Below are 72,089 nucleotides of genomic sequence, written 5' to 3'. Positions count from 1 at the left end.
ACTGATTAGCACATTCACTGGCGGGAACTAGTTGGGTAGGGGTGATTGGTTAGTACAAGAGGGGGATTCGTTTGAACTGTTTGGTTTAGGCCACAAGGGGTGTACGTGCTGAACTATATGGTTTCCCAACATGATATCAACCACCATAAACTACTGGGGGGTCATCTGGCATCCCAGGTATTTTCCCTGTCTCATGCTGATTGGTGGTTGCTATGGGTTGCTATGGGTCCTCATCTAGCCTGAGTCAGGGACACCTGGTGCAGCAGATCTCTCCTGTTATTTGCAGACAAACAACTCAGCAGGGTGGGTATGTGCCTAGGAGTGCTCTGTGGGTTTTTCCAAGGACAGGGGTCACACCCCCTTCCTTGGACAGGCTTTGCTCTGAGGTAGAGGCTGGTTTCTCAAAAATGGAGTCACATCAGTTTCTCAGGAACTGATGTTTTCATGTACATGCAAGGTTCATCTCTATCCCCAAATGGTGCATCTCCCCGTGCACTCTCTTTGGGAGCTTCACCAAGCGCTGTCTCTGCACTTCCTGCTCCTTTTCCTCAGCTGGTTTCAATGCTCATCTTGCCCTGCATCTTCTGACTATAGAGAGGCAAGCCCAGCTGGGAGAGTTTGGGTCACTGAGTGCTTCTTTCATCAGATTTTCTACAGGGAACCCCTGTATTTCTTAATGCTCTGCTTGCATTCATCCTGGCTGTCACATCCATTCCTATGAAGAAGCTTTTCCACGTGACCCAGGTGGTCTCCATTTCTGGACTCATTTTCTATCCAACTCCCAGTTGTCACCCTCTGGGGACCTTCCCTGAGGAGGGCAGGTGAAGTCTTCAGCAGAGTCCCTAGTAGAAGCTGGGCAGACCCATCTTCTATTCATCCAGATCCTCTCCTTCTCCCCCTTGGCTCCTGTGAAAGCAGGCCAGTGTCCCCTAACACGCTCTGGGGCTCTGAGGTCCCTTTGAGCTTGGACCCCTTAGGGTTGGGGGTTTTTGTTTCTTGGGATGACAGCCATCCTCAAATGAGTCATCAACAGTTAAAATGAAAGGTGCGGCATTCTCTTATTTGGGGAAGGTCTACTTTATTCTCAGAGATGGACTTTTTCAGATTTGTATTACTTTCCATCAGACACAGAATCTCTGGCTGGCTGAGAGTGATGACTTGTAGAGACTTGGTCTCTACAAGCTCTGCAAGCATGTGACGCTGGTCTTGAATTTCATGAAATCTTTTAACTCATGCACAAATCACTGGGCTACCATTTTTGCCACCTTAAAATGAATGTTTACTGTAGAGACCATGACAGCAGGCCCTGCCACCCTCTGCAGAGCAACACTGGCCTGGTCACGAGCTTCAGGCACCACCAGGAGCACCAGCCCAACTCTCCAGGAGCTGGAAGTGATGGGGTGGTGGCCAGCACTGAGGGGGCCCTGTGGATCTGCCTCTGCTTGCCAGTTCCCTGCTGGGGCCACATGGAACCCTGTGGATTGTGCTGCATGGAATCTGACAAGGGGACCAGGGGAGCATTGTCAGAGGACTGAGAGAGGGAGCCAGGTTCAATAAGGAGGTGTCACCTATTGTCCAACCTCTTCTATGTGAAGAGCATGTGGTACAAATGGGTAAGGATGTTTAAGGGCAGAAGTGACCAGATGGAACTGGCAATTTGGACCCCAGAGGATGGAAGCTAAGCCAGTCACCCACATTCTGCACCCATGGTCCAGGGCAAGAAGGTCGGGGTGTCTGCAGGGGGGCGTATGTGTCTTGTCACTGCCTGTGGCTCCTCTGCTTCTCCATGTAGACTCTTCCTGCAGTAGCCCAGCAGCAGACTCGTGGCCCAAGGTCACAGGAACCTCCCCTCAGAGTCTTCCTGCTGATTGCTTAGTGTCCTTGGGGGCAGGCAGCACGAGCCAATCCTCCAGGTACAGGACTCCGCCCCAAGTGCAGGGAGAGAAACAGGGTGGGCCTTCCAGGGTATCTGGTTTTTGAAGAGGATTGTTTTCTTTGTGACGTGACTTATGCTGAGTGCAATTTTCAGTGGATGGACACATCTTAAGGGCACAGCTCTGAGGGCTTTTAAAAAGCCTTCACCTACACAGTGAGTCCCAGGTCTAGATGAAGGCACCTTTCCTGGTCAGCACAGGCCCTGGTGGAGGCAGGCATGCTCGCTGTCCATTCTTGGAGACTGGTTTGCCCGCAGCTGTCTGTCAAGCCATGAAAACTACCAGGGCCACTCTTCCACATTCACCCTCCTGCAGTTCGCGAAGCTGCATGGGCCAGCTTCCTTCTGAAGAGCACACACCTCTCACCACTTGAGGACGGCTCCTGTCTGTCATTCTCCTAAGCCACCTGGGTGGCTCCTTCCTTTTCTGTCCACTATGAATAAAGTTTCTGGGAACACATTGCTCACGTCTCCATTGTGGTTTTACTCCCCTGGCTGAAAGCCAAAGAATGTTGTCCTAGGTAACATGGGATCTGTTTAACTGAGCCAGGAAGTGACAGCACCTTTCCCAGATGGCGACAGTACTGTGCAGCCTCCCACAGTGCCTCAGCGCTGGTCCCCCAGGCGCTCACCAGCGTTGGGTGTTATGCACAATAGAGGTGTGTGGCGGGACTTTGCCAGGGCTTTAATTTCCATTCCCCGTTGACAAAGACAGTGGTATACTTTTTCTTTCTTTATTCCTTTGGGAACTTTCTATTCAACTCTTCTGTCACTTTTCAAAGTGCTGCTTGCCTTTTTATTGAAATGCAGTAGTTCTTTCATTCTAGATAACAGTATTGAATTAAGAATAGTTTCTCCCCTTCTGTGGATTGCCCATGTATTTAATTAAGGATGTTTGAAATCATAGATTTTTAATTTTGTGAAGCCTAATCTATTAATTTTTCTTTATGCTAATTGACTTTGTTTTAAGAAACTTTTTCTTGCCTCATGATTAAAAAATATGCATTCTCCCATGTTGTCTTCAAAAGGTTATAAATCTCATTTTACATTTAAGTCTGTGATTCATTATGACATGATGTATGGTGGGACTTAAGGGTGAAATTTCATTTTTCTCCACATGCATATTAGCTTTTTCCAGCATCATTTCAAAAAAGCTTCCTTAACACCCATGGAATTCCCAAGACTCCTGTATTCCAAAATCAAACAATCATAAAAGAGTGGATCTATTTCAAGACACTGTCCTGTTCTAACGACTGGCAGATATTTACTTTCTTATATTTATTCTAGAATATTTGTTTTTGAATGATACAGTAAATGATATTCATTAAATTTCTTTTCCAAGTTTTTATTTCTAGAATATGGAAATTGCTTCATTGTGCATTATTCTTGTATCTCATTGCTTATATTATATGGTCTGATTCAGATATTAGCATTAAGACTGGCTTCCTAACTGTAGTGGACTGTTTTCTCCTCCTCTGCATTTTCACAGCATGTCTTTAAGGATAATAGTTTTCCATTTTTTTTTTTTTTAAGTTTTGGGAATGAATGCCAGGTCCTCCTGCATGCTAGGCAAGCATTTTACTATTTAGCAACACTCTCAACCCTAAGAAGACTATTTCTTCCTTACATATTTGACAGAATTCATGAGTGAAACCATCAAGCCCTTAAGTTTCTTTGTGAGCAATATTTTATTTAATTGATTTGGTCCATGCAGACCTTGATTCCTTCTTGTCTCAGTTTTGACAAGTTTGACGCTAAGTTGCATCTTTCAAAGAATCTGTCCATTTTATCTGAATTGCACATTTTATTGCATAAAGCTACTCATAACATTTTCTTATTACTGCTTCTAGAGCTGTAGTAATTTCTTCTTGTGATGCAATTCATAATGTGCATTTTATTTCATTGGTCTCTCTAGGGATTTGTTGATTTTATGGCTTCTTTTGGGGAAATAAATTTTGGCCATGTGTACCCACTCATTATCCATGCCTTATTTTCACCCACTTCAGTATTAATTTGCTCTTCTTCTACACACTCCTTAGGTGATGGCTTAGATCAAGAACTTGCAAACCCTGTTTCTAAAAAAGGCCCAATAATAAATATTTTAGATTTTGTGGACAACACAATCTCTAAGGCAATGACTCACCTCTGCCATTGTGTGCAAGAACAGACATGGACATTATATAATGTGTGACAATGGTTCTGTGTCAATAAAACTTTATTGGCAAAAACAGGCATCAGGCAGGTTTGTCTTGTGAGTTATAGTTTACTGATTCCTATATAGATTATCAACTTTAATAAGTTCTTCATTTATAATTAATGAAAATATGTCATGAATATTTAGCCATCTCACAAAGTTTGATATATTCTGATTTTTCACTTTGATTCAGTTCAAAAAGTTTTTTTAAAGATTCTTTTGATTCTCCTCTTTGATCATGGGTTCCATAGAATTGTGCAGGTTAATTCATAATATTTGAAAATTTGCTAAATAGCTTTCTTATTCAGTTTTTGTTGTTGTTGTATCAGGGATTGAACCCAGAGGCACTTAACAACTGAGCCACATCCCCATACCTTTTTACTTTTTGAGACAGGGTCTCACTAAGTTGCTTAGGGCCTCACTAAATTGCTGAGGCTGGCATTGAACTGGTGATCCTCCTACCTCAGCCTCCCAAGCCACTGGATTAGTCATATACCACTGTACCAATCTTATCTCAGTTGATTTCTAATCTACTTTTATTGGGATCAGAGAACAGATGCCAGAGGAATTTAACCCTCTGATGTTATACTAAAATTGGTTTCATGCCCCAATGTATTTTCTATCTTGGAGAATTTTGTTCTATGGGTGCTTCTGTGTTCAGATATTGAATACAGTCTTATATATTTAAATTTAAATGATTGGTATAGTTTCATTTAACTATATTTTTATTTTTTCATATTCTTATCAGTTCTGAGATAAAAGTGTTAAAATCTCCAAGCAGATAAATAGATAGGTTTCTCAAATTTCCCTTCAGTTCTGCTATTTTTGCTTCATTTAATTTGAAGTTCTATTTTTAGTGGATGTCCACTTAGAATTTTCATATCAATAAGCTGACCATGTTGTGGTGGTGGTGATAGTGAAGAAGGAGGAGGAGGACGAGGATGAGGAGGAGGGAAGGAGGGAAAAGATGATGATGATGATGATGATGATGATGGTATCCGTTTGAGATAATGACCCTTCTTTTTTAAAGTCTATTTTATCTGATATTTGCCTAGTCACATTGGAAAACTTATTTGTGTTGAATATTATATCTTCTTTCAAACTTTTATTTTTTGTTTCTTCACATTTAAAGTAGGTCTCTTCAAACCCATATATACACAGCTATCTCATGCTAGACAAATGTGCCATAAATATACATTGGAGAAAAGATAGACTCCTCAACAAATGGTGCTGGCAAAACTGGAAATCCATATGTAGTGAAATGAAATTAAACCCCTCTCTCTCACCCTGCACAAAACTCAACTCAACGTGGATAAAGGACCTAGGCATTGGACCAGAGACCCTGCACCTACTAGAAGAGATTGTAGGCCCAACTCTCCATCATGTCAGCATGGGAACTGACTTCCTCAACAAGACTCCTAAAGCACAAGATGTAAAATCAAAAATCAATAAATGGGATGGTATCAAACTAAAAAGCTTCTTCACAGCAAAGGAAACAACCAAAAATGTGAAAAGAGAATCTAAAGAATGGGAAAAAAAAATCTTTGCCACCTAATCCTCAGCTAGAACATTAATCTCCAAATATACAAAGAACTCAAAAACTTAATATCAAAACCAAATAACCAAATCAATAAAATGCGCAAAGGAACTGAACAGGCATTTTACAAAAGAAAAAATATGAAAGGTCAACAAATATATGAAAAAAAAATGTTCAACATCAGTAGAAAGTAGAGAAATTCAAATTAAAACTACACTGAGATTCTATCTTACTCCAGGCAGAATGGCAATTATCAAGAATACGGGCAACAATAAATGTTGGTGAGGATGTGGGGAAAAGGTACTCTCATCCATAGCTGGTGGGGCTGCAAATTGGTGCAACCACTTTGGAAAGCAATATGGAGATTTCTCAGAAAACTTGGAATGGAACCACCATTGTGCCCAGTCATCCCACTTCTCAGTATATACCCAAAGGACTTAAAATCAGCATACTACAGTGATGCAGCCACACTGATGCTTATAGCAGTTCAATTCACAATAGCTGAGCTATGAAACCAACCTAGGTACCCTTCAACAGATGAATGGATAAAGGAAATTGGTATATACTCACAATGGAATATTACTCAGCCATTAAGAAGAATAAAATTATGGCATTTGCTGGTAAATAAATGGAACTAGAGATTATCATGCTAAGTGAAATAAGCCTATCCAAAAAAGCCAAAGGCCAAATGTCTCTCTGCTATGTAAATGTAAATGCTAACACAATAAGGGCGGGGGGAAGTAGAAGTTCACTGGATTAGACAAAGGGGAATGAAGGGAAGGGAGGGGGAATGGGATTAGGAAAGACAGTAGAATGAATTAGACATGACTTTCCTATGTTCATGTATGAACACACAACCAGTGAAACTCCACATCATGTATAACACACAAGAATGAGATCCTAATTAGGATAAGTTACATTCATAAATGTATAATATGTCAAAATATACTTTATTGTCATGTATATCTAAAAAGAACAAATGCTAAAAAATAAAGTATGTCTCTTATGAACTTCAGATGGCTCTCTTCCTATTAATCCTGACATGCTGATAGAGTGGGCCTCAGTCATTTGATTTCTAGTTGTCACCTCTTCTTTTTTTCCCCTTCTGTCAAACAACTCTTCATATTAATCAAGTATTATTTGGCGTTCCAATTTTTCTCTTCTATGACCTTATTCAATATACCTTGCTGCATTTTCAGTCTTATCCTAGATCACTATTTATCACCTTATAGCACAGATATAGAGCACTTCATGTATAATGCAGAACTGTTAGCAGTGTCCCTTCATTTAACCCTCCTTGTGCTGCTATTCATATCACTTATTCTACATGGAGATATATATATGAAACAGGCCCAACCACAGGTTGAAATTGGTAGAAGACAGACTAAGTGAAAAGGATATATTGATAGAGATTATGTAATCCAAAAAAAAAAAAAAAAAAACAAGGAACACAGAGGAAAAAAGAATAGAGAAAAAGAAAGTCTCTGAGGCTTGTATGAAACCATTAAATACACCAATATACAAAGAGAGTATAGGCAGGAAAGGGAAAAGTTTTAAGAGAATAACAGTTGAAAGCTTCCCAAATTTAATAGAAAACATTCATCTATACCACTGATAAGCTCAAAACACTTCAGATAGGGTAAATGCAAAGAGATCCACACTCTGACATAATTATTAAAATGTTAAAAGTATCAAGAGAAGAATGACTCCTCATATACCAGGGAACAACAACAAGGTCACGCTCTATTGCATCAGCAACTGTGGAGGCCAAGAGGGAGTGGAAGGGCGTGTAAACTAATGAGAAAAACTATCACCCCAAAATGCCACATCTAGAAAAAGTATCAAGAAGAAAAACTAAATAAATCCAGTCCAGGAAACTAATGCTGAGAGCATGTGTTGCTAGAGATTTTCCTTATTAGAAATACTAAAGAAAGTCCTTCAGGATGAAAGCAGATGGTGACAGGTGACAGGTGGCATTGGAAAAGGTGATCAGGTGTTTATAAACATAGTATAAATGCATATCTCTTCTCCATTTTTAACTGCTTTAAAAATCAATTGTATAAAGCCATATGAGTGTTCTGCACCTGGGCCCGTTACATATTTAAACGCGGCAGACCTGACAAAGATGCCACATTGTCACCAACAGAGACCCATGTGACCTCCAATGCCAATCAGAGTGCTCACAGGCAGTTCAGGACCCCAGGGACACTCACCTGCACAGTACCCTTGCTCCAAAGTGAAACCAAACTTCTTAAAGATGTTGCCTTCTTAAGTTTTTTCACCTCTACGAAGGAGAACTGGGCCCAGAGCATGCGTATGCTGGCCAGCCCTTCTCGGTGCTGGAAATTACTGTCCTTGGCACGACGACACAGGTGTTTGGTAAATTCCTCTCTAACAGTAGAGTACTGCTCATCACGCTGCTGTTGACAAGTGCTGTAGAACTGCGAGCATCACTGTGAGCCGGGGAACATGGGCAGAGCTCAGGTTCATGCCACGGCTGCCTGACATCAACCTTACCCTATCGTGGAGGATATTTCTAAAGCTGAATGAATTCTCACACGGTTGGTCCTCTCTACAGACTCCAGCTCATGCAACAGACATTGGAACCAACTGTCAATACAGGGCAGGAGTGTGGCACAGCAGGATGCCTTCCCTGGCTGCATGTGTGGAGCCCTGGAAGCATGATGTACAGAAGTATTTTAGTTGTTCCCAAGTTAAATGCAATTGGCGCCTGCGTGAGCTTTCCTGCATCTCCAGTTTTATACATAGAACTAACAGCCCCTGTCTGGCAGAGACACATTTGAATAAAGTTTTTTCTCTCATTAAAATTCAACTTTGTAAGCTTTATGGAAATAGGGACTTTTCTTGGCCTTCTCCAAGAACTGAATTTGCCTGTCTTAGCTATAGACACTCAGGGCCACTTGGGAATGTCAGTGATGAGCAAGACTTGGACTCAACAAGTTCCTGAGATTTTCCCTGGAGCTCAAGGGCAGCCTGTTTCTCCTGGAATCTTTCTTTCAGACTTAAAAAAGTCATTATTTTCTCTAACTCTTAGGGTCTCAGGCAATAGATGTCCATGACAATGACAGCTATGACAATGTAGTTATGGCCACCTCTGTGTACAACTTGAGGATTTCTCAGTATCTTCCTTGGAATGTCTTTTTTAAGAAATCCTTTCCTGGAATCTACCAATTAATTGTCTTACTATAACAAGAAATCATCCAACATGTTTTATTTCTTCCTTTTAAAATGTTTGGAAGTGCCTTTACAGGTATGGTGAGGTACACTGTGGAACATACACAACAGGTTGTACTGAAAGCCATGGGCATCGAAATTGATAAATACATTACACAACCAAGAGTCAGAGAAGCACAGGGTGATAACAGCAAGCTCTGTTCATAATATCTGGCATTAAGAATCCAATTTCAGAAAAGTGAAAAGTAAGGGATAACACCCTTTTCTTCCAAATGCCAGATAAAAAGTATTTCTTCTATTTGCTGCCTGGAAACCACCCAGAATGTACAGTTGACTGGGCCCAGTGTGTCTGGCCACTCACTATGGTCTACAGCCAAGGGTCCAACTGTACAAGAGGCATCCGAGGCTGGGCCTGACAAGGGGGACACAGGTTTAAATCTCTAGATAACATCATGCTCTCTAGACATCTATCATAGAGAAGCAGCACTGTAAAAATGATTGGCCACAGAAGACATGCGGCTGCCCCCTGCGAGCGTGGCCCTGCAGGATAGTGCTCAGCATGTGGGTATGCTGCTTCTCACTGGGTCTCTCATCTTTTCCTCTGAGCTCAAGCATTTCTTTCCTTAGATCTCCACTCTCAGATCCTGCCTTTCAGTTTTGATGTTTGCTTAAACCAACAATGACGTGTGGAGAAGGCTAGAATATCTCGTAATGGAGCCGTGGACAATGGGTTTGTTCTCAGAATCCACTCTGAATTCTGAATTGTCGCCCTTGCTGTAAGTCCAAAGTAAGGCTCCAGAGGAGGACAACTAAGGAAGGAAGCCACTGGATCTGTGCTAAGAGGAGGGACATCTGCCAGTCCTGGCATCTTCTGGTGTCTGAACTGGTGGCTATGGAACACTTCACTGCACAGGAGAACTGGGATGGTGGAAGGTCTACTGCATGTTTCCAGATGTGTCCCGTGGAGATTGGCAATATGGATGCTGAGTGCAGGAGTGGTGTGCTTCCTGTCAGCCCACGATGTTCATGGAATGGAAATGCTTGTACCATTTAGGAATATACATGGGAAAAATGGAGACCCTAAGTGGTTGTGATCAGGAGAAAAGACAAATTCTCTAAGGAAGCATCTTGGAGTGAAGTGAATACAACATAAGCTATTTCATTCAGTGAGTCAGATTCCTACAGGAGATGTAACAGTAAAGTAGTAGGTCTTTTAACTCCAACCTTAGAATGGAAAGCATGTGCTCTTTTGGTAGAAGGAAGTGAAAAAGAAGTGTCAAGTCAAAAGTGAGTTCCGCCATCCTGAAGAAGTGCAATGGCCCTCCATATCCACAGCTTCTACATCCACTGATTCAACCCAGATCAACCCATTCAGAAAAAAATACATCTGTACTAAACATGAATACTTATTCTTGGTAATTATTCCCTAAACAGTACAGTATAAGAACTATTTACATAGCATTGACATTGTGTTAGGAATCATAAGTAATCTAGAAATTATTTCAACTCTACAGGAGGGTTGTATAGGTTCTAGGCAAATCCTTCTATACCTTTTTTACATAAAAAACTTCAGCATCCTCAGATTTTTGTAACTTCGGGGGAACCTGGAATCAAGTACTACAGATATGAAGCAGGGACCATAATATTTTTAAACAGGTAAAAAAATTCAGCATCACACAGACCTCAAATTCCAAAGCAGCATCTAACTATAAAGTGCATCACTGCAGAGGGCGGTGGAGATGTACGAAAAAGCCATTGTCTTCTCAGTTTCTGCAGCATCTTAACGAGATTCAGTCTTTAACATACAATGACAATGTTTTATCTCAACAATTGACCAAAAGGAGTAATTAAAGCCAAATAAATTCTGAAGACATTTCATAGAACACAAAGGTTGTTCAGCATTGAGTTGACAACATTATTGCTTCCTTAAACTGGGAAGATAATGTCCCTGAATGAACTTGAATTTCCACCTGGAAAGCATTGGTGTCCTACTTGTTTGAACCATGGAACAGTCTGTAAACACTGTAACCCAGGTTAGATGTCTCTACTTTTATACTTTTAGAAATTTCTAAAAGCAAACAACAAAAACACTCCATTACCTATCCAAATTGTATAAAGTCATAATGAAACTAACAAGTATTAAAAACTTTAATATTTGAAAAAAACTGAAATATAGTTTTTGCATTTTATACTCATATACACAAAAAATTAAATACAAAGTGATCCCTGTATTACATATCTAATTTCAAACTTTCTTTTTTGTTCCTTCTCTTTTTGAGATATAAACTGTGAACAGACACACTGAGATCTAGGACAAGATATCTGGGTTCTATGACTCAGTCTTCCCATGTTTCAAGGAGAAAGAGGCTTTTAAAGCTGTTAGTGGTAACAATTACCCAAGTGTTGAAAAGTAATCCTGATGGGGGTGGGTTTGTACATCTAGCAAAGTTTTTTGGCTCATTTGCTGCCAAATGAGCCAAACATTTTATAAACAAGCAAGAAAGCCTGCTACCTCACAGCCTAGATTTCACAAGCCTGCTACCTCACAGCCTACATTTCACAAGCCAGCATTTAGAGGGGTCCGAAGGGTCTGATGAGAGACCAGGTGTGGCATGAAACATTTACGACATGCCAAGTTACTGCCTGAGACACTCATATGCACCCTGAGAAAAATGGGTAGTATTTTCCAAAGTGCCAAAGATAACACTGGCAGTTTCAAGAAATGCACTTGCAGCCTTAGGTACTTGGCCAACACAGCCACCAGTCCCTCAAATGAGCCAGCTACCTCATCTTCGAAGCAGAGGCCCCCCGCTGTCCTGTGTCTCATTTGCATCTCTAGAACTTCTGTCTGGATCCTCAGCACCCAGGCTCAAGCCCATGCAAAGCTACTGCCCAAATGCATCACTGACCAGGGAAAGCCAGAGAGTGGCCAGTTATCACACTACCAAACACCCACTGCACCTTGCACTTTAGCCCTGATTTCAAGGTGGTCTGACCCTCAACAGAGACATGAGAAATGAGTCCTCTTTGTAAGACATCTGCAAAGTTTCCCCAGCCTGTTAGGAAAACAAATGGGAAAATTTTTAAATCTCAAAGTCATCTTTGACTTTTAGGGAATATTTCCTTTTGGTGTCCATTTATTACGTCATCAAGGATGTTACAATCTCTGGCTGAAAAGAAAAATATATGTATCTATAAATATAGCCAATCATATAGAAGTTGAAATTAGAAAAGGAACATGTATGTAAAATAATGAAACAATTGAAGAATGTTTAAATGTTTATTTTCATGTTAAAAACGATGAATTACCCTGTGGTTAGAATATACCATTATGCTGGAAAAGTGAAGTCACTTTATTTCTGAAATATTTCCAGGAAAAAAGGAAAGATCCAAAAGTAATGAAGAGTTAAATCAAAATATTCCAGCAAGTTTCATCAACATTACCAACATGAGCCACGTTCTTTCCAGGCCAGAATTCCTAACTCAATGCATTTCACGATGTCAGGTCCTAATGTTTTTCCCAACATCAGTTGAGATATTTTTGAGTTGGAGGTCTGTATATTTAAATGCTACAGTTTTGCATGCTTTTATTTTAAAATGTGTTTATTCTGATACACCTCTCAGAGTTTCAGTGTAATGTCTATATTACATACAAAAATATCTGTTATCCACATTCCATCATAGCTTTTCCACCATCCAACCTGTCCCTTTACATACAGGTGATGTACGTCACAGAACACATATGTAAGTTTAATTGAGAGGAAGGTTACTAAGTTTATAAACCATCTGAGGTGTCATTTACAGAGACCAGAATGGAGAATTAAGATAGTTTTTAAGATGATTAGAGTAGAAAGCCCAATGTACCAGTGGCATGAAGGATTCAGATGAAGCCACCCTCAGTGAACTGAATGGATCTTTGCTGACAAAACTTTTACTATGGTCTCAATTTGCCAATATTAGAAAGATCCCTTTCTAAAAAGCTGATCAATTTACACAAAGGTGGATTTCTTAAAACTTAAAAATCAGCAAGTACATATCTCCAGATATGGCGATGGGACAGAGACACCAATCCATGTTTTCACTGCATTCATATGCATAAATCGAAACTTTCTGTGTAGATATGGAGGATTATTGTAGGCTGGGAATTTACTCTGGCCAATGTGTGCAACAGCTAGGAAGGTGATGTTCCTTCTCTTGGTACACAGAGTATTCTGGGGTTTGCTGGATCTTTTTCTTCCCCTTCTTGCTCTCTCAAATGCAGCACACCTATGTTTAAAAGCAGGCTTTTTGGTCTGACAGCTGCTTCTTGGTCCCTGTACTCTGAACTTGATAGAGGAACACCGGGACCTGGAGACAGTGGCTGCACATCTTCAACTGCTCCAAGCCACACAGTCCTCAGCTCACATCTCAAGCTTCCTGCCTGAGACCAATGTCCAAAGCCTGCAGCCCTCTCCAAACACCTGCTGGTTCCTCCCTCAGGAGGAGTCTGAGCATGCCACTCTATGGGGAAAAAGGGGACTTGGCAGCCCTTGACAACCTAGGTTATTCATCGAGCCCCAGGATCTGAATATCTCAACCATAAAAACCCAGAGAATGAAGACAGGTGAAAGCATGGTGACAGGAAACTGGAGTTCAAGGCTTAATAGTTTATGTTGTTCCCGTTTGGGTTTAGGTATCGTGGGGTGTAGTGCTTAATAGCTGTGGCTGACCAGCTGGAAAACAAGGTGATCTCACCCATGGTTTATACTCTGCAATAAATAGGAGCATAGAATACTTCAATGAAAGGTGTCCATGCCACATCTGAAAACAACTGTCACTCTTGAGTCCCACTAAATGGTCTGATTGACTCTTCAGCTTCAAGCACACACACGTGTACATATGCATGTGTGTTTGTGAGTGGATATTATATAGTAAAAGGGACCCTTTCCCATGACCATCCATTTGACTTCCTCCATGTTGAACTAACTGAACTCTAATGTGAAGGAGCACAGGTGACTATATGGGTGCTGATTCATGCTGGGTGAGTCTGTGTTGTCCACCAGAAGCTTCTTCAGGATCATGGTCAGCTTCCAGCTCCATTTAGGCTGATCAGGCACAACCCAATACTCCCTGTTTGCTCTCCGTCCCTGCCCCATGTTCCCACCTCAGGAAAGGCTCCAATTTGTATGTTCCTTAGTGATGTTCCCCACGACAATGGCAATTCCTCCCAAACTATTCCCCCACCAACGTCTTGATGTGCCAGTGGTTGGGAGGCAGCCTGCTGAGTAAACTCCTCCCCTTCAGTTCACACTCCTAACTTTCAGAAAGGACCTCCATTATTTCTTTGATATTGAAGATGGAACTGAAAAAGTCTCCTAGAAGGAGCCAGACTTCCTGGATAGCTTGGCTGTGCGTCCATCAGGCATAAACTCTCTTCTGTCCTCACAGTTGTTCTCTGCTACCTTCCCACTAAGCCCTCTGAAAGGCCACTGGCTAACCAGGGAGCTCTTCCTAAAAGGCGCCAGCTGTCCTGCAAACTCCTTTTGCAGTTAAGGCCTGGGTGTTCTGCTTCATTCTCCAGTTAAGTTGAAGCTCTCTGCAGTCCCTGGCTTCAGCTCCTAAGCGCCATTTTTTTTTTTTTTTTTTAAAGAGAGAGAGAGAGAATTTTTAATATTTATTTTTTAGTTTTCGGCGGACACAACATCTTTGTTTGTATGTGGTGCTGAGGATCGAACCCGGGCCACACGCATGCCAGGCGAGCGCGCTACCACTTGAGCCACATCCCCAGCCCCTAAGTGCCATTTTAAATACTTATAAAACCAATCCCAAACCAGGCTCTGAGGTCACCACTATACCACCTGCAATTTCAGCCCTGTCTGTGGCATGCAAGAGATATAGGAGAAATTTCTGGCTGCTGCTTCATGGCTAGAAGAGGCTGAGTTGTCAAGTTCCCATCCATGAGAATCTAAAATAAGAGAGCAATTGAATGAAAACAATTCTCTTTTGAATAGCTCAGTTGTCAGCCACTGGGAGTAAGGGTGACTTGCTGCATGTGCCTCCTACTTTGGGCCTTTCAAATTCCATTTCTTACGGATGCAAATGGCTCAGTTAACTCATAATGAGACAGATTAATCCAGTGTCTGCTTTTCCACCTATAGCATCTTAATAAATAAAAATGCCACATTTTGCTAATCTGAAATTCTTGCTTTGAGATAATGACTCATGATGATTCTAAATATTTTTATTTAAAAATTATACAAGAATCACTTTTTTCCTCTTAGCACTTTGATTTTTCAATAGCTATAGTTTGTTCACAATAGCTGCTTCTTGGGCTCTGGAACAGTCATTTATTTTTGTGAATTCTGGGGGGAACCCATTGCTTTTTCCACAAATGCACACCTGTGAAGATAGTTATTGTATGGATAATTTATATGTATTGCTAACTTGAAACATCATTTAATTTTCTTTTTTTATGGTAAAATGGAAAGTTTAATTGGAAGCTAATTCCTGGGCAATTTCCCTTCAGTGCAGATGTAGATGGATTCTACCTTTAGATTCAGTTTGGATGGTACATTGTGTTGACTACAAAGAACCTGCATAATCACTGCTCCCTAGGGGCTTTCTGCCTTCAGCAGTGTACTCCAGGAGCTCCCCATTAGCAAACAGAGGACAAAAATAAATGTGTGTGTTCATAACTTTCCTCCAAGTTGTTTTAAACTTCACATAGAAAAATGTAAAGAGATGACCCTCCCTCACTGGATATCAACATTTTAAGCAAAACCCCTGTCCCAGTCATACACAAGAAAGTTCAACAGCAAAAGATAGGAAAAAGAAAGTGAGAATAAGCTTCTTAGATGCTGTCACTAAAGAAAGAAGTGCTCAAAACTTGAAAAACCTGACATCCTGTATGGAGACCCAGGAAATGACGTGACGCGGCAAATCCCAGGGAATAAAACTCATTTGTAAATCACACAGATCTCAAAAACTGAAATTTCTTCTCTTCATGTTTCAAAAAAAATTCCAGAGTCAAAGGAACAGGTGCAGGTGGAAATGTATATAAAAATACTGAGCAGCACTCCTAACAAATAAGGATAGCTACATTCAGTCACCTCTCATGTGTGTCCAAACCCAGGCCACAGGCTGTACCTGCCCACTGTGCTTTAAAAGGTCTAGGAACAGGAAAATCACCATCCAAATCTCCCCTCACTACACACAGCCATTCATCATGAGATGACTAACAATGTCTGTGGGGTCAGGTTTACTCTACCTGCACTGAGCTGGTACCAGGCTGTAAGCAAAACTGGTGTCTTAGAATTCCTCCAGTCCCTACATGTAGCTGTTTTAGAGACATTTCCCAGCTTAAAACCCAGCTGACATAACTCTCCAGGTCTCTGAAACATGCTTAGAAAGGGCTCCCTCCAGACCTCCAGGAACTCAGCTTTGTGAAGTCACCCTATTGCTGATCAGACTCACTGCTCCACCATTCAGAAAACAGAAGGCATAAAGGTGAATACAACATAAGAAAGGAGTTTACATCTGGTCCTGCAGTTTTTCCATATAGTCTCTGAAGTCCTGTGAGTCCCCCAGCCCCATGTCCTGGCAGACCCACTTGATGTTGTCATCACTGTCAAACAGGATGGAGTTGGTATACGAGCCCCCATCCTCGGGGAGGATGGTGGTGTAGGAAGTAAACTTGACCCTCTTCCTCTTCAGGCCAGAAGAGTTTACAGGTTCGTTTTTCATCTCTTTCTCATAGACATAGACAGAGCAGCTGACTGTGAAAGGGCTTCTGGGAACCTCCATTCAGCAGGAAGTTCCTCTCCTCGAACTGCAGCCCCCTGTCTATCATGGTCGTGCACTCCTCCAAGGGAAGCATGATGTCCACTGGGTTCTCCAAAAACTCCACCTCGTTCCCAAGCCAGACCCAGTCGTGGGAGTAGGGGATGTTGCCCTGCTCGCTCACCGCAAGCCTTCTGTGTCTGTACTTCCAGGCAAACGCCACACAGTTTATCAGGAAGACCAGGATGGCCAGGCAGAAGACGCAGAGCAAGGTGTACATGCCAATCTCCAAGTCCGTCAAGCCCTTGGAGGCCATTGTAAGGTCACTAGGGTTACTGGATTCTGGAAACTTCCCCTGGGTGGGGAAGCTGGTGAAGGCGTCTGCACTACCACTCTTGAGTAGCTTCTTGTCCTTCCCCTCCCCAGGCAGTGGCAGGGTTGTGCTCCTGTTGGTCCTCTCCTCTGGGCCAGCGGGGGCCCCCACGCTGGAGCCACTCCTGGACTGCTCGCTCCTGGCTCCCTTCCCGCTCTATGGAGTTGCTCAGGTGATCTTTGTATTCCCAGTTCACGCCCTCAATGTCATTGCTGCCTCCTCAATCCCTGGTGCAAACCTGACCTTGATGCTTCCTTTACCCACAGTAAGAAAACTCTTCCTCTTGGTCTTCTGGCAAGGCTCGCTGATCATCATCTCCAACTTTATCAGGGACCCTTGTCCTTTACCCTCTGCAACCACAACCGGCCACTGGGACTGCAAGTTTGGCTGGACAGACACCACCATTTCATCCAATGTTGAGACAGTTATGGAAAAATCCTTGGGATCATAAATTTCTAAAGGTGTCACGGAGCCATCACTGAATAAAATACAAGAACTGACTATGGCTTCCTGAGGGAAACAAAATCAAAGCATGATCATCTCCCTTCAAATTTACAACATAAGCAAGATTTCCTATATAAACGCTTTTAAGTATATGTAGAAAAAAATCTTCCATTTTATAATCTTTACCATTTCTTGTCATGCCTTGAACTGGCATCAATAATCTGCAGGAGCTCCACTGGTATGAGAAATAAATAGTAAGCTTTCATGAATGCACTAAAGTGTAAATTAATTTACTGCATGCCATATCAAAGAATTTGACTTTGACCTTTCTAAAAACACTTTGAAAGATCAGGCAATTTATCTGAATCAATTTTAGGTGTAACTAATCAGGCTACTGCTAAAGATAATATCGCTTTGAACCTTCTTTATTAGGAAGCCAATGCTGATGAAGCAAAACGCACTCTGGTAAATTTCTTGATAAACGATGGATTATGAAGTTGGACTGCTTGAATGGCCCAGTGCCTCGGTTATCTTTATAAATGATTTGCAACAGCCAGGCACAGTGATGCACACCTGTAATCCTAGCCAAACAGGAGGTTGAGGCAGGAGGATCATGAGTTCAGGGCCAGTCTCAGCAACTTAGCAAGATGCAGTATCAAAAATTACCCATTTGGTTTGGCCAAGGTGAAAAAAACATGGCCCTCAGCTCACAGTCCAGCAGCAGACTGTGCCTATCACAGGTTATCCTGCTGGAGAACAAATGGCAGAGAAAATGAGCCTCCATCTCTACATGCTTTTCTAGACCCAATGTGCTGGGGGAGATGCAGGGAGCAGCTCCAAGAACAGCAAGGGGCTGCGAGGGGCTGCAAGGGGCTGCTGACCCTCTGTGTAGGACAAAACGACCTGCAGAGGAGCTGACCATGGACCAAGGCACAGGCCTCCAGGCTCTCACCTGCTGTGGGGCCTGGAGGATATCCTGGGCAGCCACTGTGGAGACGATGATCCTTCGGTCCACCCTGTGAGGCTGCAGGGAGAGGGACAAGCCAGCCACCAGCTGCACGCCCAGCTCCACGATGGTGACTCAGTCATCCAGGACAATCACTGTCTTCTCAGCCAGGATGGAGTCAGAGAGTGGTGAGAGGACCTGGGGAGTAAGAAAGCGCGGTCTCTGCCCACATGATAATTTCAAGTCCTGGAACTGGTGGGGCCTCGGGAGACTCTTCATTGCTCAACAGAGTGCACACAGGAAGACTGCTTACGTAGGTATCCTGCCATTGTCCAATTAAACTTAGCACTTCAAGGAGTTTTATAAAGGTCACCTTAATCCACTTCCTTTCTTGGGATTCATGCCATGATAACAACAGTGTATTTTCTGAGATAAGCTTGTTTTAAGTTAGAGGCAATAACTCAAATTGCTTGCCTTGGTACTCAGCACTCAAAGAGTAGGGCTTTCCCAACAACCTACATTCAGGCTTTGAAAGCAGTGGCCTGTGGTCAACTCTTTTGAAGGAAATGGTGCTCAGCCCTCTTCTCCTGCTCACATCCCTTTCAATGGGCAGGTTAGATGCCTATCATGGAACAATATGATCACTGTGTGGACCACTGTGGGATAACTGGATGAACAGTTAAAGTGGGGCAGGGAATAGTCATGTCCTAAGGAGCCATTCCTACCACTTTACCATCTAATGTGCAGCCATGGGAGACTGAAACCGGGACAGGAATATGTCAAAGGCACAATTTCTAGAAGAGTCCCCCTAAATGTTGACCTTAACCTTCAAACACAATGAGAAAGCACTCTACAATCACACTGTTATATGGCATAGCTGTATCTAAAACAAGGGTCTCCCAAATTATACAGGAACCCTTAATAGCAGAGTGCGTTCCCCAGCTGGTAGCAGGAAAATTCAGACTCTAAGTGAAAGAAGGATTGAATCCAGCCATTACTGATGAGAGAGGGACCATGTGAGAAGGAATGGAGGTGTTCTCTTAGAGGACAGGGCAACACCTGGCTGACAGTAAGGAAACTGTGACCTCAGTGCTATAACTATAAGAGAGTTAAATTCTTCCAAGAAACTGAATGAGATTAAAAGCCAATGAGTTCCCAAAACTCCAAGATTAAGGGCCAAGCCCAGCCAGCACCTGGATCTCAGCCTTAGGAACCCTGAGCATAGAACCAGCCTACCCACCAGGATTGTGTACCCACAGAATGTAACTTAATAAACTACTGTTGTCTTGAAATATTAAATTGGTGGTAATATATTACACAGAAATAGACACAAATATAGAATGTTACATATTTAATTCAACTTTGTCGAAGATTAACTTTGGCAACACCTAAAATAAGACATAATTAACTATGAGCAGTAACATTTTAAATTTGCAAAAATAAAACAAGCTGTGATTTTTTCTTTTTTAATCTTGCCAAAATCAGTTAGAAATTATTTTACTATTAGTATGATGAAAATAGAAAGCTTTTAACTATGGATTCTTTGTGATTTATAGCCAAATACATGCTTTAAAAAATCTTTGCCTACTGTTAAAGGTATAATATAGCCAAATGGTTAAATGTCAAGGTTGAGGAGAAATTTGCTTTCAGAGGTTCTACCACCTCCTAGTACAGATTAAAAAAACAAACAAAAAAAAAAAAAACAGTGTCATATTGGGAAAAGGGTGACTTACACTATGTGTTTCATTTAGCTTTCTCTGGTAAAAACAGATCAGGCATTTTTCTCAACCCTCTCTAAAATACAAAATGTGTTTAGGTTATTTAAATTGATGAATACTCTATTGCTTCTCATGATTCTGTTACAGGAAGACTTGGTATCTGCACATTTCCACAATCACCCTCACACATGTGCACACCCCTCCATGGCAGCATTTAACTGCATCATCAGCAAGTACTGGTGTTGGAGAGGTGGCAAAACATGAACCCCCTGTACCTGAACAGTGGTGATTCCCAGCTCCCGACCAATCAGGGTCCTGCCATCCTGTAACTGGGCAACTCTGGGCTCCTCCACCTTCGTGAACTCTGTCACAAGGTCAGTGATGTCAAACTGCCAGTCTGGGCCCAACATGTAGGTCAGCTGACCCAAGTCAGATGACTCGGTCACAAACTGGGTGAGGACGCACACCAGGGCATGCTGGTACTGCAGGGAGCAGCCTTGCCCCTTCTTCTCCTCGTTGTCCTCGTCTTCACTCTCCCAGGTGGGCCTGAACACAAACAGACCACAACAGAGTAAGCGTCCTTGTTGGGAAGGAGTGTCATGTGCCCCTGGTTTAGAGTCCAGGTGATGGTGCAGAGTGAAATAAAGTGGCTTTTCTCAGGCCAAATCTGTTCATCCATTGATTCACTCAACTTTCAGCAGTTAATTCATTCAATACCTTTTCAGCAGTCACCGTGAGTCACACAGGCTGCTTCACACTTAGAAGGTGGACAGCAACTGCACCTTGGCTTCCCTGGTCCACTGCCACAGGAGACTCCAGACCAGACAGGCAGAAATGGAGCCTCTGCTCTTTCTGGAAACTGGGCATCAAAATACGATTCCCCATGTGGGAATGAAGCAAGACCGTGGCTTCTGAAGCAGAAATGCGAGGTCCTGAGACAGAGGCGCTGTCTGGATTCCTGCTTGCACTCCCCGTTGGGCCTTGTGCTCTCCTCTCCCATGGGCTCAGATACCTCATGCTGAAAATGAAAATACGAATGGCTGCCTGTTCCTCCCCTTTGGGAGTATAAAAATCAAGGACCAAGGACATCAAGGTGTGAAGACACTGGGAAAGCCCCTTAGGAACTTCAAAGATAAACCAGGAGCCAGTGGGCTTGGCCTGCTCTCATATCCCACTCCTCACTGGCCTGGGCCAGTGGACTCCACAGAAGCGGCTTCCTCCTGCTTAGGCCCTTGGGGTGCCAGAGCGCTCTCCCCTGGCACATCCTGCCTCACCCACAAGTACTGCTCTGGGAGTACTGGTAAAACTTGTGAGTGGATCTCTCCTTTCGCCCATCCTGGCTTTTGCTTTCCTTCCCCAAGGCTCTGGCCCTTCCTCCAATCCTGGCACATGCTCTCCATCTATCCACAGCCCACCCTGAGAAATCCTCTGGTTCTGCAATTCCAGAACCTTCCCCTAAAGAAGAACCTCTCCTGTGGCCTCATAGGAGAGGACTTTGATTCATGGCTGTTGCCTAGTCTGCGACCACCAGTGAGGAGGAATACATCAGGGGATGAAATGACAGCAATTCCTATGTACTGTTGTTACACCTACTATGGGCCTAGTCTCCCCACAATGACAGCTGACTTTACAACAGCCACACGTTTAACTCATTTATTCCTCACAAAACCTGAAGACTCTAGTTGGACTGCTATCCTGATCATGTGTATAAGAAAGGGGCCACATAACTGATCATGTGCAGAGACAGGGCCAAGCCCAATCTGATTGTCCTGTGTGCGTCCTCACTGGCTCTACAACTAACCTCATCTTTACTGTGGCTGTGACAAAAGGCTCACAGTGGTTAACATGTTTGTTACAGTTTAGATCTGAGGCATTCCCAAAAGCTCATGTACAGAGCAATGAAAGAATGTTCAGAGGTGAAAAAATCAGATTATGAGACCTGTGACCTATTAATCCACTGATATGTATTAACTGGTGGTAACTGTAGGCAGTGGGGTGTAGTTGTAGGAGGCAGGTCACTGAGAGTAGGCTTTAGGGGTTTATATTTTGTCCCTGCTGAGTGTGGTGCTCTCTCTGCTTCCTGGTTACCAAGTCCTGAGCTGCTTTCTTCCTCCCTGCCCTTCTGACATGATGGTCTGCCTCACCTCTGGCCCAGAGCTATGGAGTCAGCTGACCATGGACTGAACCTCTGATACCATGAGCTGAAATACACTTGTCATTCTCTATGTTGTTCTTGTCAGGTCTTCTGATCTCAGTGATGCAAACTGACTAAAACACGTGACAACTGCTAACTAGCAGGCTTGCATCCAATTCCATTTGATTTCTGAAATATGTGTTATCCACAATAGGTCAATCTGCCTCCTTGAACCATCACTGTGACCAGCAATTCCAGTTTCCTGAAGCGAGAAGTAAAGATCTTTATGGGTAAGAGAGATGCCTTCAGAGGGAAAGGGACACAGCATTAAAAACATTGTGACATACTGAAAAGTCATTCCCATTCTATTTTTGAGTCCATCAGAATACATAATCAGCACTGTTTCTGTTCAGTGCTACAAAGTCTTTAAATGCTGTCCTGATACTTAACAAAGACACACAGAGAGACAGCATCTACTCAGAAATTTAAAACATTGTTTTCTTTGTATTAATTTTTGATACAATTATTTTATAATAAATGATACCAGCTGTCTTTTTTGTGCTAGTGATGAGAAGTTCCCCTTAATTAAGTGGATAAAACTGAAAGAAGTGCATTATAAAGTATATTTTACACTTCATTAAAAGGTGGCAGTATGATAAAAGTTGCCAGTAAATACATGAACTTTTAGAAGTTCTGAATTATGAAACAAAACAGTTCTATTAGGTTAAGATAAACTGTATTCTATTAATTCTTTTAACTTTTAATTTTGAAATAATCACAAATTCACTGAAAGAAAAAAAAAGTATGGAGAGTTCCCATATACTTATTACCCAGTACTGCAAAGTGACTATCTTTGTAATGAGAGGACAATACCAAAACCAAGCAATTGGCCTTGGCACACACAGAGCTCATTCAGATTTCACCAACTTTAGAGTCAGCCCTGGAAGAGATGGAGGGTGAGCCAAAATCAAGAAGCCACACAGGCAGTCAGCTCTGGGCCTGTCCTTCGGGTTTCAGGGAAGAGTCTTGAGTCCCATCCTCAGCCTCTGCTGAAGAGCCCACTTTTCCAAAAGGGAGTCTCTTGCTTTTCCCATAGGTGGCCATCTAGTGATGCTAAAAACTTCAACATCCTCAGGTTCTCTTCCTTTTTAACAGTCCTGCCTCCATTTACGTCTCCTCTTGCATTTTACCATATGTAGCAAGAAGACTCCAAGGTTCACACCCATCACCTCCTCAGCCACAGCCAGCCTCACTTGCTTTCCACATACCGGCAGTACCCAGCTCTGCTGAGCACTCTGCATCCTCCTAGCAAGGATGGGCCTTCCTCAATTCCCTCCAGGCCCTCAGTGGCAGCATTCTGAAGTCTAGATTTCTACCAGCCCTGCAGTTGTCTGTGCAGGAAATTACTCACATTTACTCACATTACTCATTATTTCCCCAGGACGTTCCTCTCAGATTCTGAGCGTCATCACCACCTTCCCTGTTGGCACTCAGGCCAACCTTGGCCTTTCCTTTCCTGTTTCTGGCCTTGACTCTGATGAGCAGATGTGAGGGAAGAGCCCACCTCTAGGATCTGTCTGGTTGTTGCAGGTTATTTGGATCCTTTTGTTGAAGGACTGGGGCCTCCATTTTCTGACTGGTGTGCATCTTCAGGCTACTCCCAGCTCCTAAATACTGTCACCCTCTCTCCTTGAAATGTGGCTCAGTTCATCTTCAAAGCCAGCAACACCCTGTCCAAATGATCACACCTTCAAATCCCTCCCACTTCCACTATGTATTGGCTATGGAGAATGTTCTGCTCTCAAATGGCTTATCTGATGGGTCTGGCCCACCAGGGTACTCTCCATTGATCAGTTGTTTGTAGCTATTTCTATGAAGTCCTCTTACCACCCTATCAGAGCAGTGTTTGGTGATGGGAATCTTGGAGAGCAAGCAGTTCTTCTTTGGAATTCTGTCTACTGGAGTACGCATCACATCACTGAATTCTTGGGACAACTTCTCAGTAATATTATTCTCAATTCAGATAAAGAAACTGAGGAATGGACAGGTGAAACCATAAGTTCATAGAGCTTTAAGTGGGAAAACCAGGGTTTAAAACTCAGACAGCCTCACTCCAGAGCTCACAGTTTTAATCCCTGCATTGTGTCCATGAGAAATGACCAACATCCAAGAGCAGGGAGACTAAGGAAGAGGAACACAAGAATGAACGGGAGTGAGATGGGGATAGAAAACAGCTGAGCCAATGCCAGGCCCCATGCTAGGCACACCTATCATCTCACTGAATCCTCACAACTACTCTAGAAGGTGTTAATACTAAAATGTGAGTGAGTCCCAAGTCAGACTCTTCTGAACCCCAAGCACAGACCACTGCAACCCACTGTGGTATGGTCCTCACCTTCTGTCGGAGGCCACCGGCATCCTCCAACCCTTGATCTGGCTCAGCTCTGTCTGAGATCTCAATCTGCAAGGGGAGTCGGGGCACCCAGACAGTGACTTCCACCTGGTGGGTGAAGTTCACCATTGTGTCCACTTTACTCTTCATTTCCTTCCCATTCACAAAAAAAGGAGTCACAGTTGCTGGAAACCTTTGGGGAAGAGAGAGAACCATGAGATGTACCAGAAAGAAAAGCACAAGCAAAACCTAACAACAGCAAAGCACGTGAGCAGTGACAGCTCTGATTTATTAAGACACCAGGATGACCGCAAGAACATGACTCCCATAAAAGGGTAATTTATAGGCACTAATTAGTGACAAATACTGATAAACAGACTCCAGAAAAACCATTTTGTTACAAAACTCTGACAAGTAAACCCGTAAACATAATTTAATGGAGTTACACAACCTCTGTTGCTTTTGTGATGTGCTTTTTCTGTATCTTACCTTTTTTCATGAACTCAAACCACCACCAGTCAAACCCCAGGTGCAATTTGTTTCACACTGGTACCATATTAGAAGATGCACAAAAGATTTTTGTTACATAAAAACATACTTAACTCAAGCCATAAAGAGGATCTTCTGAAAAACCGAGAGAGCTTTGTACTAGATTAAAATCCTGGTAAATCCATGAGGCAAAGCACTCATGAAATGTTCTAGAAACATAGATGCAATTATTTTTGCCCCATTAAACAATAATTTTGCAGAATAGTGGTAAGGATGTAGCATTTTAGCATGGTCTTTTGACTCAGCGTTTGGAGGCTCCCCCTTTAATTGATCCACTCACAGATTCAGAATTAGACAATTTAAGGCTCTATTTCAATTCACATCTTCAGGATAAGCAAATAAAATGTTGCTGCCTTGCTCTCCTGGCCCATCAGGAAAACGTATAGATGAGGGAAGGGGAAGGAGTAGGCATCACGTCATGAAGAGAAGACAGAAAATAAACCATCAATTCACAACAGAAACACAAAACTGCAAAGGGGCCAGAATCTCATTTTACAGATGAAGAAACTGAGGCTACAACATAACTGGCCAGAGGTCTGACAACTTTTTTTAACTTAACAAAATAAGCCTATTATCTTGAAGTTCCAGAAGTCAAAAGTCCAAAAATCAATATTGGTTAAAATTAGCAGAGCTGGGTCTGGGGATGTGGCTCAAGTGGTAGTGCACTTGCCTAGCATGCATGAGCCACTGGTTTTGATTCTCAGTACCACATAAAAAAAATAAATATATTGTGTCCACCTAAAAAAAACTAAAAAAAAAATTAGCAGAACTGTTTTCTTAAAAGTCTGTATTAGACTAGGCGCTGGCAAGGCTCAAAACTCAATCAGTAATGGCATCACACAGCCAGTCTGACAAGCCACCAACTAGAACCTGACACTTCCCTTCCTCCTCTCTTCACCTCGATCTGGAGCTGCAGCTCAGACCTCTGCTCCAGGCCTCAGACCCAGGAGCCCAACTGCCTGCTAAGCATCATCAGGTGATTGGCTCAAGAATGACATCAGAAATACCAACTTCCACACACAGGGAAAACCTCCAAGTTATTTGAGAAAAATTACCACCCTCCCCTGCAAAATGGTACTAATATAAATGTTCTCCCTGAGGAGGAAGAGGAGGCCTCCAATCACCCACCAATCAGGTTTCTGGATGTGGTAGTTCACCGTAGATTCAAACCAAATTCTCACCCTTCATCCCAGTCACAGAGAAAGAACCTTGTCATTTCCACTTCACAACATCAGCATCATCTTAGGGAATATGTAAGTGTATTTCACTTAGGCCACTAACTAGAAGATCAACTGAAATCACAGTGACCCAGAGTAACCCTGGTCCACAAAGCAATGCAGAGGTAGCCAGAGAGCAACTGGGTCATTTTGGAGTCCCCTTCTGCCCTGTCAGAATGGAGTAGTCGAAAGTCCCCTTCTCTCCAGAATCTGCTCTTCTGAGCAACAAATCTTCCTTGGCATCACAGTGGGTTATTTGTGGAGTACTTTGTGTTGATGTTGTTGTTGCTCATGTGGCTATTCTTATTGAGTATTTTAAGTTCCTGTATATTTCACATAGTAACTTTCTGTCACATTAATGGTTTGCAAAAATTTTCCCCCATTCTGCAGGCTGTCTCTTCCCTCTATGGCAAGTTTGCTGCATAGAAGCTTCTCAGTTTGACTAATCCTATTTGTCTATTTTTACTTTTATTCCCTGTATTTTGGAGGTCTTATGAAAAATGTCATTGCCTATACCAATGTCACAAGATGTTTACTCTGGTTCCTTCTTGTGGTTTCACAGTTTCAAGATCTTACATTTGAGTTCCTTACCCATTCTGTTATGATTGTCATTTTTTGTTGTTGCTTGTGTTATGGGGGATGAAACCAGGGCCTCCCACATGCCAGGCAAGTGCTTTACCACTGAGCTACAACCCCAGTCCTCAAATTTATTTTCATACCAAGAAATAGAGGTCAAATTTAAATCTCCTCCTAGTGAATAACTAGTTTTTCCAGCGCTATTTATTGAAGACATTCTCCTTTCTCCAACATATGTTTTTGGCACCTTTGTTGAGAATCATTTGCCTATAAGTACATAGGGTTATTTCTGAATCTATTCTGTTCCACTGGTCTGCGTGTTTATTTTTAAAGGGATAAATTCAAATGGCCAACTAATTCATGGGAAAAAAATCCCTCAAGTAGCCATCAGGGCCATAAGACTCAAAAAATACTATCTCACCAAAGTTAGAGTGTTCATCACCAAAAATGAAAACAAAAAATAAATGATGGCAAGGATGTGAGTGAGAGGAAACTCTTATACATTATTGATGGGAATGCAAACTAATACAGTCATATGGAGAACAAATGGAGGCACTAAAAGTAGATCTACTATATAATCCACTTCTGGGTATATCGCCAAAGAAAATGATATCAGCATATAAAAGAAATACCTGCCACCCACATTCATGGATGCACTGTTCACAGTAGCTGATATGGAATCAACCCAGATGCCATCAGTGGATGAAAGAATAAAGAAGCTGTGCTATATACACACATTGTATATAATGGAATATTATTCAGCCACAAAAGAATGATATTTCATCATTTACAGCAAAGAGGGTGGAATTAGAGGGTATTACATTAAGAGAAATAAGTCAAACTCCATGTTTTTATACATGTATGTTTTTAAAAGTTAATCTAAATGTTTAACAGTGATTACTAGAGGCTGAGAAGTGTTGAGGGGTGGGTAGTGGGAGATTGGATAATGTGTACCAAGAGAGTTAGATAGCAGTAATAAGTTCTGGCGCTCTACAAAAGAGTTGGCGGACAAGTCTTTGCAATGACCTATTATGTTTTATGTCTAACCAGAGAGAAAAGCTCAAAGGCCCCAATTATAAAGTAGTGAGAAGAAAATGGAAATATTAATTGTCCTGATTTGATCAGCACCCACTGAATATATGTATTGAAATATCACACTGTGGCCCATAAACAGGTTCAGTTATTGTATTCATTTAAAGTTTGAAATGTTTGAGATGAAAATGTTAATGATTTGAACATTATGTTCTCTATGTAAGCATAAATTATCACACAGTACCCATGAATTTATAGAATTAAAATAATACTGTTTTTAAAAGATGACTCAGGCAATAACCAAAAATACAAGCAACAATAAATGTTGGCAAGAATGTGGGGGGGAAAGGCATACTCATACATTCCTGATGGGGCTGCAAATTGGTGCAACCACTACAGAAAGCAGTATGGAGATTCCTCAGAAAACTTAGAATGGAACCACCATTTGACCCAGCTATCCCACTCTTTGGTTTATACCCAAAGGACTTAAAATCAGCATACTATAGTGATGCAGTCACATCAATGTTTTTAACAGCACAATTCATAAGAGCTAAACTATGAAACCAACCTAGGTACCCTTCAACAGATTAACAGCTAAAGAAAGTAGGGAATGGAAACATAACGGAATATTACTCAGCTTAAAGAATAATAAAAGTATGGCCTTTGCTGGTAAATGGAGGGAACTGGAGAATATCATGCTAAGAAAAATAAGCCAATCCCCCAAAAACCAAAGGTTGAATGTTTTCTCTGATATTCGGATGCCAATTCACAATAAGGGGCGGGGGGGGGCGGGCTAGGGAAGAATGGAGGTACTTGGATTAGTACAGAGGGGAGTGAAGAGGGGAGAGGGTGTAGGGGCAAGAATGATAGTAGAATGAATCAAACATTATAACCCTTTGTGCATATATGATTACATGACTATATAACTCTACATCATGTTCATCCAGAAGAATGAGAAGATATAAACCATTTATGTATGATGTGTTCTACTATCATGTATAACTAATTAGAACAAATTTTTAAAGTTTCTTTAAAAGATGATAGTAGACAGTGGAGCTAACAAGTCTCTCGGCCCCATAATTACAGTTTGAGCTGAAAAGGGCATTTCTTTGATTCTTCAAATTTTAGGAAAAAAGAATACTTTCCCATTTTCTCTGCTTTACTTTTTTAAAGGGGAGAAAATGAAGAGCAAAAAAAAATCAGCTATTTTGGGGGGCATGAATGAAGAACTTAAATCTGCATTATTGTGCCCAGGAAAGGGAACAATCAGAATATGATTTCTATTTAGAGCAGAAAAATGGAATGGAGGGTCATGCTCTTACTTTAAAATCCCATGATGCTGACTCAAAGTTAAACCTGGCTGCCATCCATTTAGATACTTAGGAATGGTAACAGAAGTCCTATTACAAAGAAAACCCTCGTCCCATGGGAGGACTACAATGGGGCAAGTGGAAGTTCAAGAAGAACCGTTCTTCTGGAGCAAAAGAATGTAATCTGCCCATGCCTTGCAGACCAATCCATTGGTTCCCTGCCAATCAGAAGACTGCAGTGCACATATTAGGAGGTTCCCTTCTGCCCTCACCTTCTCCCTGATGCAAGTAGTTGTCCCAGATTGCTGGGACTTTCCCAATCCTACTTTTTAGAGTACAGACCTCATCTCTCCTACATTTATGAAAAATTCTGGTTCTTCTTTGTCAACTGCTTCCCACCCACAACTAATTCCACTTTGTCCACTTTGGATCACTCTGAACCACATCTCACTGCCAGGAACACTTCATCTTTGGAAACCATGAGAGTTTTTTTCCTTCATTAGAATTGAAATCATAATGCAGTGATTCTGCACCCTTTCAGAGCATGTGCAGATTTAACCCTGCTTGTATTTCAGGAATCGATGTACAACTAAAATGGACAAAATAATTAATTATTTAAAAATGTAAAAGAGTGAAAGAATTTAGCAGTTCTGTATGTTATTATCATTTTTCTCTCCAAGGATATAAATACCCTTTAAAAATGTATGTTCGCCATCCTTGTGTGAGTCAACTAAAACAGCTCATTTAATATGGCTTATCATATTGAGTGCTAACATCTGAATACATGAAAACATACAGGGGCCATATCAGATATACAAAAAACAGAGTTCCCCACTCCACGGATTTACCAATTTACAGCTGGCCCTGTTACTTACGGGTTCTGTATCTGTAAATTCACGCTTTCTAAAAATTATTTGTAACCCCAAAAGCAAGATTCAGAGGACTTTTGTGGTGACTGGTGGAAACATAGACTGCACTGAAAACTCTTGAGTCACCTGTCCCACGTACACACCCCCAGCTGAGTGCTCCCTGTCACTTTACCACAACTTCCAACAGGACAACCGCCTGCGGGGCAACTTTGCCCAAGGCATCACTGCCGGCCCTTCCTACCGCTCCATGCAACAAGCCCCACTGTTACTCCCTGAGGGGTCCGGATGCTCACTTCACCTGTCCAGAATCCAGGCACGTAAAGGCTGCCATATGCTCAGTTTCGTAAGGGGGTCGGGGCGGACCACACCCAGCGCTGCCCAGGGACTGAGGCCGCACAGAGGCAGCTGATCCCCTGAGGCGTAGGGCCACTTCCCCACTCACAGGCAGCTATCTCACCCGCGTCCTTCCACCGCTTTCCCCCATGTGGACCGTGTCCGCAGACCTGGGGGGTCACACAGGCAGGACCCCACCAGCCACTCACCACACAGCAGTCCTCCGCCCGCACCTCCTCGGTTGTAACACCACTATGGCTTCCTTTCTTTTCAGGAGACCACGGCGCTCTGCCCACCTCAGCCTCGCTGCCCCTCCACTGATTGGCTAGGAAGAGGCACGTGGTAAGACCCTGGCCAATGCCGAGTGAGAAGCCCACTAGGGAGTCTGGGAAAGGGCTCCTTCATAGAGACACTCAGGAAGTGACGCATCCTTCCACCGGATGTTGTCTCATGGAAATACAGGAGGATTGCCCCAGGCTCCAAGAACCTCCAGGGAGCTGGCCAGGGCCTGGCACTGTGAGCTGGGAAGGATGGAAGGAACCCAGGTGCTGCCTGGGCCCTGACCCGGAGAGGCTGCTGGACCGGCTCTGCCGGAAGGGCAGACTTGGAGACCTTCACCGTTGTGAAGACCATGTTCATGGTCACCACTAGGATCATGCCAAAGACCCCAGCTCAAGGGCCACTGCTCAGAGGGCCTCCCTTTAGGCTTGTCCACTCCAAACTTCCTGTACCCTTCTGGTGTCCCTCTCCATCTATGTTACTCCACATTCCTCTAATTTGCTGTGCGTGCCCCTGTGTACACACTACACGATTTCCTTACTCTTTGTATTGTTGAATGATTTACATTATGTAGATTGCACCAGATTGCTCTGTTATGCTACATCATTTCCTTCTCAGTAGCTATTCTTGGAATGCTCCTGGTTGATTCTTATCCCTGGACTCCACCTGAAAGCAATCTGCCTGTGGACGTGGACCTGTCTCCTCTTCACTCCTCTGGCACAGTGCAGGGCGCTTAGAAAGCATTCAATAAGTAGATGCTGAATGTGTGACCAGGTCACAACCGGTTCTTCTGGGACCTGTTCCTCCCAGGCATCACCAAAAGCAGTGTGTATCTTGGTGAAAGGGAAACAGGGGCACTTAAACAAGGTCTCATGCTGATGGCATAAAGAAAAATGAAAGTAATTTCAAAGGTCATTAGAGAAAACACAGTGGGAAGACACAAAGCTATTATGTGTGTGACCTTGGAGTCCCAGGGGTCACTTTGGCCTTTTTACTAGGAATTGAGATCCCTATATATGAAATTACACAGAGTACATGTGTATTGGGGCAGACGAATTTTAGGAGATAAATGATGAGATATTTATGATGAGATAAAAATCAGAGTCAGATTTCCATCATTTTTCTAAATAATACCTTCAAGGCTGTCTGAGCCCCAAGAGGAACATTGAAAACCAAATGCTATCAATCTTAATGTAAGAAGAACTGAGGACAGGATTGGAAACAGACAACTTGTGTCACATTAATCCTATAAGCATGTGTAAAATGGCTTGTAAATGTCATCTTAGGAAACTTGCCTTTAGAGGTTAATATTTTTACTGTCAAATTACACTTTTGCAACTACATTAGTCATGAATAAAAGAGACCAAAGGGGACTCTCCAGATGTAAAGATCTTGTAAGACATAATTTCCTTCATTTTCTCTTTAGGAAAGCAACAGGAATTTCATCTGCATTACCAGTCCTCTGTGTTTGCCAAATTGTCAACCCATTGGTTAGAGATGGGAGACTGTGCATTAAACCTCTTCCTTATGACACCTCCCCCAACCCAAGAACTGTGCCACTAAGTTAGAAGGAAAGAACACTACAGAATCAGGTAGTATGTTGCTTACAAAATTCACAGAATATATTGAAATTTTATACCAAAATAGCCAAAAAAAAAAAAAAAAAAAAAAAAAAAAAAAACCTAGTCAATTGAAATCTGAACCAAATACTTTGTATATACTACTGTTTAGCAAACTATGCTCTAAGGTACAATAGATCCCAAACTATTTAATTTACCTTGAATTTTTGCCAAAAAATAAAAAGAAATAATAGTAGCTATCATGTATTTTTTATTACATAACAATTATTTTCAAAGATTTACTTAGAATCATACCAATTGGACTCTCCAAATATTGTGTATATGAGATGTTTTGTCCCTATGTTACAGATGGGAAAACTGAGGCCCAGGTTAGGCTGCTTCTCCAGTGATCACAACGGGCAGATGCAGAGTGTGGGTTCACTCTGGGATCTGTGTCAGAGGCCTCCTAGGTACAGTGTGTTGCTGCTTTGCTGCACCCCACACAAGGAAAATGTGGCCTTGCCTCCAGAGGACCACAGGCTGATGGGAAAAGGCAAGACCTAAATGCATACATGGGGAACTTTAACCAACCTTGCTGAGATATAATTTATAATTAATATTGTGCATATGTTTAAAGGGTACAGTCCTATGAATTTGATGCTATATATACCTATGAACCTACCCTCCACTCAGAATATTCCTGTGGCCCTGAATGCCTCTTTTCCATCCATCACTCCCTGAGTTCCTGGCTCTGTGTAACTGCTGATGAGCTTTCTGCACTGTAGAATCACATGTGCACTCTGTGCTTACGAGATGCCCAGGTCTTTCTGGCTGCATTCGGCCCTTCCAAACAACAAGAAGGGGCTGCTGCTCACCTTAATTTGAGGTGCCCATGACATCTCCTGCCCAAAGAGACTCTCTGTCCCTCATCCCCCACCACTGGACCACCTCTATAGAGGAAAAAAAAGGAAGAAACAAAAAAGCTACCCAAATTGCATTCAGCAAAGCTTAATTCTACCTTTTTAAACAAGTACTACCAAAATGGTGCCCCTTATCAAGACTATGCCAACAACCAAGGCCCAAGGTTAGGATTTGGTGCAAAGCTTAGCATGTACTTGTCTATGGGATGTCTTCATTTAAGCACTTTATCCCTTCACAGGGAATATGTAAAATACACTGCCAATATAGGTTTCTATGAGAGCCCCATACTTCACATGCATCCCACCGTGCCTGGAAAGACAGTGTCCACCTGCTGAGCCCAGCAGCACATGGTGCTGCTAGCATCCTGCACAGTTGTGACCAGGGCCCTGAGCTTCTGGGGAGCATCTCTGCAGCATAAATGCCATGTGCCACATGCACAGGTGCAGGGTCCACGAGCTTAAGTCTTCAGGGTGGGTATATAGATCAGCCACATAAAAGACAAATATTTTTCAGGATTCTAAATCACAGTCTCAGAAAGACAGGAATATTGAAGGATAGAATTATTTGTGTTTTTCAAACTTGTTTTGAAACTACTTTTGTGGGGGAGGTATTGAAGATTTAACCCAGGAGTGTTCAACCACTGAGCCACCTCCCCAGCTCGTTTTTTTTTTTTTTTTTTTTTTTTGAGATGGGTCTTGCCAAGTTGCCAAGGCTACCCTTGAACTTGTGGTCCTCCTGCTTCTGCCTCCCAAGCCACTGGGATTACAAGTGTGTTCCACGACAACTAACTGAAAGGTTTTTTTTTTTTTGTTTGTTTGTTTTTTAAGAAAAGAAACTTTTGAAAAAAGAATAGTGTGAACTGTGAACTTGTAAAAATCAGAAGCTAAGCATTTTTATCTCTGAGATTTTAGGAAAAGGGGAAAAGTAGTTCATACCACCTACTCCAGGTCATAGGAAGGACCACGCTAGACTCCTGAGAAGTCTGGACACCCACATTAACACCCACTGAGAAGTCTGGACACCCACATTAACACTCACAGTGAAGATTTCCAGGGAGGTCCAGGAAAACAGACCCAAACCAGGGTCAGAGAGGAAAGCCTGGTGCTCAGGCAGGCCGTGATGGCCCAGTCAGTCATCAGAATCCATCCCTTAATTGACTCTGAGTGATTTTGGCATGGAAAGTGCTGGTTGAGTCCTGGCTATAATCCTGGTTCTGGCTGGTCTGAGAAGGAGCCCCTGGGGTGAAACTACAGGGATTCTTACTGTAAATGACTTGCATGCCTCCTACACATCCCTCGAGACACAGCTCCAACACCACCTGCTCCACGAAGTCACTATGGCCTGTCAGCCCTCACTTTCCTGTCCCCATTTCACTTTGAACACACGTTTAAAGGAACATTTCTAAATTGTGACCATTGAGGCTAAGGGTCAGGCCCAAACCATCTATGCAGCTGTAGCACCTGGCAGCACAGTGTATGTTTGTAAAGTAACAAGATTAACAGAGACTTAAGTTTCTTGAGGTTTGAGCCAATGGTTTCTCAGGTCAAGTCTCCCAAAATTTGGTTGTCTGTGTGGTGTGGTCACCCACTCGACCACATCTCCACATCATAAACAACTTGATTTCCCACTGGGAAAGACAGCCAGCTAGGCTTTGTAAAAGCAGGAGGAAGTCTGCTGGTGACATACCCTCAATCTCCCCATCCCTCCAAGGATCCCCGAAGGAAGTCACTTGCTGTAGGTTCATAACTTTCACAGACATAGCTTGCTCCTGTCTCCCAAGCTCACTCAGTTTGGAAACGACCAGTAATAGTTCAGTTCTGCCCACCCAGTTTGGCCTCCAGCAGGCAGGTGTCTGTAGGGGGTAGGCTCCTTGCACTAAATGCATCATTTCCTGAGGTACTTTAGAAACAATCCGATAGCTATTTGTTTTACGTCCTACCAAGTCTCATGTTCCGTACCAGAAGTGGTACATGTGCCAGGCTTGAAGAAACGCTGAAGCAACATCTATAGATGGATTTGCAAGGCCACAATTTGAATTTCAGATAGCTTAGCAGAGACTTCAAGTACTAGACAGCAAAGAGCACACTGACCCCACTGTCCTACCAGAAGGCTCTGAGCATGACCAGGGCTGTGCCCTCTGAGGAGCAGCAGGAGCCCCACAAGGGAGGGAAGAGAGGCTCTAATTACAGGTCCTAAATAAACAAACAAGCAAACAACAACAAAGCCTGGATTAGGGCTCCATCAAGTGTATCACCCCAAACAGCAGGTTTTCAGTAACAACAAGAAAAACCACAAGACACAAAAAGAAGCAGGTCTTAGCTGAGACTGCCACAAGGAAATGCGACCCACTGGGAAACTTCAGACTCATTGTTTTCTAACCATTCTGGAGGGTGAGAAGTTCCAGACCACAGTGCTAGAACACTTGGGGACTGCAGGGGTGGAAAGAGTGTTCCAGGGCTGCCCAGTCCTGCCTCCCACTGTGTGAACACCTTCCTCCCAAGGCTGGGCCTTGGAGCATGCAGAGAGGAGAGGAGGGTCTGTCCTCTTCCTCTGCTGGAGGGAATGAGCCCCATCATGAAGGTCCCACCTGTATGACTTCATCTAAACCTAATTATGCCCCAGAGCGCACCTCCAAATATCATCACGATGGAGGTTAGGGTGTCACCATGTGGATTTGACGGAAGGACTCAAACATACAGTCCACAGTAAACAGAAAACTGTTACCCACCCACAGGGGGAAAGGCAGGTGCCAGAAACTTCCTATGAGAGCTCAGATGTCGATCTTAGCTAAGATTTAAAAATACGGAAAATATATATCATACAATATATAAACATATATATTGCCTATTATAAATAATACATATAAAATATCATATATTTTTTAAATAATAAAAGGATAGTAATATGACAATGTCATAACAAGTAGAAAATATCAAAAAGCAAAATTATTTTTTGGAAAAAAATATTTCAGAGATTAAAAAAAAAGCACAAAAATTGAAACAAAAAATCTTTTAGAGAAGATCAAAATTAGGATGAGGTGGACAGAAAGAAGCTGCCAAGCTGAGAGATTGATAGAGATTATACCCCAAAGAACAAAGGAAAAGACGATGAGGAAAGTGAACACAGCGTAAGAGAAACACTGAGCTCACCCACAGACCTGGACCCCGATGCTAGACGAGGGGAAGGGGAGGAGCAGGAAGTGTAGAGGAAATAATGATTAAAACCATCCAAACCTGATGAAAATACCACACATCCAAGAACTCGACCACAAGCAGGGTAAACACTGAGACAGTCACATTCAGACACATCTCAGTAAAAATTTTGAAAGACAAAGAGAAAATAATACAAACATCAAAAGAAAAGTTATTCATTATTCACAAAGGAAACTCAAATTAACACCTGACTTATCAGACATAATGGAATCGGAGGCTGAGGAACACCATCCAAAAGGTTCAAAAGGGACTGTCAATCAAGAATCCTATAGGCAGCAATATTATTTCAAAATGAATGCAAAATAAATACATTCCTGAAACTTCTTCAAGCTGAGAGCAAGTTAGCTATATGGTACTTTGAATCCACATAAAAGACATTTATAAAAGACAGTATAAATGTGTATTTGTTTTCCTACTTTAAACTGATTTTAAAAGCAGTTATCTCAAGCAGTATGTATATAATTGTACTGTTGGGCCCAAACATGTAGAAATATAATATGGTGAACAATAACAGGAAAAAGGAGGTAGGCAGGAGTAAAGCTGCGCAGAGTGGGAGTCTGACACCAAAGGCTGGAGCCACAGAAACAAAACAACGGAGCAAGCCAAGATGGTAAATAAGGAGGTTAATTTTAAAATTATCTAATTCTGGACCTGCTCTCCTGCTCTAAGCTTCTATATGAGTCATAAATTACATGGTAGTAACAATCCACTGGTATGCTTATGACATATTTAATATGCACAATGATAATATCACAAAAAGAGATAAGAGTTATACGGAAGTAATCCTTCTGTATCTCAAAGGAATTATTACTACAAAATTCTCAAGTTGATCTGGTAATATGTGTATGGAAATCCTGTAGCAACTACTAATAAATTAACCCTAAAGTAGTTTAAAAAATCATTAAAAGAATTAAAATATCATACTAGAAAGTGTTCAGCTAGCGCAAAAGAAATTGGTAAAAGTGGAAGACAGAAAAACAATAGGAAAATAATATGCAAAAAGTGTACAGAAGAGGTGATCAAATATATCAATAGAATGTTCCTGTGAGTTGGTTTGAAAGCCCAATAGAGAGAGATCATCAGACATGATGGAAACAGGAGGTCCCACTATGTGATGCCTGCAGCAGAGGCACCTATGTCCAGAGATGAACCAGGTGGAGGGGAAAAGGGCAAAAGAAGGAGCTCTGTACACACCACTCTACGAAGCCTACAGCAGCTACCAATGGGAGACAAGTCGATTCTGACAAGAAAGGACATTGTTGTTAGTAAAATTGTCAAGATATTAGGAAGAAATAGCAGTTATAAACATTAGATCTGAATTAGTGAAACTGATCATAGAAAAACATAGAGAAAATGCACACTGAAAAGAATTGGTACCTTAAAAATAACAAAATAGACATTGGGTGGGCTGGGGTGGTGGCTCAGTGGTAGAATGCTTGCCTAGCATGTGTGAGGCCCTGGGTTCAATTCTCAGCACCACATATAAATAAATAAAAATAAAGGTCCATTGACAACTAAAAATAAAAAATAGACATTTAGTTAGACTGAGAAAGGAAAAGGGAAAGAAGACCTATATAACTAAAACCAGGAGTGAAAGAGAGAAGATTATTACGACATTGAAAGAAAGAAAAAGGGCTATAGATGAACACTATGAATGGTTGTGTGTTAACAAATCAGAAAACCTCGAGAAAATGGACAAGTTCCTCCAGCTGACTCGGGGAGGAACCTAAAAACTGAACAATGCTGCAACAAGCACAGGTGGTACTGGTGATCACAGGAAGAAAAGCCTATGCCCTGGTGGCATCCCAGAGAATTCACCAAATGTTTAAAGAACCGACACCAACCTTTGACAAACTCTTTCAAATAATACAAGAGAAAATCCTTCCTGATTCATTTCATGGGGCCACTTTTAGCCGGATACCAAAACCAAAGAAAAGTAAAAGTACTCTAGAAAATAGTCAACCGGATCCAGGAATATATAGCAACCCATATGAAGACTGTGCACCATGGCCAGGTCAGATTTGTCAGAAACGCAGGACTGGAGTGACATCAGAAAACTGACTGAGGGAGTGCCCCATACCAATAAGGAACAGAAGCGCACCAGCATCTCAGTCAAAAAAAAAAAAAAAAGGCACTTGACAAAACCTAAAAGCAACTGTGTCAGGAAGGACAAGCTAGGGACAGAAGGGGCTTCCTGGCCCAGATGAGGAGCACCTGCCAAAACCCACAGCTAACATTAAACTTTGTGGTGACCTTGGCCACAGTAACACACAACACAGGATGCTGGTTTCCTGGGGGAACCCTCCTGCCTCGTGATTGGTTCAGTGCTAGCCAATGGCATGCGGAGGCGTTTGCTGAGGGCTTCTGGGAAATGAGCTCCCCCTGCCCTCCTGCAACCACCAAGAGCTCCTGCTGCTCTAGTGTCTGTGGTCCTGGGACCTGGGACAGGACCAGCAGGCTTTTGACAAAGTGGTGGGAAGCCACCTGGCCAGGGGAGAGAGCCACGGAGAAGCCTCTTCCTGAGGGCGGAGGTGGAGGGGTGTGAGGCCAACAAGTCCTCTGCCTTTGTCCCCAGTTTGCACACCTTGAAGGGAATCAGCACTGACCTCAAAGCTTGTCTTGCCTGGAAAGTGCTTGGGCAGTGGAGGGCTCAGTGACAACTAGGCATTCTGACCACGTGAGCGAGGACGCACAAGTTACAAGGCACAGACTCCACTGAGAAGAGAAGGGCGGGGGTGGGTCATACTAAGGCAGGAAAGTGGCAGAGCCTCAGCTGCAACCAGGAAACGTCCCTGGCCCATCTCTCTGCCTCTCGGCTTCTTAGCTGCCCCTTCTCACTCTGTGGCGGGACTGGCCCTGTCCTTCCAGGCACTGGCAGACACTTTATGGGGACCTCACCTGTTAGAGCGAAGCCCAGGCTGACTACTTCAAGTCCTGGGAGGGAGAGTGCGCTGGGTCCTGCTCAGGGGGTGAGCGGCCCTTAGGCTGGCTCCTCAGGGTCGGGCCACACAGGGTAGGCATGGCGAGCAGCCGGCCCACAAGTGCAAGGAGAAGTGAGGGAAGCAATTACCAGAAAGAAAGGGGGAAAGATAATATCACCCTGGGCAGATGCCCACAGGTGTCTCCTGTGTTAGTCTAATTAAGTGAATGCAGTTGGCACACTGGCCGCTTCCTCATCACGGGTGATCGACACCATGTTCACGGGAGCCAAGGACCACCCAAGCAGCTTTTCACACTGTGTCGTCTGTAGGCCAAACTGTGCTCTCCCTCACATGGCTGACCACCTCTCCCCACCCCTCAAACAGATCTGCACACGTGCCTTTGTCCTTATGGTCCAAAAGGGTCAGAAGTCATGAGAGGCTCAGGAGCATCTGTCACAGAGCCTCTCTCCTGTGACCTGGTTATGAGCTCATGAGACCACAGTCATGATTCAGGGAGCAAAGCTTTCCCCCCAAGGGCCAGGCATGACATTTCACAGTGCTCTGTCCTGTTCACGGCACCCACTTCAGGGAGGGGACCTTGCCTCCTCTGGGGGAGGTTGCTCCTGGGCGATGTCCCCTCCCATCACCGGTTCCTGGCAAGATGAAAACCCTGCCCCATAAGCACCTGATCAGATGTTTGATACTTTGTCCTTTCACAGAATGATGTGGGACATGGGACAGCAAATACCCAAACACCAACAATAAATAAGTCAGCACATAAACATCACAATGTCAACCAGAGCTAAAGGTATGTTATGGATATGGCAGAGAGTGACTGGGCAGGACTGGGCAGGGGGTGAAGGAAAAGTGTGGACCACGAGGATGACAAGGTCCTCTTCACCCTGAATCTGCTCAGCCTCGTTGCCCTGTCTCTCTCTGGTCTGAACAATTCTAGGGTTCTTATTGGAGAAATGAAGGGGATTCTTCAAGGACCCTTCCTCCCTTTCACTCATCCCTCTCTTTTTTGCCAAAATCACCTCATTTTCAGTTAATTTCTAAAATTCTCACTTAATAAAATAACATCCTCCAGCGATGACAGGATAGAGCCCCCAGCTCCTTGCCGTGGCTGGAGTGGCCCCAGACCCAGCCCCCACCTGCCTCCCAGGCTCACGGCCGTATGGTCTCCGACTTCCCTGCATCTCTGCCTTTGCTGCCTTCTCCTGCCAAGAGGACCTGGCTGTTCTCAGACTACCTGGTAAAGCCCTCCATCACCATCGAGAACAAAGGTAAGCTTCCCCCGGCTCACAAGGAGGCTCAAGCCCCTGTCTGAGCTTGCTTGTCTCCCACATGTGAGTGCTGAGGGCAGCCATTGGTAACTTAGAACACTGCCTGTATTTCCAGATTTCCCAGACTCATCAGTTAGGTCTGGAAACACATTTGAATTTCTAATTTCTAAAACAAAAATGTTTGCAGAGGGGCTCTTGTCTTGTTGATGTACCCAGCAACCCTAGCCCCTTCCTTTGTCCTAAGATCCTGCCTGCAAGATGAGCAGGTGACCCAGGCACGCCCATCCGGCTCCCTGAGGATGCCCAAACCACTTGGCCCCCAATCCCACCCCAGCCCAGTTCCCGCCACTGGTCCCACCACAAAGCTGAGGAGTTGGATCATTCTCAACTGGCCAGGACACTGCCTCAAAAGTTTTGAACAGGGAGGGTGAAAGATTCTTCTCCTCCCTCCTTACAAGGCTATACAGATGTGACCTGAGGCTACAAGGGCTGTGGACAAGCTGCTCTGGGAGGAGAAAGTCCATGCATGGTAACAAGGACAGAAAGCATAGTGAGCAGCTCCGTTCTCTGGCTACTGCCATCACCAAGACCCAGACCTCCCACTGTCTGCTGGGACACCAACACAGCCCTCTACTGGGGGAACTAAGTTGGACCTAGCCACTTGGAGCCACAGTCCTGATTAACACACCTTTGCCTCCACCTCCAGAGACGCAGAGCTCAGCTCCTTCTCAGGGGACAGTGGACCAGGCCGCCCCATGGCATGCCTAACAAGGCAGAGCGCACATCTCAAAGGAAGCTTTTCATGGACGCTTCTCCTGCACTGTTTTGTTTCTATTCTTATAGATGTGACTCTTGGCGAGATCCGCGCCCATCTGCCCTGAGAAGATTCCATACAGAACTCCGCTCAGGCAGGCTGTGGGTGGTGCCTGTTGGCAGCCTCGGAAAGGCCTCCTCCGGCCAAGACACCACAGCCGTGCTCTGGTGTCGATGGGCCTGGGCCCTGAACGGTCATGGGTTGGGGACGGTCATCAATTTATTAATGATCCATGTTCTGGATTTCAATGACCAGGTGTCACCTCCGAGTCCAGCCTCAGGAAATTCCACCTCAATAGCAGTAGCTCTCCTGATGCCGCCCAGCTGTGCAGCTGCACGCTCTCTCCACCTTCAGCAGACCAGTGGCCCTGGCTCCATGCAGGACTGCAGTCTGCTCACTCAGTGCTGCCGACATCTCTCTCTAGGGCTCTGACTCACTCAGCACCTTCACCACCCTTCACCACCCTTTACCACGACGTCCTCCAGCCTCACCTGTGCCCTCCCACACCCTGCACCCAAGACACCACCCTCCCAATTCAGCATCCTCCGGATTCACTAAATCTTCCCTAAATTCTACAGATCACGTCTATGTGGGCAGCACACAGGGGAAGTGCAGATTCTGGAGTGATGAGAACCTGGGCTCCAGCTTCCTGTGCCTTCCTTCAACCTTCAGGACCTGGACACTTGACCTCTGTGAGCACTGGTCTCCTCATCTCTGCAGTGGAGGTAGAAACAGAGAGTCCCGCGGTCCATTATCAGAACGCAGGATTTAGCCTTCAACGCAAAATTACTGAGGATATAAGAAAACTATCCAAAGAGGAAACAGAGCAAATGATTAAACTGGCGGTTGATGCCTGAGTGAGGAGACAAGACAAATTGACTCACAGGAGGTGGGGGGAGGCCCGGCTGACCAACAGGGATAAACCCCACACGGGATAGATCAATCCCAGAAAGGCCTTCCTGCCCAGGAAAGCAAAGGGAGATGTGGAAACTCCAGGTACATCCCTTAAAATAACCAATAGGGGACAGTAAAACCTAGGTGACATTCAGGAAGACTGTGCACCCCATAGTTCTCAGACACTGAGGAGCCAGGGAGGGCTCTTGCACCTTGAGGAGACAAAATGCTGGTTGGAACAGTTGGGGGTGTGCCTGCGCCCCCAGACACCCAGGCTTGCAGGACTGTCAGTAAAGCCTCACTGTTTGTGATACTTTGTGTCTCTTGGTCCATTCTTTGGGTTTGGACAGGAGAGCATGTTTCTCATAGAGGTACAATTCCTGTTATCCAAAGGGGTTATGTGATCTCTACTTGAAATAGCAAGTTTTCTATGTGTGCTTTTTGTCTCTGGCCACATGACCTCAGAACTCTGCTGAAAAGAAGATCATCACCAGATACAGCCCCTTGACCTTGGACCTCCAGAACCATGAGGCTAAATTAAACCTCTTCTCTTTATAAAGTTACCTGGCCTCAGGTCTTTCATTACTGTAACTAGAAGACAAACCAAGAGCAGGGGAGAGACAAGATAATCAGAGAAGGGTGAGAAGACTGTGTGTGAGAGAAGTGGTCTCTTACTACTGACAGCCCATTCCTCTCAACAACGGGATGTAAGCAAGAAGCCTGGGTCTGTGAACAGGAGATCACATAATCCACTCCACCTGCTCCTCGAGAAGCACATACCCTTGATTCCCACTGAGATAGAAGTCATATTTCACCAGCTGAATGGACAGCGATCACTTCCAAGTGTCTGTAACAGTCTAGTGATAAACATCAATAAAGACTAATAAATTGCTAGAGCTAAACTTCATGAGTATTTGGGGAAAGCATGTGAGAGTCTCAGAATCTCTCATCTATGTTCCTCACATCTCCTTGGTGCCAAAACCTTGGCTGCAAAAGGAGTTCCAGTCTTTCATTCTTTTTAGGTTTGTTAGTTCCTCACATGAGTGAATTTCTCTGTAGACCTTTGAGATATTTAAGAGAAAAAGAGGACACATCTTTATCTGCAGAAGGTAATAATCATACAATCTCATTGGTATGTTTAAAATGGCCAATGTGCAGTCTAAGAGTGGGGAGAGAAGAGCCCACCCCAGAGATCAGCAGTAATTCCTGGCCAGGGTGCGCTCAGGGTGAAGTCGAGGAGCACCAAAGAAAGCAACCTGAGAGCCCTGCTCAGAGGCAAGACGGTGCCCTGTGCTCGCTTCAGGTGGGGTGACTGACTGTGGAGCTCAGGTACTGTGAGCACAGTATCGCATGAAATCATGCACAAGAAATGTGTGGGAGCCCAGTACCTACGAGGCTTTACAGAGTCAGGCTCCGAAGCTCACTTAAAATATTCAACATCTCTAGCAAGTAGAGAAACACAAATTAAAGCCACACTGAGATTTCATGTCACTCCAGTCAGAATGGAGATTATCAAGAATACAAGCAATAAATTTTGGCAAGGATGTGGGGGAAAAGGTACTCTCATACACTGCTGGTGGGACTGCAAACTGGTGCAAACACTCTGGAAAGCAGTATGGAGATTCCTTAGAAAACTTGGAAAGGAACCACCATTTGACCCACTCCTCGGTCTATACCCAAAGGACCTAAAATCAGCAAACTACAGTGATGCAGTCACATCAATGATTAGAGCAGCTCAATTCACAATAGCTAAGCTATGGAACCAACCTAGGTGTCCATCAATGGATGAATGGATAAACAAAGTGTGGTATATATACACAATGGAGTATTACTTAGCCATAAAGAAGAATGAAATAATGGCATTTGCCAGTAAATAGATGGAGGTGGAGAATATCATGCTAAATGAAATAAGGCAATCCCCCCCAAAAAACAGGTTGAAAGTTTTTTTCTGATATGTGGAAGGTAAACCACAATAAAGGGCAGGGAAAATAGAAGTCTGTGGATTAGACAAAGGGGAGTGGAGGTAAGGGAAGGGGTGCGGGAAAAGGAAAGGCAATGGAATGCGTGTGACATGATTCTCCTGTGTTCATGTATGAAATCACCACCGTGGACCCCACTGTCATGCACATCCACAAGAAGGGGGTTCCTAACTAGAATAAGATACATTCCGTGCTTGTATAATTATGCAGAATGGATTCTGCTGTTGTGTTTAACTAAAAGAACCAATTTTTTAAAACAGCAGCCTTCCCATGATCCTCCGAGAGTGAAGGCTGAGTAGGTCTAGACCCGCATCCCTGACTGCACAGCCCCCCCTTCCAAGCAGTGCTGTCCTCTTCAGGCCCCAGGGAGTGGCCAGGGGCTGTACTCAGCATCTGTTAGTGGAGCAGCTGCTTGGTGCCAGGCTCAGTGGCAGGTGACCAGGATGCACGGAGGAGCCAGACGGATAGTGTCCTGCCCCATTGGAGGGCTGAGGGGAGGAGGGCACAGCCAGTCCACCAGCAGCAGGGCCACTGGACGCCGACTACAGGAGAGGGCCGAGCAGGGAGCCCTGCATCTCAGAAGAGGGCCACACCAAGCTCCTGCTGCGCCTTCCCTCTGGCACATCCATGGTGCCATCCACACACTCCCCCAGCCGCACTTGCTCCCCAGGTGACAGGGAGGAGCTGGAGCTGGGGGTGACCGCTGGACAAGTCTGCTGCCCTGGGAACTCAGAGCTCATCAGTTCACCAAAGAACCAGCTCCCAGAGCGTTTCCTTCTCAGCGTTGTTAAACAACCAAAGACAGCACTGGTGCAACTTCCCCACCCTCCTATGGAATTAGGGGACAAACAAGCAAGAATTTTAACTTAGATATAAAAATTAAAACACAACCCAAAAAGAGCTGGCCCAAGGTGCTGTCATCTCCCACTTTATCAAGAAAAAAGAATTTTGAAATACTTCAAAGCTCTTTTTCTCTAAGAAATAGCCTTATACCACCACATAGAACAAAGGACAAAACCCATGCAGTCATCTCAACAGACACAGAAACAAACAAACAGGAAGGAAAATTCCTCACACTCAATGAAAGTCGTGTGCAGAGCAACAGAAACTGCTAGAGTTAAACTTACTGGAGCCAGGAGAGCTTCCTCTCCCCAGGATCAGGGCTGAGGGAGGACACCCACTCATGCCACTCGGTCAAGGCTTTGGGAGGGATTCTTTACAGGCAGGCCTAGCAGGGTGATTAAGCAAGACAATAAGCCACCCAGACAAGAAAGGCAGAAATAAAGCTCTCTTTACAGAGAACAAGGACTCCAGGATAATTCAACATGGAAAGAATGTCTTCAACAACAGAGAACAAATGGTGCTGAGACAACCAGAAAATCCATGCTAAACAGCAGAATTTAGACCCTTATTTCACATTCACGAAAATTAACTCAAAAAATGGATCACAGACCTAAATGTACCAGCTGAACTATTTAGAAAATTTAGAAAAATATGTGAGAAAAATCTTGTGAATGTGGATGAGGCAATTATTTCTTAGGTTCTATAGCAAAAGCTTAATTCATAAAAGAAAAAAATTATACATTGGATCTCATCAAGTGAAAATTTTATGCTCTTCAAAAGATGAAAGATCATGAAAGACAGTTCAAAGTCTGGGATGAAGTCTCTCAAATCATACCTGATAATGTCGATCACAAGCATTTTTAAAAATTTTTAATGGGCAAAAAATTTGAGCAGCACTCTACCAAATATCTGTAGGTGTCAAATAGCATGTGGAAAGACATTCCATAGACTAACCATTCCGGAAACGCAAACTAAAACCAATATGGCCCACCTCTCTGAACCCATCAGAATAGCAAAAATTAACAGGACGATGACACCAAGTGCTGGCACAACCGTGGAGGTAACAGGACTCTCAGACACCCATGGCAGGAAAGCAAATGCCACGCCCACTTCAGGAAACAATTTGGCAGCTTCCTAAGGAGTTCAACATGTGCTTCTGTGTATTGTGCGACTCTTCTATTCCTAGAGAAATGACTGCTTGAAGTGACAGAAATGACAGACAAAAGCTTGCATGAATGCTCCAGCAGCATTAGCCCAACCAGGAGCAACCCAAATGTCCATCCATGGGGACAAACTGTGATATATTCACACAGTGGAATACAGCTCAGCAGTTAAAGAATTATGGAGACACATACCAGCAAGGATACATCTCAAGTTAATTACACTGAGGGAAAGAAGAGAGAGAGAGATAAGAGGGGCAATGAAGATGGAGATAACAAACATACTTTACTGTTTCATTTATATGAAACTCCAGAAAATAAAAATTAACTGTCAGGGAGTGATTACACGGGACAAATGGAGAGGTTCAAGAGAGAAGGGATCATAAAGAAGCAAGAAGAAAGATCAAAGGCTAAAGATATCACTGCCCCAATTTGGGTGGTGATTTTGCACCCACAAAATATCAAAATGTACCAAACTCTCCATTTAAACATGGGCACTCATTGAGTGTCAGCTGTGTGGTCATGAAGCTGCTTCATAGGAAAATGGCAGAGGGAGGCAGCAGCCTCAACACATGGCCTCTGTGCCTGGACCCATGCCTACCTGTGTCTGGGTCTCAAGGCTCGGTGATCCAGTTAATTTATGAACTTTGTTTAGCTCCTCTGAGTTTCTTCTGGAAGCTCAGTGAAGCCGACACACCCTCCCTACCACCAAAGCTGCATGATGGGGGTTTAAATTGTGAATCAAGAACCAAAGCACAATGGAGGGCTCCCTTCCCTCCTACTGAACACAGAATAAATATGTCCCCAGGAGACACCAGACACTAGGGATTGTACCTGAACAGGCCTGAAATCTGTAGCACAGTCACAGCCCCACGTCTCCAGCAAACCCCAACCCTGTAGCAAGCAGGCCTGGCCAGGGAAGAGCAGATGAGGGTCCCCAGGAGGGGGAGGGGGCACAGGCATGCGTCCTGGCAAGTGAAGGCAGAGGTGTGCAGGTTCATGCGGGATTGTCCAAGATCTCCTTGAATTATGCAGAAACAATTCCAGGATGTTAGTTCTTAATTAGAGATGCCAAAAACAGAGAAGAACAAATGATCTAATTAATATTGAAATCATAATGAAGTGACAGGAACAAAAGGTCGAGAAGGCAGCAGTGCCCATCCCTGGCCAACAGGAAATATATGACACGTCTCCAATTAGAATGGAACAATGAAAGTCCAAATTACCAGCATAAAGAAGGACAAAATTAGGCAATAACATCCAAACCGCCTGACAACTTCTTCTGAGCTGCATGGCTCCTGGCAGAGCGTGAAGGAGGGAAATTCATGCCAGAAATAGAGTAACCGCGGATCTGGGAGGAATTTTTGTGAAGCATTGCTAAAGGAGAAAGGATGGCCTGCAACCTCTTTTGGAATTTTTCTCTGTGTTCTTCCAAGTAGAATTAGCATTAGCCAGGGGCCATTGGATTGGGCTTTCTTTTATCTGCAACAACAACAGAAACAATCCACACCAACCCAGGTGTACAGCTTAGCTCTGCCTAAGCCCAAGACCTGCCTCCTGACCAGCACCCCTCACACCTGAAGGGTGGGGTGCCTGTCAGTGATGTCATCTCTGTAAGGGCCCCCCTGAGAACACACCATCGTCCAGCCGTCCTGTCTGAAAGTCCAGCCTCTTGGAGAAACTCCTCGCAGCCCTCATAGGGATACAGTGATCCCCAGAGTGAGGCTGCTCTCCAAGGTGCTGACTGGGTTTTCCAGGCTGTCTGGTGACCAGCAGCCCACAGGCTGCTCAGCAGCAGACTTTGTTTCTTCTGACACCCGCTGCCTGACCTGACCCCTCCCAGGTCACCTGTGGAGATGAGATCCTTCCTGGGCAGGTAAGGCTCTCACGTGTTAGTGCTCTGTTACTGGCCCTTTAACATCTCCTTATTATGAGTCCAGCTGATACCTGAAGGCCAGACACTTACTCATAGCAGCCACAGACTGGAGGCACCATTTTGAGATCTGCATGAACTTATATTTATTTCTCTGGGAGCATGTACAAGTTCATCTCCTGCTGAGAAACTCGACTGGCCTCCGTGGCTCTGGAAGCCACAATTCACTGACACAAGACAACCAACCGCAAGTGCAGAAAAACACAACCTTGTTTGGAACAAGGGGTTTACAGAGGTAAACTTTAAAGATCTCAAGAAGAAATCATCCTGAATTAAGGTAACCCCAAATTCAATGACAAGCACCAGTATGAGAAAGGAAGGTCATTCAGAGACACAGGTAAGAGGTGACAAGAGAAGCAGAGATTAAAACGAGGAGGCCATAATCCCAGGAATGCCTGGAGCCCCCAGAAGCTGCACAAGGCAAGGGCGGACCCTCTCCAGAGTCGCTGGAGGAAGCGGGGCTGCCAATGCCCTCATTCAGGCTCCCAGCCTCCAGGAGAAAAATTTCCATGTGTTAAGACACCACATTTGTATAACCTGTGACACCAGCCCTAGGAACACAACATGTGTAGCAAAGGAATGTCACAGATGCCTTTAAGGACCTAGACTGGGGTGGTTGTTGGGCAGGTCTTACTGAGGGGCAGAGGAGGGCTGCAGTCAGAGAAGAGGACTGGTGATGGGAACAGGGGCCACGGGGAGAGGTGAAGGCGTCACACTGCTGACTTTGAGATGGAGGAGGGACACGAGCTGGGAAGGCAGCCTGCCTCTGAAGCTGGAGGAAGAGATGGCTCTACCAGCCTCTCCCAGGCTTCCCACCTCCAGAACCACAGGCAGCCACCAAGTTCATAGTGACCTGCTACAGCAACCACAGGGACTAACACACACACCTTCCAGGTGCTGTGGGCATAAACAGGTCCTTTGTAAATCCAGAGTAAGCCATCATCAAGTGACTCCCTGACTGTCGCTGCCACCTCACCCACACAATGTGGTACATGACATTAGAGTGACACTCAGAATGCGCGGGTCTGAGGGCCCTGGAAGGGATCCAACCCCCACATCCACTAGCGTGCAAGGAGTGGCATTGCCCTTCTACTTGCTGTTTCCTCGTGTGAAAACTCCAGGCCCTGATAGTTCTTAGCTTAAAGGCCCATGTGACAATGAAGTGAGTCAACAGTACTAATATCCTTATTTTGGTAGTACCTAGCACTTAATAAATGCTCAACCAGTGGTGCCCCTTTAATGCTCATGTGCTGTTGAAAACTGCTAAGGGAACACGTCACATGCACTCCACCTTGGTAGCTCCTGGGGCTCTATACGCACTGCCCTCCACAAGCAGATGATCAAGACGTGTTACAGAATGGAATATCCCCAAGGGGGCAGAAGAAGGTGGACCGCAGGCCAGGCCCATGTCTCCACCCATCGCCAAGTCCTATGGCTTTAGAGCTCTCTCCACCTCTCTTTGAAGATTTCCAGTAACAGGAAATTCAGTGGAGATGCCCCCAAAAGACGAGAAATCCACTCATGCATGGTATCTCCTCCCACCTCCAGGAATCCCTAGCATTCATTTGTTTGAATATTCAACCAACATTTACTTGTTCCAGACACCATGCTCAGGGCTGGGAACAGCACAGACACAGCCATAGATACTGTGGCCCTACAACCAAGTAAGATTTGTAGATGTGATCATGGACATGCGTATGCGCGTGGATCTAAATTTGCACATCTATGAGTACAACATTGACATATGACGGCTCAAACATTTTGTGACTTCCTTTAGATGTACATTCTCATTCAATTATTCCCCAAATTCACACTGGGACTTCATCACACAGATCTAACAAACAGCAATCCAATTAGACATGTTTAGAATAGCTGGGCTGCCACCGAATGAAACCTCTACCAGAAGACACAGAGAGTAAAAGGTGGCTGCCCAAGGCCAGCTTGCCTGGGCACACCCCCCCACACACACCATTTCCTTTAAACTAACCCTTGCCCTATGCCTGTGGCTTAAAGCAAGGAAAACATTTTTTTAATCAACTGTCTTTTGAACTTCCAAGAGCCCAGATCTCCTCTTATGGGCTTTCCAGGACTATTTTGATTGTGGTTCATTCTACCTTACACAATGACGTTAGAACAAATCTCTATAGAAGGTAACTTTCCACCATATCATTATCATCCCCATTTGTAGATAAGGATCTGAGTTCACAGGAGTTAAGCGATTTGCCCAAGGTCCCGTGCTAAGGAAGGTGGAGTTAAGATCTGAGCCCCAACGTCTGTCTGAATGCTTAACCAAAGAACTCACCACCTCTGCAGTCCTTCCTTTACTTTGAACTGAAAATGGTCCTTTTTAACTGCCACTTTAGGAATACAAAAAACACAAATCTCCCTCTTCCACATGATGGCCCTTGAAAGACATAAAAGCGCTGTCACCAACTCATCCCAGGGCCTCTTCTTCTCATCATCAGGCTAAACACTTGCCCTTGCTGTAGTCTTTCCTCCTGTAATTTGATTTCAAGAACCCTTGGCCACCCAGACATTCTTTGGCAGAACACAATCCAATTTTCCAGTGTCCTTTTAGGGCCTGAAGGATGACAGAATGAAGTACATCATTTGTTGCTCCTTTCTCTTTTTTGAGACCACAGTATGAGAAAAAACTCACTTTCATCTAAAATGGCAAATGTCCCTCCACCACCTTGGGGGAGACAAGAGGGAGTAGTGGAGACTGTGGTGAGCTGGGGGGTGCAGGCCTTACACAAAGGGTCTCCTCTACTCAACTCCAGGTGCAGCCCACATGGGCCCAAGGCCCAGGACCACATGATCTCATGATTTTTCATTAGAAACTGGAAATCCAAATTTCTGTGCCAATTTGTCCACTTTTACATGACCACAATGATTAAAGAATAAAAGCCAGCCAGCCACATGTATGTACACAATGCACATACACACACATGCGCACGCACACACACACTCTCAAGCCACATGCCCTACTTTTTTTTTATTTTTAACTTCAGAGTAATTGTTGACTTAAAACTTGACATTTATCTCCTCCAATCTTGCCCAGTTAGGGTCAGGTTCCAGGTTTTTAAAATATTTATGCCTTTAGATTCTGTCCTTCGAAAGTCATTCCATCCCAGGTTGAAGAAGCTAATTTGTGCATTGCCATAATTTGCATCTTCCTGGATTCCCACTTCCTTGCCATCTCAATCCCAGACTCAGGCCATTCAACCCCCAGTGCATGCAGATCTTTGGGGACCCAGTGAACTCATCCTTGGGGCCCCATGGTGTTCCCTATGCTGTGAAGGAGCGCCTGAGCAGCAGCTCCACAGATGGAGGGGCTCTCCTGAGGGTACTAACAACTGTGCCAACGTCCAGGGCTGTCCCTGGTTGAGGCTGAGGCTAGCACAGGGCTCTGTGGACACCTCCATCCATCTTAGAGTCACAGCAGAATTTACTACGAACATTAAGAGTGAAGCCACAGCCTGTGCATCACAGCTGTCTAATTCAGTCTGGCCCACTGACACGGGCAGCAGGGACGGCCAGAGGACCTGTCTTACTGCAGGGCTGAGCTTGGTGATCTCTGGGCTCCATTTCACACCTAGAAGAGTAAACAATCATTTGCTAAAGATCTTGCTTTTTCATGAGGCTACAATAAGCAAAACCTGTTTTCCTCTTCCAAAACTTTATCTATCAGGAGGGACAGAGGATATTTTTGGTGGGATCCATGAACTTGAACTTGAACTGGCCTCCCTTGAGTGGAGCTCTCCAGGCAGGAGAACAAGGATCCTGTGTGGGGCTCCACAGGAGGCTCTCAGGAGGGGACTGAGGGCTTAAGGAGCCCACTGAGGGGAGTCACTTGTCTGGGTCCATGATGGCATAAGCACACAGAGCCATCTCCATTTGCCAGTGTCTGCTCCTGCTTTCTGGAAGGCTGGGGAGGGTGAGGAGTGTGTGTGGCCAAAGGCACATTGACCATGTTTTCATCCATGCACATGATCTCCTGCGAGCACTTGGTCCCCTGAGCTGAGAAGGTAAGGCTTGGGCTTGTTCCATCTCCAGGCACCAGGCAGGGCTGTGTGTCCAGGTCTTAAGCTGGTCCAGTCTTCTTCTCATGGAGAATTAACATTCCAAGCCCAGGAAACCACTGACACCAAGCTTGAGTTTCCTACAGACTCCTTGTTTTTCACTAGATCTCACAAATACACCATTTCTTCTTTACTAAACTGTCTCTAGACCAAGACACAGCCTCCCGCAGGTCGCACTGAGGAGAAATAAACCCCTCTGCGACCCTTTCTCTCTGGGGAACCCCGGAAGGCCTTCCTGTTGGCCATGAACAGTTTTGCTGAACGTCTGAACTAGAGCTGGGAGAAGGTGAGGAAGGGCAGGGCTGGGCATTGACGTCTTCTCCTAAAACATGGGGACAGAGTGGACCCTAGGCCTCTCTCAGCACTCGGAGGAGAAAGGATCGTTCTCAAGACTGAAGTCCCTTCTCCCCAGGTCTTTGCTGCAAAAAGAAGCAGCAACCAATATACTTAGAAAAAATGGGCAGAAACACCCAATTTAGCAGTTCAAGGAGAACCCTGTGAAGACTGTGGAAAACTGAAAACATGGGCTGCTTCCTGGCAGAATTTAGAGTCAGAAGTGTAGCTAATTAGAATAAAGCACACAGTAAAAATGTCCCTTGGACAGACTCCCCAACTGAGCTTTATGCCTCAGGTTATATTCAAATTAAGGCAGATAGCACAGGATGAGCTATTAAAAAATTTAATAGTCACTTATTTTAATGTTATTAACAAAAAGTTAGTACATCAGGCTCATGAGTTTTATTATCCTGTAATGAGACCAAATCTGTATTTAAGTTTGAAACAGGGAGGCACTTATTAACACCACACGCCAACCAGCGGGGCCAACCAGCCACTCCAAAACAGTGAGGCAGTTAAAGAAAATATATTTAGTAAATAAAATCATTGAGCACAGAGAGTTGGTACCAATTGAGATGGTATGGGGACTGTTGATGCTAAGAGAACAGCACCCTGTGAGGAAAGAGAGGGAGGAGGGGGAGGGAGATAGAACTGAGCGTGGGCACAGATTTGCCCTTGAGATTCAGGCTTGGCAGAGGGGAGCAGCTCGGCCACCCACAGATGCTGTCTGACCCAGGTGTCTCTGATTCAGCCGTTTGCTGCTTAGTGAGATCACTCTGACCCACAACCCTAGGAACACAGGGTGCTCACCAGATATCCAGACTAGTACACAGTGAGCCATGAAAGCCACATGCACTTCGGAGACAGGCAGAAGAAGCCATCACATACCTTCACGATGTCCTCATCGGCTGACCTGCACTCCACAGCCCTCTGACACGTCCACCATGGAACCGTCCTCTTGAACCCCCACGACTTTGACAGGGACCGAGACGGGCTTTCCGGTGAGAATGGCAGTGTTCAAAACCTCCGTGTCCTGAAGGAGAGAAGAGGTGCTGGTGAGCGAGCTTGGATCCCAGGGAGCGGGGTGAGGCCGGCCAGCACCGCCTCTGCCCTAAGAGCCTGCAGGGATGCAGCCATGTGAGGTGGGGTCCAGCCAGACTGATGGCCACACCGGCAGCCAGACCCTCTGCTGGCACCCAGCCTCTCGGGGAGCACTAAGCTGCTCCCTCCTCCACCTCCTCCCACACCCCGCACCTCCTGCATCTGTCAGGCTCACACCGGCACAGGATTTCTCCCCAGCGTTCTCCAGGGCTCGGTCTGAGGGTCCTTTGGGTACTGATTGCCTGTTCTGGGCTTAGTAACACAGGAGCACACGCTTCATTTTTGTTTCAAATGAAGAAAGACAACAGCACAAAGAGCAAAGGAGAACTGCTCACATCATAAACCTCTGCACAGCTGGGCTGGGCACCGTGGCCCCTCCCTCACCTCTTGGGACCCCAGAGATTCCCCTGCAAACCCTGATGACCCCTGGGGGCTCATGGGTTCTGTCTTCCTAATTCATCTCCATCTGTCAACTTCCTGCTGTCGCCTCTCCCAGCTCCCCTGCCCTCCCAGCACCTCTGGCCTGGACAGCTACGCTGGCCCCGCCAGGGTTCTCCCTGGGTCTCTCTTCACAGGGCTCAAGATCTCCAATCCAGACTATCTCTCTGCCAGATCAAAACTCCTGGAAATTGCACTACTGTTCTTAAGGTAGGGTCCCACTCACTGAGGAGGGCCATCTGGGCCTTGCCCACCTCCCGGTCCTTCTCCTGTACCCTTATCTCTGTCCCCTGCACAGTCCAGCCTTCTCACAGTCTGGGCAGCTTCTGCCCCACGTTACCTCCCATGCAGAGGTTCCCTGGTCTGCAAACAGGGACAAACAAGCCCCTACTCCACAGGGAGCTTATGGACATTGAACAGGCCATCTGTGCCCACCTCAGGGCGGAAGGTGCCGTGAGCACAACCCTCCATGCAGCTGCTACAGTGGAGCTCAGAATGTTCACTCAATGAATGAGCTAAAGAGCCACCTCACGGCTCACCTCAAGGCTCCACCTCAAGACCACGGTAGAGAAGCTACTTCCACACCAGGCTGGAGAAGAAGGCCAAGCAGAAAACCCGCCATGGCTGCACAACTCAGCTCAGCAGTGGAAGTCCACAGCATGGGCTCAGCTCCCCTAGGAGGGTCCAACAGGTTGTGGACATTGCTCCTCTCCCCAGTCCCGCCTCAGCCCATGAACTAGGCAGGTCCCACACTCCATGTCCTCAGTTGGCCCCCCACTCTCCATTCCAAACCAGGAGAGGGGTAAGAGAGGGGGCGGGCCTTGAATGATAGCCACAGGGGCCACCGAGACTGAGCTACTAGGAGACGGGGGGGGGGTGTTCTAAATGACTGGCATGCAAATAATCATCCTCTGTGTTTTCCCAACAACCCTCCCAAGATAGTACGAGTTTTAGTACCATTTTATACATGATTTGCTTTGCAGTGATATTAAGCCTGTAAATAATAGCTACTTTTCAAGAGAAAACATCAAATTTTTAAGGAACATGTGGGAAAAGTGGCAGCTCAATCCAACAGGGTGGTAAGTCAACCTTCTTGTTTGGACATGTAGTTCTTTCCTCAGGGTGAGGTCATTCATTCATTCATTCATTCGTGCAAGGGATTCCACCCAGAAGTGCTTAACCACTGAGTCACATCCCCAGCCCTTTCTTTCTATTTTTTATTTTGAGACAGAGAGTTTCATTAGGTTGCCTCCAGTCTCATTAAATTGCTGAGGCTGGCTTTTAACCTGTGATCCTCCTGCCTCAGTCTCTCGAGCCACAGGGATTGCAGATGTGCGCCACCATGCCCAGCTTGGGATGGGGTCTTGAAGAGATAATTTCAAAATAATGTAAACAAGTTAAGCCTCTCTAAAATCCTAAAGCATGTCCCTACATATCCTTGGCCCACTGAGAGAGCAATCACCATGTCCAATATTACATCAAAACAGTGATCTGGTCACAGAAACTGCTAAACATTCACCATCGACCACAGAACAAGTCTTTTCTGCTCTGTCTGCAGAAGCCCCAGGTCCGATGCCTACAGAGCATCTCACACTCCTCTGTGGAAGGCCCTTCTGTCTCTTGAGGGCGACACCAAGGGCAAAGTCACAATAAGGCCATCAGAAAACTCTCTTCTCCATAAAGTCACAAGAAAACTGGCAAACACTGTCAAAATAACTTTTCCTCTGCTCTGGAGATGCTCCAAACACCTGTATGACTGGGAGAGCATTTATACAAAAAATAGAGGCCAGGTCCTGGTCAAACACAGAGATCTTGGTGGCATTTTAACTTGAGGCCACTCTCCCACTCTCTAGCTCTGCGATGGCTTTGAAGCATGACGCCACCTTCCCAGTAAAAACCACCAGTGTGGGCACCACAGGGATGAGAACTCCACCAGAGATCTTTCCCACCCGCATTCCCAAACCACCCACAGTACACACCTTGTCTGTGGGTTCCCTGGAGCACCTCACTGGCAAGGCTATATGTGGCCTGGCTCTGGGCTCGTCTTCTCCCTGGAGATGTTTGTCAAAAGCAATTACAGGTGACTGTTCACCTACATAGCTCTCTAAGGTGTGGAGAGCACCTCATCAAGTAGATTAGAGGGGAGAGATGACCAAGGAGATGACTACAGGGCTTTGGAAGTCTGCGACATGTTCCTGGGAATGCATAATATGGCCATGCTCATCCAAGAGCTGTGCACGTGCCCAGAGTGCACCCACCGCCAGGAAGGGCCTGGGCACCCTGAGCTCCACCCCTGCTGACTCGGGCTCGTGAAAGTGAAGGCAAGTGCCAGGTGCCTAAGGAGATCCCATCACGGGCTGCCCACAAGCTGGCCTGTCCAATGGAACACCACTGAGTCATGAGAAGGATGAACTGACATAGACCACAATAGGGACGGGCCTTAAAAACATTATGTTTAGAGAAAGAAGCCCGGACATGCATCTGCCGATTCCATGTATGTGAAATGTCTGGAACAGGCTGTGAAGGGAGCAGAGGATGAAGGGCGTGGGGGTCGCTGGGCGGTACGCTCTGTGTGGTGGGACTGATGTGAATGTTCTAGAATTAGCACTGATGGTTGCAGAACCTTGTACACACACTAGAACGCACTGCCTGTTCTAAACACTGAGGCTATCCCTGTTCTGGGAACAAGCTCGTGCCTCACCCAGGGTTGGGAGGAGTGCAGGCTGTGTACCAAGTGGACGTGGCCACTGTGACAGTCGTGCCAGTGGGAAAGGACCTAGCAGGATAGGAACGTGGTCAGTAGAGCAAGCCCAGGAGGCCTCAATGCCTTGTGAGCAGCTCGGGCTTTCTCAGGATGAGGTGGTTCCACATGTCTTGGCCACAGAGGAATCCTCAGGCCTGGGCCCGAGAGGCCCTGAGTGCTCCAGATGGTCCCTCTTCCCCCTTCTGGTCACTCAGATGGCCAGGGTCTCTCAATGGCAGCCCTGTTAGCTCCGGTCTCAAGGGCCCAGTGAACCCTGGAGAGGACTCAGAGGTAGGGAGGGGGCGAGGATGCACTGGCCCCAGGCACCTCCTTTCAGAAGGGAAGGTGGCAGCCGCGGCTCCCAACTCAGAGCCCCATTGGATCAGGAGAAGGGCCCATAGAGTGCACAAAGGGACAGAGAAAGCCAGAGCCCACACTCCACCCCTGGCGCCATGGACCAGTAACAGCTCCACTGCATCCCCAGCTCCACTAATGACAATAATAACACTAACAGTAGCTGCTACATTGGAAAGCTCAGCTATGTTCCCAGCATTGGGAGAAGGGCTTCATGTGGCACCCGATATAATTCCTGTAATAAATTAATGAGGTTGGTTCTATATTTACTTTATCAAGAAGAAAAAAGGCAATAAGGAATTGTGCTGCTAAACAATTCCACCCAGCCACCTGCTCAAGGGTACTCATTGGTGCACTGTGTCCAATAGAGAAGGTGGACATCCTTCTGAACATCCACAGGCAGGGCACGGCTCAGTGGGCACCGTACACGCACATAGCATGAAATAGTATGCAGCACAGAACGTGATGAACTGCCTCCATGTGTTAGTTAAGACTAGCCCGAGTGCTTCAGCTTCTTCCTCTGTAAAACAGATTTTTCTCCTGGGGTTTATAAGGAAGACAGTAGATAACTGACTTGCCCACCAGCTGTAGAGAATGGTTGACCTTCTCTGCCCACTTTGTAGGTGTGGCCAGGTGAGGGGACCTGGCCACAGAAGGTGAGTGGGCAGATGCAGTCACTTTGAACCAGAGAATCCAAGAATGCAAGTCCCTGTGCCCTCTGTTCTCTGGCGTGCTGGTGATGGCCACCCTGTTACCCTGGGTCCCAGAGTAAGGACAATGCAGAGCAAAGCCCCAGGCTGATCTGTGTTGGACTTGTGGTGTGGGCAAAATCAACCTCCATCGTTTTGAACCTTTAAAATCTAGTGGTTGCAAGTAACTTTGGGGCAGGTTATTTGGACTCTCAGAGCAAAGACAAAAATAACTGTAAACACGTCTTGAATTCTGGCTGGGTCATTCTCCACTGCAGTGCGGGTCAGCAGCTCCAAAGCTCCTTTAGTATCTAGGATTGAGCAAACGACGTGCTGGATACTGATCGCCAGGGTTCTCGCTGCTAGAAGAAGGGGTTTCAAGGTGCAGAGGAGAGAGAGTCAGGGTGAGCTCTGCAAACAGGATCTGGCACAGGTGGCCAGCGGGAGCTTGGGGTGGGATGCCCGTGTGTGCATGTGTGGAGTGTGGCCATGGGTGTGTGCACGCGTGTGGCTTTCCTCAGTTCTGTCCGGGGTGAGTGGCACAGACCCAAATGACAATACCCCTTTAGCAGCCAGGACACCTAGAGCCCAGACTGTAGTTCTGAATACCACGACCCAGGAAAGAAAGCAGAAGCTCAGAGAAATGGCTGATTCACAGACTGAGGCAAGGACTGTCAAGGTCATGAGCCAAAACACCCAGAAGCTAACAGTATGTTCAGAACATGTCAAATGGACACAGGAGACAGGTGAAGGTGCCGATGCAGAACCAGGACGGTTCAGCATCACTGCAAGTGGTCCCAGAAGGTGATGATGAACTTAGGATGAGTCCACACCAACACCATTGGGAAGCAGAAGCTGCGTCCTTAGGGTCGAACTCCAACTAGTAAATGAGGAAGGAATGGCAGAAGGAGACAACCACCTCCTCGGCCACCATTTGTTACCACAGCTGTTCAGGCAGAATCATGTGTGGATTCGAGTAGTGATCAAAAGTACAAAGAACGGGATATCTGCACAGTTCAAAAGCCCTCTGTGCAGGAGATGCCTCACTTCAAAGAGGAGAAACGGCAGCTGTGTGGTGCAGACGCTGCACACCAGCTACTCCAGGCCATCAGTAACATCACTAGTGACATGTGAACAGACCCCATGTCCCGCAGAGGAGGAGAGGTGAGGCTGGTGAGGAACAAGGGCCAGGCCAGCCTGGACTGCACAGTGACTGCTCGGTACCCTCCAGTGCATGCTGGTCTAGGACAGAGACCAGGGAACCCTTCCAGATCAAGGGGCACAGATACAATGCACGATCCCGGAGTTTGGTTGGTTAGTTGGTTGGTACAATGGACACTAGTGGGCCAAGAATAAGAATAAAGCCCAGGGATGGGAAAATTCTTTGTGTTGACATTCATTTCCAGATTTTAAGATTTCAGTCTTCCTTTTTAAGGATTCTGGGGAAATTCACACCAAAGTATTTACAAAGTACCTCATATGTATAACATACTCTTGAACACTTAATTAAAATAATATTAGGTGTTTATGTTGAGAGAGAGAATATTAATATTGGGAGGACTTTAACAAAGGTATTTGGGAAGTGCATTTATACAGATGCAATCAAAAGAACCCAAAGAAAATACAATAAAGATGAACTGATGGGGCTGGGCTGTGTCTCAGGTGGTAGAGAGCTCAACTCGCATGCACGGGGCCCCAGCTTCAAACTCCAACACCACCAAAAAAAAAAGAATTAATTAAAGATGAACTGATGAACAAATGCATAACAATACAGAATATAAGTCACCTAACAAACATGACTAATGACAATTAATTTCTCTTAAACCCTTACAGAAGTGATAGGCACAGGCCAAATGATTTATATGCACTTGCTGTTCATAATAATGCGTGTTTATAATACAGAGAATGATACGTATCAATACCTGATAAAGCACCAAAACTGCCTTGGACCTTGTAAGTGCCTGATACGTTTTAACAGTTCTTATTAACATCTTACTTCATCCTCAAACATGCTATTGCAACACCACTATTGCAACATTGCTATTGAAGGGTTACTATTTGTATCCCCATTTTACCAGAATCACACTGTTGCTAAGTGAGGAGCCAGGACTGGAGCACATGTGATCTGCCACAGAAGCCACCACCTGGCTGCCCTGAGAGTCTGCTCAGCTCCTCGCCTGTGCAACTGACCTTGCCATCCCACTCTTTTGCCAAACTCAAAAGAAAGCTTGAAGGATCAAAGATAGATTTATAGAGACTTTAAATTTAAAACCTCTACAAAGATGTTACATGCATGTGAACCTTAATTTTTAGTCACAGTCAAGTGTCCCCAGAGACCCCTATCACGGCCTTGTGTGGCTTTCATATGCTTCCCCCAGTTCTTCCCCCAGCCTGTGGTTCTGGACCACAGCCCTGAGATCTGGCTACCTGCACGCCCAGGTCCTTGGCCCAAGAACACTGGCCTTTAGGCAGGAATCTAATCGAACCACACTCAGGTGGCAGACACCCAGACTCATTCTGACAGCTGCAAGGCGATATGAACTTCACCCAGAGAGGAGCAAAGACACTGGCTTCAATTTAAATGAAGGATTTCAGTTCCACTGTTGTGCATTATGTAACTCTGAAACCAGCCCTCCTCCCCTCCCCAATGCACCCGAGGGATATTTTTAGATTCGGATAATTTATTATCCACAATGCAATAAGAGATTTCAAAATTCAGCTCTTTATGAGTTCTTGAATAACGCAAAGAAAGGTATTCCAAATAGGCCGGCGCACAGAGGGTCAGGAGGGGCTCTTACGTGCTGTCCTAGGCCCCAACCGGTAGCTGTGGAGGGAAGGCCCAGCCCTGAAAGGAGCTCCCAGCTGCTCACCAGAGTCCAAGATGGGTGTTTCCAGCCCAGTAGCTACCAGTGGAGGGTGTGAGTCTCCCTAGCTGAAGTGAGAAGAGGTCACTAGCAGGGTGGCTGCTAGTCCAGCATAAATAGCCCAGTCCCTGCAGCCTCTGCACTGGCAGGGGGTGGGCCCTGGACCCTTAAAGCCACAGCTCTGAACTATGGCAGCAGGAACCACACTTCTTTCTTCCCACTGCACCCCCCCACTGCCCGAGGTGAAACGAGACGCCAAATGCTGAATCCTGGTAAAGCTGCCCATCGTGACCCAGGGACCATCCATTGGAAACCTCCCTCCTCCTCATCCCCATCACCTTGGGAATGGTGATGAGGTGCCAAGTCACCATTTTATACAAAATGGACTTGTCCCCCACCAGTCACCATCGATTGGTCCAGATAAAGCATGTGGAATGGGGATGAAGAGATCTCAGCCTCTGCCTGACTCCTTTACAGAAACGAAGGCATTAACTCAAAGGCAGTTGCTGGGCATTTCCTCTCAGCAGAATGACCAAGGCGGAAGGTGGAGAGGTGGGTGAAACAATGGCAGGGAGCAGGCTTCCTGCAGAGCTCCGGCAGGTGGGCCTTTGCAGCCTTCAAATTCCAGGACACATCATGTCCTTGTCAAAAATTCACCTGCAGAGCAGCTTCCACGGGCCCTAGCTGGTTTCTGCTCTCACCAGAGTCATCCTTCCCCAAGGGCCCAGCTATGCCAGTGTCCTTTGCTCCCTGGTCCTGTGGGGGAGACACAGGAGCTGCACCCCAAAGGCTCCAACTTTCCAAAATGACACCAAAGTCGTGGTGTCCTCAGTCTCTCAAATGCTTCACTTGACCAGCTGGAGATGGACACGGGATCCTGCACCCTTCCCTGGAGGCCCCACACCTGTGGCAGGAGAGCAGGCCGGGTCGACATGGACAGCCCTCGATTTACAGCCAGGAGATCTGTCTGCGCCACAGACTTCCTAGGTGGCCCTGGGCAAGCAATCATCTCTTCTGTAAAGTGGGCAGTAACATCCAACCTGGGCCAGAGCGGAAGAGCAGAGGCTCCCACAGGCACCATTAGCCAAGCTGGACAGAGACAGGGATGGTGAGAGAGAACCGTGAGCCCCAGAGACAGAGACCACCACAGAGATGGGGCACAGAGCCAGGGAGGTGCAGGACCACGGAGGCCAGCTGTGGCCCCACTCCCAGCCTGCTTCCTCCTCCACTCCACCTCCGTGGGTCTTGTGCAGCCCATACCAGGTCCAACACTGACAGCAGCTACCTGTGCCTTCTTTCCTTCCCCTGGATGGGCAGGCCGCTAAACACAGTGTAACCTGTTGACTATTTCTCTCTTGTCTGAAAAACTCTCATCCAGTTTGAGCTGAATTCAAATTTAAGACAACTTCCAGTTGTCACCAGGCTAGCAAGCAAATGGCATCTGCTCCATTAAAACCTAAAATATGGACTGAGGGCACCAGTGAGGAGACACTTAGTGCTGCTGAGACCTGGGCTTGCAGGGATAGCCTTACTTAAATATGAATGAACTCCTGATAGTGCTGTGAACTGGCCGGGGCTTGGTGACTACAGGGAGCAGGGGGAGCCCTGGAAGGAGGCTCCACTCATTGTCCATCCTTCAGTCAGGCAACTGGGTGGGTGGGTGGATGGGTGGATGGATCCATGGTTTGGAAAGGAAGAGAGGGGAGGTGAGAGAGGTGGAAGAGTAGAGCAAGAAGGAAAGAGGAAGGAGGGAGGGAAGATGGAGGGAAGAGGGAGACGATGAGCAAGCAAGTAGGGTCCTAAAGAGAGAGAGAACAGAGAGAGAGATGGAGTGAGACAAAATGGGAAAGGACAAAGGGACCTGGACAAACTGGAGAAAACAAATCCAGAGAGCTAGCAGAGCCACCGGGGGAAGCAGACCACCCAGGCTTGCAGGCAGAAAGACAGAAAGAGGCACCAAGGAGGAGCCAACCAGGAGACTGGGACCTCGCAAGCCAGAGGCCTTCTGCTCTAGAGAAGCCGAGAGGTGGGTGGACCAGCTGTCCCAGGTCAGCCCGCTGACAGCTGTGTCCTGCAGAGGTTAGGCTGACGTGGCTGAGCGGGGCCCAGCATAGAGCAGCACCTGCCAGTGCAGGAACACTTGGCCCCTCAGCCAGGGAAGTCCAGCAAGGACACAATACTTGTGTCCCTGAGGTCTCCTGGTGGGAAGCAGCTGATCTCAAAAGCCAGCTGCTGAGCAAACACTCGGGGGCTGCCAGGTGCATGAGTGCAAAGGGTCAGGACAGAGTGCATGGACACATTCCCAGGACTGTGGATGCCACTTACGTCTCACAGGTTTTATTCACATAATCCACAAACAAGTCTGTGGGGAGGAGCCAGAGCTCTGATTTTACAGATGAGAACACAGAGGCTCAGGATCTCAGTCAAGGTAGGAAGACTGAGCGCTGAACCTGCTACCAAGCGCCCAGAGCCCAGGCCTCACCCCTGTGCAGTTCTGCTCCTTAGGAAAGACGCACAGCAGCACCTGAAGAGCCAGAGATGCGGAGCCAGGTGTGAGGCAAGTCTCTGCATCTCATTAGTCTTCAGAGAAGGTCTTTCTCAACCTGCCCCGCTCTCCGTTAATTCTCCATGTCACCTGCTTTAGTCATCAGACTTGCCACAGTTTGGAAGTATTCTGACCTGTTTGCTTGTCTCTTTAATCTGCCTGTCTCACTGAAAGTGATTCACAACTTCCACTTCCATCGATGGACCAATAGCAGAATTAGTCCAACGGCCATAAGACACAGTGAACCAGAGAAGTGATGGATCTTACTGTGTGATGAAAAACTCCACCTCGCTGCCTGCTGGTTCCTCATTGGACCCCAGCATCTGTTCCCAGCGGACACTTGGCAGGAAAGAACCAGAAGCAAGGGAAACACAAGAGGGAGGGGAGGGAAGAGGAACCACCGGGTTCACTGGCCAGCGGCAGGTCCACCTCTCACCCCATCTGGCGGGGCCACTGCGGTCCTGGGGGCCTGCTCTTCTCTCGTGGTGGAGCGCCAGCGTCCCATACTGACCCTGGGAGGATCAACCCTGACTGGCCTCTCCTGAGCACGCCTGGGCCTCGAGCTCTTCTTCCCCATAGTGCTCCTCCTGCAGGAGCCAGCAGGTGGCACAGTGGCTCAGGGTGGCCCTGGTCCATGTCCTGCTCTGCCACTTAGGACCATCACCCAGACTTACACTGATTCAGTTTCCTTATCCATAAGGGGTGGTCGGTCGTCGGGCCTCTAAAGTGGACTGAGTGTTGATGTGGGTGATGCAGGTAGGACTCAGGACCTGCCTGTGACGTGATGGGAGTCATGAACCCAGTGACCCTTCGGCCCTGGGTAGCTGCTCCGAAGGGTCACTGGGTTCACGACTCCCATCACGACTTTTCTCCACACATCCTTCCAGACTCTTGAAGGCCCGGCCTCCACGTGTGGCCTTCCTGACTGACAATTTCTCCCAGGCAGACAAGCTGCTTCCTCCACCAACTGTGTCCCCAAAGTGCCTTATAAATGTCTACTCCTGGGACACCCATCACCTGGCTGTCTTGGGTGTGGTTTTGTGTATACTTTTGGTTTCCTGGAGCCTAGCACAATCCTGTAAACTTTAGAATGTTTGAACAAATTAATGAACACCACAATGTGAGAGCGCGGAGTCTGAGTGGGAGAGGGAGGGGAAGGCAGGCCACAGAAAACTCCCCAGCCCTCCCTCCTGGGCCTCGCCGACCCCCTTCAAAACCAAGCGCCACCTCAGAAGAGCCCGGCTAATTAAGAACTGTCGTGAACAATCTATCTGTCAACAGAGAAGGTTGCAGATCCTAACGGGTGAACCTGACAGAAGACTGTCCCACTTTTTCCACTCACAGCATTTTAGAATTTCTATCTTGGGAGGAGCTGAGCGAAGGTAGCAAGAAGCAGAACTTGATGAAAATTACATGCTCGTCTCCATGTTTTTTTCCACATTGAACCAAATGTGCGGTGTCAGTATTGAAGCCATCCTTCCAATCCATTGATAAATCATGCAGCACCTTTTCCTTACTAGACCTAAGTATTAATATCTAAAATAAGCAGTTTGCCATATTATTATAATTCAAACTAAGTCGTCTACCGTGTGCCCCGGCATTGAGAAAAGGGTTTCAGGACTCAAGTTCATGAAACACAGGCGGCAGACCTATTTTTGTCTTCACAGCTGAATTATATCAAATCCAACTGTATCCTTTCTTCGTCCTAGTCTTGAAGCACATGAGTGGGCTTGTATTTCAGTGTCCCTGGGAGGCCATAGCAAGAGGCCACAATCTTGGTGACTTAAAATGACAGAAACTATCTTGAAAGGCTGCAGTACCAGCTGGGCCACAATCACCCAGAAAGAAGGCTCAGTCTCTTCATGTTGGTGGCTCCCGGAGTGCCTTGGCCTGAGGGGGCACATGGCCAATCCCCACCTCATCTCCACACAGCCTCTGGGTATCCCAGCTGTCCCTTTGCTCATCACAACAGTGGCTGCTGGAGAAGTCCAGGATGGGATCTTCTCACATCCCTGACTGAGAGCTCCGTTTCCAAGTATGTTCGCATTCGCAGGTACCAGGGGGACATACCTTTGGACATACCTTTTTGGGGGAGCCATTGTGGGGGCTTGGTTTTCTGGAGTATTTAAAACAAGGCACAAAATGGCAAACCTTGACCTTCACCTTGTTAGGAAGACAAAAATAGTGACAATCACATGGCTCTTCCTGAATTGAAAGTCCAATCTTTCTCTTTCTTTAAAAAAAAAAAAAAAGTTGCTCCACACTTTGCGGAAATTAGTACAGCATTTGCATATTTTCCTATCAAATTCAAAATTCAGTTTGCAAAATAAGCAACTGCCTATTGACTGGACCTACGCATGAGAAGATGAAGTCACAAGCTTCAATCATCTGTATACCCTGAAAGCTTGCCCCTGCCTCACTTTTTGTTTACAAAGAATCAACTCAGGAAATAGTAGTTGGCTGTCTCTGGGAAACAGGAGTGTTAACGTAGCTGTCCCCAAGAAGTTACTCTGTCCAACCTCATCAATGGCACACATGTCTCTAAAACATGCCCCTGGTGGACCCTGGGGTCTGAAACAGTTGTTTGATGATACCCTGCTCAGACCACCCATGGGCCAGGAAGCAGTATGGATGCCAGGTGGCTGGTGGCTCTGCCTACCTCCCCCTGAAGACGAGGGTGAGAGGGTTTGTGGCTCTGTGAGTGCAGGAAGTCAAGTGTGGTTCAATGATTTCCTTCTGGGTTGCTGCTCCCCAAATAAGCTCCTTTCAAAGGTAAGAGGACACATGAGCTATTTTGGATATCTGATTTGAGCTAATCCTGTTACTAGACAAAGAAAAAAATCTATTCCCTGAATACTGCAAATTAAGGAGCTGTGTTTGCTGTTAGGAACGCAGGTGAAGCGGAATAGCAGCAAAGAGACATCCCTGAACCCCGTACTTTAGACAGTGTGCTGTTCACGGGTGCCCAGTGTTTATCCAATTTGTACATTGATTTGTCATCACAGACTTTGGAAATCATTTCTGAAGGATCAAAAAAAAAAAAAAAAAACCCAGAGAGAGAAGACAGAGTGGCCTATTATTTCAAGAAGATGGGCACTGGCTATATCTAAGGACAAGAAAAGTCTGGCCCCTCATCTGCTTGGGGCACTGGGGAACTTGACCCCTGACCCATCTCAGGCCATGTTCTTCTGATTGGGCCTGAGCCCACCCCTCTGGCAGAAGTGCTTCCAGGGCACCCGCTGACAGCCAACCAGTATCCAGCATTCCTCTGGCCTCAGTGATTGGTTTAAGGTCTAGCACATGACCCCTCCTGGTTCAATAAGATGGGGCTTTCTGCAGCTCCTACTGACAACCTGGTCCCTAACCCAAAGCCTTGAGGGGGGCCAGCATGACCCTCTCAGCTGGTCTGACTTAAGGGGAAACCTAGAAACCTGGCAGGGCTGCAATCTGAAGTTAGGATGGTGGCCCAACGGCTCCCCAAAGAAGGAACTGACCATCTGCTCCTGTCTCTTCTCAAATGTCCAGGCAGACTTGGAAGCCCTCTGCATAAGGGCTGGGCCACACTCAATCACTGCCTAATTCCAGGTGGAATTCCCCATCAGTGTAGATATTTGCACCCCCCATTCCAATGTTGAAGTTCTAACCCTCAACTGTGGAGACTTTGGAGATGAGGCCTTTGAGAAAGAAAATAGGTTGATTAAGGTCACAAAGGTGAGACTAATATTAGTGTCCTTAGAAGAAGAGACCACGGAGAAGCCACAAGAGCACACAGCCAGACGGCAGCTGTCCAGGAGCCTGGAGACGGGCTTGTGACCAAACCTTCCTCACCAGCACCTTGACCTTGGGCTGCAGCCTTGGTAACAGAGAGGAATAAGTTCCTGCTGTGCAGACACCTCCTCAGTGATACTTTGCTGAGGTGGCTCCAGACGACCAACACAGGATGTCAGTCTCAATCAGAGACCGGCCAGCTCTCCTGTGGGTAAGGACGCCTGCAGGCCACCACACCCATTTGCATGGCCAGCTTGTCCAGCACCTGCACGCCTCCCCCTCCTGAGAGCAGCTGTGACTCACATCCCCCTCACACCCTTCCTCACATCAGCTGCAACAGCAGAGTCACGGCACCCCGGGGGCCAGCAAGAAGGTGCGGCCATCCCCACCACACAGAGGAAGAGGCTGAGACTCAGAGAGGACAGAGTGGTGATGAAGCCGCCCAGTTAAGAGCCCCTCTTCTCTCTTCTGGGTGCTTATTTCTCCTGGGACATTTTTCTTATTACTTATTTAAATTAGAGCTTGGAAAGATTTTATGCCCAATCACAGCATCTGCACCATGCCGTGTGGCGGGGAGACTCTGGGTGGCCCTCTTCACGTTTTCATTAGTGGGTGACAGTCTCACTCAGTGGTGGGTCCTCCTGACGTCTTTGCTGTGCTTCAGTCCCCAGTGCCTCCTCGTCCATGCCCCTCGTCCCTCCTGTCCCCTTCCTCCGCTGGCCTTTATGTGTTTTCCTTAATCACTGCTGCATAGATAAAGTGAGATCCATGGGGAACACTCGTATGTGCCTAGCATCATTTGGCCCATGTCATTCCACAGTCCTCCCTTTCCTGTCCCTCCTTCCCCTCCTCAGCCCCCATTTTCTGGTCTACTGATCCTCCCCCCTCTTTTCTTAGAACCCCCCACTTTCCAATCTTGAATCCTGGGCTCTCCACTAACCTGTACACTTGAGTAAGGGACTATTTTCTCAAACACTCGATTTGATCACATAAAAGTCCACAGCACCCTCTCCTAGAACCCGACACTCCACCACCTTTAATTCCCACAATCATGTGTCCTCGTCCGAGATTAATACAGGTGTATTTGTCCTGATAGCCCCTCCCTCGGCAGGCTGAGGGGCAGGGACCATCAGTGTGGTCGACTGGCCCTCTGCCTTGGAACAAGGGCAGGGTCAGTGGGTGCTGGAGGCAGCCCGGCGGGTGTGTGGGTGTATCCACCAACAGCTTGATTAATAGATCAATTGATGAGACTTGTCTTCTTGATCTAAAATGCCTCAGAACAAACACCCTTTGCCTCTAACGCTGACACCCTGTAGTACAGAGGAAGAGGCTTGTCTAATACCGTCCCTGTAAGTGCAGCCATTTGCAGAGCCCTTTGTCAGGTAGATGAATAAAGTCTGCGTTAGGAGATGGCACAAAGGCTTTCTCTGTCACCTGGACTGTGTGCCTCCATTTTCCCTGCCTCAAAAGTCTACCTTAGGAGGTTCTCCCGTACCCTGAGTTCATGTCAGCCCTGCAGTAAGAGAGAAGTCCCGGACTCTGATGCTCCATCCTCCCGCCCAAGGCCAGCCTCCCTTGACTGGTTTCTGACTCTGGAAAACTAACGTGGTCCTCATGAGTGTCAGTTATGCCTCAGGGCAGATTTTCTAGTTTTGTCCTTTGACTTTACAGACGTCCCGTGAGAAATCTGAGTTCTCAGGGCAGAATTCTCTAGCCCCTCCCTACATGGGGGAAGAAAACTGCACCGGACACGGAGTTTCAGGTGGCAGAGCCCGAGTCACCTAGTACACACACGTCCTGTGATGGCCTCCGACTCCCGCTCTGAGGCCTGTGGAAAGGACAGAGACACTGTCTCCATGTGTCACCTCCAGGGGCAAGTGGGAAGGAATGGCTCCTAGAACAGGCGAGGGGCTGGCCAAAGGGTCCTGCCCGTGAATATCCTGCTTACCCCAGAGACCAGGGCCCACAGAAGACACCACCTGAAGTCACTCCCATAGGCTCTTCTCAGGGTGAGCCTGCCCCTCTCCTCATCTCCTTACCTGCCAGCTCTTCCCAGAGCCAGGTCCTCCTCAGGATCTGCTCAAACACCACCCCAGGTTCTGTTCTCTGACCAAAACTCCTGAATTAGTGAACCAAACAGTCCATCACTGTCCCGACCGCCGCCCTGGTTTCTTCCCCTCCACATCACTCATAGGAAGTTCTGGGGTTACTTATTTACCAATTCACTCACTCTCTGCAGCATCCTCATTTTCCATCATGTAGTAAGTACTCAGCTAACACTCATGGAATGAATGAATGAATTCAAGATGAACCTCAAACAAAATGCTGCATCCTCAGCTAAATGCATCCCGTCCAAATAAAAAGCATGGCTGCCCTGGTCTCTGATTTAAGGTAGGTAGGTAGACGGAGCACATGCAACGGATCCTCGTGTTGCCTCCCAATATCCATCTCCCCCTTTTCATGCTACCAAGACCCATTTTGTTCAGATCTTAGAAAGACCTTGATCTCTGGGAGGGTTTTTCCCTCCACCAACCCCAGGAGATAAGTTGGATTGGTCTAAATTGGTCTCAGAGACTTAAGTCTCCTGGATAAACCACTCATCCAGGGGCAGGCAGGGCTTCAAACCCAAGTATGTGTGCAAAGACCACAATTAAGAAGGTCTTCTAAGGTACAGGGATGGAAATACAGGACTGAAAATAAAGATGACATACGTCTTTGCATATGTATGCATGGGGAGATGAACGTCTGTGGGAGGCTGCACGTGTGTTTATGGCAACACAGTACTTCGTGCTGAGAATGTGGCATAAGTAATGCATTTGAGTCGACTCCTGATAAAGAAAAGACCATTATTCCTTTACCTTTCTTATGGTCAGGAACAGAGACACCGTGAGTCTGTAGATACAGTGTGTCCACCTGTGCAGCAGCCGTTTTGTGATCATGATCTACACTTAGGAGGAAAAGGCCAAGAGAACCTTCCCTGAGGCCTCATGGCTGCTGGAACAAAGCCAGCCAACCTCAGATGCAGCTCAAGCTCCTATAGTCATATACCAACAGGACAAAAGATCAAGAATGTCAAAAAGGAGTCACTCTGTGAGGCGAGGGCCAGGTGGAGGTATAGGAAAACCCTGAGACAACGGCGACACTGGTGGGAATAAAACCCACGGGGCAGCTAAGATCAGGTTGCTGGGTAGGCAGCCTCTTGGTTGCTGGCTGAAACAGGTTCTTAGGTGAGCTGGAGATGCATTAGACCTCACCTCCAAAATACAGGGGACACTTGTCAGCAGACGTCCAGGATGGCAGGTGGGCAGTGGCTGTTTTCAGGTATCCCGACTTTCCCAGTTTGCGGATGACTTGTCTCTTCTCCAGAGGCCTCATCAATTTATGGGCCCCTACCCCACACCCACATTGTCACCAGCATTTCTTATTTTAAGGATACATCAGAGGAGAATCCGCCCCCTTCTGCCTCCCCACAGTACAGGGGAAGACTGAGTTCCCACCCTCCCCGCCACCAAAGCCACGTCAGCCCCTGCTTTGATTTTGCCTTCCTCTCCCTAACATTGAAGGATGCCTTTCAGTGAAGACAGAGCGCTCTGTTTCAGAATCTTACTAGTGCAGGTAGCCTGGAGCACATTTTAACATTCACTTGCCTTCAACCAAAATGTCACATCTTTTATTTTTCTACCAGTTTTTGGGGAGTATAGTTTGTGCACAATGAAATGTATCTGTTTTAAGATTACATCCACTTAATGCTTTTTGACAAGTACACAGATGTGCATAACCACCATGACAATTCAGTAGAGAACAGGGTTGGACCTTTGTGCCTGAGTGTTCCCAGCCCTGGGGCCAACGAATCCCGGGTCAAAAAAAATCCCACAAACACTGTATATACTGAACATGACAGACCTTCCTCTTGTCATTAGTCCATAAATAGCACAGCCTAACAGGTGTTCAGATAGCATTTAGGTTGCGATGGGCATTGTAAGTGACCTAGGGATGATTGAAAGCAGGAGGGTCACAGAGGGTGGGGGCACACTCAGTGCCACATCACATGAGGAACTGAGCATCTGGGGGTCTTGGTATCTGCAGGGGCCAGGAACCAGGGCCCCATGGACACTGTGGGAAAGCTGGACTTGCATCCCGCAAAGCTCCTCCTGCCCCTGCCTAGCCAAATGGCCCTCACCCCTGCTCCAGGCAAAAACGGTTTGCTTTCTGTCCATGAATTAGATGTGTGGGTCCTAGAATATCCTCTCAGTGTCTCAGAGTTGGGGCACGTATTGGCTCTGGGTCTCGTCATTGCTGGGGAGTGGCCCACTGCAGGGACCTGCTTCACCTCATTCATGCACCTTCAGCTGACCACAGCCGGACTCTCTCAAACTCCTGACACTGATGATCACAGAGCATTTGTGTGGAGCCACCAGATCACATAGGCAGGCTGTGTTTAGCATCATAAGCAATTGCAACACTGTGTCCCACGCCTGTGATGACATGACCCGGAAGGACCCCAGGTCTGGTCATGCGCAGGCTCCCCAGCGCTGGCTGTGGTTCACCTGCTTCCCCTAGTGGCAGGAAGTGGGACTGCAGCTGTCTTAAGGTGCATCTCTCTGATGATGAGCACCAGGCTGATGTACAACCTCACATCTGTTGGTCTCCTACTCATCTTGATTTCTGTGAAGCTTTTATTTGACTCTCTACCCCCCTTCGACTGATGGTTTATCTCCCTTTTAATTAACCTGATAGCCTCTTGGAACAGACAGCTCCCTTGTTAGACACGTCTGGTTAGCATTTCTTCTGGTCCACATCTTACATGTTTTTTCCTTAACTGTAGGTAGATTCGGAGGAGTAAACATTGTTAGTGCTG

General features: G+C 45.9%; 1 pseudogene; it reads right to left on the bottom strand.

Moving 5' to 3' along the window:
* Positions 1-16,292: 16,292 nt before the first annotated feature.
* LOC143407285 (transmembrane protein 132B-like) lies at positions 16,293-53,690 on the bottom strand (annotated as a pseudogene).
* Between the last annotated feature and the right edge of the window lie 18,399 nt (positions 53,691-72,089).

Source organism: Callospermophilus lateralis, chromosome 1 (genome assembly GCF_048772815.1).
Source record: "Callospermophilus lateralis isolate mCalLat2 chromosome 1, mCalLat2.hap1, whole genome shotgun sequence".
NCBI lineage: Eukaryota > Metazoa > Chordata > Mammalia > Rodentia > Sciuridae > Callospermophilus > Callospermophilus lateralis.
The sequence above is the reverse complement of the archived record's forward strand: the minus strand, read 5'-3'. Positions and strand labels throughout refer to the sequence as shown.